The sequence below is a fragment of the Capsicum annuum genome, unplaced genomic scaffold, assembly GCF_002878395.1.
Source record: "Capsicum annuum cultivar UCD-10X-F1 unplaced genomic scaffold, UCD10Xv1.1 ctg3396, whole genome shotgun sequence".
NCBI lineage: Eukaryota > Viridiplantae > Streptophyta > Magnoliopsida > Solanales > Solanaceae > Capsicum > Capsicum annuum.
Window position 1 is genome coordinate 195,771 of NW_025840764.1, and position 62,736 is coordinate 258,506.

Sequence of the window (62,736 nt, forward strand, 5' to 3'; positions counted from 1 at the left end):
TCGACTGGGATTTTCTTGTATGAAAGGCTATCCTGAACGTCTGTGCTTTCTAAAGGAACAACTATAGATGGATCACCAATACATTTCCTTAATAGATAAACATGGAACACTAGATGAATGAATTCCAAATCTGCAGGCAACTCAAGCTCGTATGCTACTTTCCTAAAATGGCTCAAGATTCTGCAAGGACCAATATATTAGGGACTGAGTTTCCCCTTCTTGGAAAATCTCTTCACTCCCTTCATGGACAAGATTTTCAAATAAACCAAGTCTCTAACTGTGAACTCGAGATCTCTTCAATGCACATCTGCATAAGATTTCTAACAGCTTTGGGCTGTCTTAAGCCTCTCCCGGATTAACTAAACTTTCTCTAATGCATTAAATACTGAATCAGGCCCTATCAACGCAGTCTTACCTACCTCAAACCAACCAATAGGGGCGGGCGATGAGCCGGGTGCCGCGAGCACTACCACAGGCACCCCAGCAGAGGACCAAGCCCCGCTCTGTGGGCCTATTCTGGGGGTTCTACTATTTTTTGTCTCCAAACATTCTCTTATGCTCATACAAAAATTCTAAAACTTACCCAAGATGATCGATATCCCCAATCATGAATCAACTTAAAATTTAACGTTTCGATATCGGGAAGGTCAAAAATAAAATCATAAGAGTTTAGGGGCTTTAGAAATGACTAAGTCCTAACACTAAGTGAAATTTTCTAACTCTTGGACCCCTTTTACATACAATGGTGAGATGAATTGAGCTAGGATCTTATAGGGTCTTACACTCCGCTAAAACGCCCAAAGGGTTGCTTTAGAAGATACACCAGATGAGTGCACCAACTAAGACTTGGAATTTTTCTAAGTCTCCACCGACCCCTCAGGACCCATTCGAAATCTCATATGCACAAAAAAACAATGCTACCATATCAAATTTGATATTCTGGACTCAATGGAGCAGTGAAAATTTCCATTTGTGGTCATTTCGATGAAAAGTAGGACCCACACTAAAGTGTCATTTTCATCAATCTTTAGCCAATAGCCTGAAATGAGTTTGAAGGCCTTGGTACCCGAACCAAAGGAACCCCAGCCTAAATTCAACATTTCAAAGTTGATGGAACTATCAGAATTAGCATACGAGGTCATTTGCTGAAATTTTTGCCCGTTAGCCAATTCTTACCAACGTAGAGTTCAAAATAGAGAATTGGCTCTAAAAACCAAACAAACTACCCTACAACCGAATCATCTACTCCAATAAGTCATAAATAACTTTGGGGAACTATAGAAAAATCTCTAAATGACAAAAATGAGCGAAATGCAGAAAATGACTTGGAGGGTCAATACAATAATCTTAATATATTCTAATATTTTGGTGTGTATTTGGCTTCAAATGTGTGGATGTTAAAATTCATACACGTACTCAAATTCAAATATCTTAATCTTAATAAAAATAAATGAAGACTTACTAATTAAATATTAATTAATTAAGATTTAGATTTGAATTAAGTATAAATAATCAAATGTTAAATAAAAGATTGTGCTACATTGTGACATAGCTACAAGGATCGAACAATAATCAATTGAATGCCCTTCGTTAAAAGATTATATTATATATACACTGATGTTAAATATTTTTTTAGGTTTAGGTCCTATCACGACCCAATCTCATCGTGAGTTGCACCTACGTTATCCCTCATTGGGATAGCAATCTCAGCCTCAATTAGTCCAGCTCTAGTTCTCAACAAATATTCAAAGGAGAAATAGTAATTATATTAACAGCCAAATGTTTTGAATAAGTCTAACAAATAAACGAGTGTAGAAAAATACCAAACATCTAAATTACCCCAAAAAAATTGAAAGTCATTATACCAAAACATTTGATAATGTCTAATCGCAGGTACGACCTAGAAAATTAAAAGAAAGAAAATATATGTGTCCAAAACAATTAGACGAGAAAAATAAGTATGAAGACACATGGATGTCCAGAAGATGCAGCTCACCCTTGAATCAAAACGATCACTTACTAAAGCTGAGGTCTTAATATGGTTGTTGGAATATGCTCTTCAATCAACAAAAAGAAGAGCACAAAAAGTACTAGCACAAAACCACCATGTACTAGTAAGATCATCGATCAACTCAAAATAGTAAATATGAACACATAACCAACACTATGTAAATGAGTACACCTATGTAAAACTTAGCATTTGTACCTTTACTTAACCCTTTTTCTTGACAATAACCAAGAAAATAAGGAAAGTATAAGACAATATGGAATATCCACTAAGTAATATCATGAACAAGAACAATTAACTCAACTTTTCAACTATCATTATTCATTAGATTTCAACCAGTGATTACACAATTTAAGTATGGTAAAAGCCCGGACCACTCATGGATCCAATAACACCAACAACAGTGTAACCAGATCCACTCATAGAATCGTCAAACTTACTAATACTTTATACACATATGCTATGGGTCTTCAGGTTTCCCACTAGCCATGTCCTGTAGGGGATGAGATCAATCCATGTACCAAAATAGTTCAGACATCTAGTGTCTACTACCCTTATGTCAAAATAATGTTAAACCACCCTTATTCTACTGTCCCAATCTTATATCCCCTTCATTCCACCAATTTCATAAAGATAATCTTTACCGGTTCATGTGATAATATAAATCCATGTCATAACAAAGACAATCACAATATAAGATAATACAAACATATATTTCATTTCAACAAGTCCTATTTTACAATCTCATTTTAGGTGATTAATTGCTTCTAACACTGTCCAATAAGTTAATACACACATCATGCATTACAATAAGTAGACAAAGAGGCAGTTAACTTGAACATATAAACTAAATTGAGTTTTGACTACATTCAGCCATCACCTACCTTAATCCAAGCTTTACACTTACTCTAGCAAACTTAAGAATTGCTTCACTTGGTTGTGGTTTAAAAATAACAACATAACTAGAATTCAAACAATGACCTAACAATTACAAGGATTATAATCTAATTCTGTAATCCAATGCCAAAATCATTATCATTCACTTATTTTAGGGGTTTTCTACCTCTATTCCACCTTAATTATACCAATTTTATGTTTATAAAGATGAATTATAAGTATGCAAGCATAGTTCATCTATCTTTAACCAAAACTCAAGGGTATCATGCTATTTTCTTACACTAAAAATTCAGCCTGGATCAATTCAAATGCTTCTCCATTCTTAAAACTAGTGATTCTAAGGATTAATTTTTGTAAAACTAGATAAATGGGTGGATTTACATACCACAATAAAGGATTTTGGTAAAAAATAGTTTGAAATCACCCTAATTGCCTCCCAAAACTCTTGGACAAACATGGAATGAAAATAACATTTAAAACTTATCCCACTATAGCGGCCCGATTGGCAGTATCGTTATAGTGGAATTGACCAACCTGACTTCCACTGTAGAGGGAATATTCTTGTTATTATGGGCCAATAATAGTAATATGCTTCCTTCTTTAGCGACCTAGGTGGAGGATAAAAGTCCAAAAATCCCTGAATGTGCCCATTTAAAGACATCTTCCAGATATTTCCGAACTAACCCCATTACATCCAATGTGATACCTAAAGTTCTACTAACTTGAATTATCTTTTGAAAATTTATATGAACTCCTCAAGTTTTTAGCTATACAAATATGTTCTCGAATCATGTCATCGCCAAATTATCCATTACCAGATTAATCTAGCCCACACACAACTTAGATTTCATCCTAGACTAGCCTAGCTTGAAATTTCAAACATAATATTATGGGTAGAGTCTTAACTTAAATTTTGGCATTCTAGACTATACCATTACAATAAAAGGATCATTACAACTGATACCAATTTATCCTTCTTTCATCCTCGAATGATAAATCAAGAAAAATAAGGAAAAGAGAAGTAAATAAAGTACCTAAATCCTCAAAAAAGTGAAGGTACTTATTGCGCATAGCCTTTTTACTCTCTCAAAAGTCCTCCTCGACATGATGGTGATTCCACTGGAATTTAATAACCTAATCATCTTAGTCCACAACTTTCAAACATTCCAATCAAGAATCATTATTGGCTCCTTTTTAAAAGAAAGATTCTTGTCAAGAAAAATTCTCACTTAATTAGGTAGTCGCTATCCCTATGGCATTTCTTAAGCAAGGAAACATGAAACACAAGATGGACTTCTAAAAAATTTTGTGACAATGCTAGCGTGTAAGCTATTAGACCCATATCATCAAGAACCTCAAACAGATTCACATATTTAGGGCTAAGCTTTCCTACCAAACTACATGAATCCCTTCATGGGAGACACCTTTAATAACACATGTTCTCCCAATTAGAAGTACATATCTCTTATCTTTCAGTCACTGTATTTTTTTTGTCTACTTTGGGTTGCCGACAACTGATCTTGAATGAACCTTACTTTCTCTTGATCTTCCTTTAGCAGATTTGTACTGAAAGGCTTCATGATACCAACTTCAAACTAAAGTATAGGTGATCTACACCTTGTTTCATAAAGATCTTCAAATGGGTCCATATTGATAATAGAATAATAATTGTTGTTGTATGAAAACTCACACAATGGTAGAATTTATCCCAGTGATCCCCAAAATCTGCAACACACACTTGTAGCATATCCTCTTATACGTGAATAGTCCTCTCAGACTACCATCAGTTTGAGGGTGAAATGCAGTACTAAAAACAAGCTTGGTGCCCAACTCTTCATGCAACTTGTGCCTAAATTTAAAGGTTAATTGTATACCTGTATCGGATGTGATGGATACGGGCACCTTATGCAATCTCAAAATCACTTTAACATAAATCCTAGCTAACTGATCGAGTTTTAATGCACCTTAACTGGAATAAAATGGGTCAAACTTGGTTAGCCTATCCAATATGACTCAAATAAAGTCATGTTTCCCCAAGATCTTAGGAAGACCCAATATAAAATCCATAGTTATCATCTCCCACTTAAACTCAAGAATGGGTATCCTCAAAAGCAAACCTAAAGGTATTTGATTCAATTATGAAAACTGGCCACGTACACTACTGCATCTCTATTCATTCAAGGCCACCAATAGAGCAGTCTCAAGTCACGATACATTTTGGTAGCACCATTATGTAAGATTATAGAGATCCATAAGCTTCTTTACAAACTCAAGATTGCATAATCAATATGAGGTACACATACTCCCTCTTACCCTCAAAATCCTAAAAAAATCAAGTGTGGCATCTTAAGATTCACAACGCACAACTTTCTTCTGAATTTTGTTCAACCTTGCATTCTCAAATTATCTAACCTTGATTCTATCAAGGAATACTGATCTTACATCCACACTACCCAAAACTCCATATCTTTTCAATACCCTAAATTATATAAACTGCATTGCTATATTTTGGATCTCTCTAGCCGAGGTTGCCTTGTCACTCTCAAATAAGCCAAACTACCCATACTTATTGACTTTTGGCTAAATAAATCTGCCACCACATTGGCCTTTCCCAAATGGTATTAGATGTTCATATTATAATCTTTTAGTAACTCTATCCAATACCTCTACCTTAAATTTAGATTGCTTAGAGTGAGAACATATTTTAAACTATAATGGTCTGTGAACACCATACACTTAACACCATAAAGGTAGTGTCTTTATATCTTAAGTGCAAAAATTATTGTTGCCAATTCCATGTTATGAGTTGGATAGTTCTTTTCATGAAGATTTAATTACCTCAAATCATAGCAATCACATTCCCTTATTGCATCAACATAGCACCAAAACCATATTATGAAGCATCATAAAACATAATAAAATCCTTACCTTCAACTGGAAAAGCAAGGATGAGAGTTGTGGTCAAAAGAGATTTAAGCTATTGGAAGCTCTCTTCTTACTTGTCATATCATACAAATGATACCTCTTTTTGTTTCAATCTTGTATAATGAGTAGCAATGGAAGCAAAGATCTTGAAAATCCTATGATAATAGCTATCAATACCCATAAAACTTTGAACCATAGTCACAAAGCTATGTCGAAATCAACTCTTGATAGCCTCAATCTTTTAGGGATTTATCATAACCTCTTATCTGAAACCACATACCCTAAAAAGGCTATAGAAGACATCTAAAACTCATATTTAAAGGACTTAGCATAAAGTTATTTCTCATTCAGTATACCTAAAATTATGCTAAGATGACATGTATGTTCCTACTTACTTTCATAGTAAACCAAACTATCGTCAATAAATACAATCACAGATAAGACAAACAAAGAGTTGAAATACCATTCATCAAACTCATGAACATTGTCAGCACATTAGTTAACCTAAAGGATATTACTAAGAACTCATAATGCTCATATCGAGTCTTAAAAGTTGTTTTCGATATATCCTCAAGCTTAAACTTTAACTGGTGACACCCTTACCTTAAGTCTATCTTGGAGAAATATAAATCACCCTACAACTAGTCAAATAAATCACTTATTCAAGGTAAAGGGTACTTAATCATGATGGTAACCTTATTCAACTACCTGTAGTTTATACACATTCTCATACTACCATTCTTTTTCTTATTGAAAAACACTAGAGCACCCCAAGAAAATTTACTAGGATAGATAAATCCCTTATCAAACAACTTTTGTAACTAATTCTTAATCTCTCTTAACTCAGCTGGAGTTATTTAATAGGGAAGAATAGAAATTAGGTAAGTACCTGACTCCAAATAATGCAAAAGTCAATGTATTGATTTAGAGGCACCAGGCAAATTAGTAGGAAATATCTCTTAAAATTCTGACACCATAAAGATTTGCTTAATAGAAGGGACCTTTGCACTAACATCCCAAAGATGTGCCAAAAAGGTCAAACACTCCTTCCCAACTACCTTTATAGCATAAAGAAAGGAAATTATTTTTATATGTCTAGACTTATAAATACCTTCCAATTCTAACTTATCTATCATGCGTATTTCTAAGGTTATAATCTTGGCTTTACAATTTAGAACAATATGATATGGGATAACCAAGCCATACCTAAGATGATATCAAAACCAATCATATCTAGAATAACCAAATCTACCTAAGTTTGAAAATCGATGAACATTATAGAGCAAGCATGATACACTTGAGTCACTACAACATAGTCTCCAACTAGAGTAGACACATACACAGGTGAGTCAAGCATATCATAAACCATGCTAAACCCAAGTAAAATCTAAAATATATATAAGAATAAGTGGAACCCAAATAAAAAAGACTATATCCATCCAGTCATAAATGAGAGCATCTGAAGTCTTTGCCTCGAATTTTCTTGGAAAGGTACAGTAATAAGCTCTATCATCAATCTAATAAATATCTCAGGACGGTTGAGTATAACACCCTGGGTTTTTGGTCCTTACAAATTTCCTGAATATATATTGATTACTGACAATTGAATAAAGTGATAATAAAGAATAAATATCCAGTTCTAAGGATTGATGATATCTTTGATCAGATTTGGGTGCTAAATTCTTCTCCAAAATTGACATTCGGTTCGGGTACTATCAGTTGAAGATTAGGAAGATAGATATCCCTAAGACTACTTCTCAAACATGGTATGATCACATTGAGTTCCTGATGATGTTCTTTGACTTGACCAACACTCCAGCAATATTTATGGATCTCATGAATTAGGTTTTCTATCAATTTCTAGACTTACTTTTCATTGTCTTTCTTGATGATATCCTAGTTTATACAAAGAGTGAGACAAATTATGTCGATCACCTCCGCCTTGTGTTGCAGACCCTAAAGGATAAATGTTTGTATGTTAAGTTTGCTAAGTGTGAGTTTTTATTGAATATTGTTACTTATCTAGGTTATGTTATTACTAGCGAAGAGATTATTGTAGACCACAAAAGGTTCTAGTGGTTAAGAAGTTGACTGGACCCACGACTCCAACTAATAATCATATTTTTTTTGGCTTAGCCAGTTATTATTAAACATTTGTGGAGAGCTTTCCTTCTATTGATACCCCTTTGACCAAGTTTCTTAGAAGAAGGTAAAGTTTTTATGGTCGAATGCTTGTGGGAGCAATTTTAAATAGTTGAAGGATAAGTTGACTTTGGCTCTAGTCTTAACCATACTCAAAGGTACAGATGGTTTTGTGGTCAACAGTGATGTGTCTCGAGTGGGATTGGGATGTGTGTCAATGCATCATAGCAAGGTGGTTGCATAAGCTTCTAGATAATAGAAAGTTCATGAGAAGAATTACCTAGCCTATGATTTAGAATTGCTAGTTGTGGTGTTTGCCTTAAAGATCTGGTGACATTATTTGTATGGGGTCAATGTTAATATTTATTCTGATCAAAAAAGCCTGCAATATGTATTCACTAATAAAGGGATAAATCTCAGCAGAAAAGGTAGCTTGAGCTGCTCAAGGATTATGACATGAGTATTTATTACCACCCAGGTAAAGCTAATATAATTGTTGATGCTCTTAGCAGGTTGTCTATAGCTAACTTATTTTATTTAAATGAGAAGAAGTGGGAATTGGTGAAAGATATTCACCGTTTGTCTAGTCATGGAGTTTGTCTCTTGGACACTAAGAATGGTAGTGTGTTTGTGCAAAAGGTGGTGCAGTCGTCCCTTGGCTCGGACGTAAAAAGAAGCAAGTTGAAGGTGGTTGTTTTTAAGATTGGCGATGATGGTATCTTGAGGTACCAAAAGAGGTTATATGTTCTCGAGATTTATGGATTACGAGGTATAATTTTGGCTGAGGCAGTTGACTCGCGGTATACGACTTATACTAGGTCAATGAAGATGTATCATAACTTTAAGGAGATTTATCGATGGAATAATATGAAGACGATTTGGTAAATTTTGCGGTTAAATGCATGGTAGTCAGCAAGTGAAAGTGGAACACTTAAGGCTCAGAGAGTTATCTCAAGAGATTGAGCTGCCAATGTGGAAATGGGAGATAACTAATATAGATTTTGTTATCAGACTTCCGCGATCTTTCCAGAAATTTGATTCAATCTGGGTCATCGTGGATAGGATGACTAAGTCAACTCACTTCTTGCTAGTGAGGACTAATTTTTTTGCTGAGGACTATGCTAAGTTATTCACTGAGGAGATCATGAAGTTACATGGAGCTCCAGTTTCTATCAATTCTAATCATGGTACTCAATTCTCATTTCACTTTTAGAGGTCATTTTAGAGGGGTTTGGGGACTAAGGTGACCCTTAGCACCACTTTCCACCCATAGATGGATAGTCAAGTGAAAAGGATAATTCAAGATTGTAAGGATATGCGTTGGGCTTGAATAATTGACTATGGTGGTAGTTGGGTTGACCATTTCCCACTCATTGAATTTGCTTACAACAACAATTATCACTCTAGCATCGGTATGGCCCTTTTTGAGGCCGTGTATGGTAGGAGATGTAGATCTTCCATCTGGTGGTTTAAAGTTGGTGAGCCTGAGATGTTTGGCCCGAATTTGGTTCACCAAGCGATGGAGATGGTGAGGATGATTTGGGGTAGGATTAAAACTACGTAAAGTTACCAAAAGCCCTATATGGACGTGAGGCAAAGAGAATTGCAATTTAAGGTAGGAGATTAGGTTTTCCTAAAGGTATCTCCCATGAAGACAGTGATGCATTTTGGGAATAAGTGGAAGCTCAGGCCCGTTATGTCGGTTCGTACTTAGTCATGAAAAGAGTTGGTAAAATTGCTTATGAATTGGAGTTGCCTTCTGATTTGGACTCCGTTCATATGGTGTATCATGTGTCGATATTAAGAAAGGGTGTGGCTGATCCTTCAATGGTTTTCCCTTTGAAAAAGGTGGATATTTCAGATTCCTTATCTAATGAGGAAGTTCCAGTGGAAATTTTAGATCGACAAGTCTGTCGATCGCGCACTAAAGATGTAGCTTCAATAAAGGTTCTTTGGCGAAACCAAAAGGTTGAGAAAGCTACTTGGGAAGCCGAGGAGGATATGAATTCCAAGTACCCCTACTTGTTTTCCATACCGGATAATCGTGCTGAAGGTATGTATATTTCTTAACATCTTTATTTTCAAACTTTGTTAATGAAAATAATGATTTTCTTGGCATCTCTGTCTTTTATCTTTATTAAAGGTAAGAGTAGAGGTATATGGAATCAAATCATCCAAGCAAATGCCTTGTCCTAACATTCGAGGATGAATGATCCTAAGGGGGAAGTATGTAATGCCCCGTGTTTTTTTTCCTTGGAAATTTCTTAGAATGTACTTACTGCGCTGGTTAAGACTGGACCCTATGAGTCGTAGGGTGTCCTGACAAGTCATTGGGATGAGTCGTAAACAAATCAGTAAGTTTCTGGCTAGATTCTGCTCTAAGTACTAGTGGATCACTAAGAGCCATAAAGATATCTTACGAGTCGTTAGGTGCAATCATAGGGTGTCCAATGTATACCCTAATTTAGGTTTTATGTTGACTATAACTAAACCCTACGAGTCGTAGGGTCCCATTATAATTCCTAAAGCTGAGTCATAAGGTCAGCAGTGTATGTTGTGTTATAGGTTCTTCCTTGGTTATGACTCGAGGTGACGAGTCGTAAGGAATAACTATGAGTCAATGGTTGGCCCATAGTCAAAGGCAACACTTTTTTCGCATTTAAGTTAAGGGCATCCTAGGCATTTCCCTCTTATCCAAATCGAACTCCACGATTGATAACCTCTTTAGGATGTTATTAGCACTTAGAAATTAATCCAAGCAACTTCTCAAACACTCTAAAAGTGTATCTGAATTCCCTCAAGCAAGTCAAGCTTGGGTTTAATCAAGTTGGTCATTTAAGGGTTCTAGAGTTAAATTCTATTCGTAAAACTTGATATTTCAGACATGTGACTCTACCCTTTAACTTAATATCTCTATTTCATAAAACTTCATGGTTATTTACGTGATTAAAAGTAAAGGTTTGTCATTAATGGTCCATTAATTATTTTCCCATGGTTTTATTGTGGATTATTCGTGTATTAAATATGGTTTTGAATGTGTGGGTGCATGACTATGGTGAATGAACTTGCGAATTATTATTTTCCCCAAACTTGTGACTGTTGAAGTGGTTATGGCCCCAACCCCACAATGTGAAGTTATTTTTATCTATGAGAAATTTGGAAACTTAACTATTCTTGAACTATTGCATTATGATGTTGAATTAAACCTTGTGGGTTGGTGTTTTCAAAAGCTATTGCATAATTGAACCAAGAAGGGTTGTGAATTCCCCAAGTAATGAAATTGTTTTGGAATGTTGATGTTAACCTTGCAAGTGTAGTTGGTATGACGACACCAACAATGTATGCCTAAATTTGTATTATGATTCAATGAATGGGATTGTGTGCTAATTGTTTTAATTGGGCTTTAAAGAGGGTTGTGTAGCTGAGTCATGAAAGTGGAGGTCCAAGAGAGCATTACTAAAAACTGTGGTTGCTGACGCGGGGTTTTATATGACTGGATGGTTCGATTCCTCCTTATTTCATTTCAAATTTTTGCATAAACACCACCAAGCAACTACCTAATGTGCTTTGGTGAGCAACACAGCATACTTTGTTTATACTAATGGTAATAATGGTTATGTGTTGTATGTTTCTTTTCAGGATAATCTCATGGACAAATACTACCATATCCGATTCATGACAGGTTTGAGGCTACAGGGTGGTAGTGTTTTGCCCTGAATCCGTGCAAGGAAAATGAGCAATGGGTCTGTGAATTCTACGCCAACCTTAGCATAGTGTCTTTATAGGATCCATAAAACATAACTATCAATATTCGAGGGGAAATGGTGAACTTTAGGGCAGAGCAAATTAATGATCTACAGACTCCCAAATGCAAACATGGGTGAGTTTGAAGAAAAAAAGATGTGAGCTGGGAAGCTAGTTGGTAGAAAGATTGCGTCTCAGAAAGAAAGTCTCATGGGTGGAAATCAAGAGTAATATCCACATGAATGACTTTACTTCTGAGGCCCGAATTTGTTTGAACATAATATGTAGCCGAGTCTCCCCTTGCACCCACATGATATCAGCCCCCAACTTGCAAGCTTGGATAGTCGCTTGTATTCTAGACGGCATTCTTTTAAATATTGGTAAGCTTGTGGTTTTTTATATAAAATTCTTTAAAAACTAAGGTGATATGCATCTCTTCTTCCCCTATTTAATTACTGAGCTTTGGAGGAGTGTTGGGGTTGAAGAATACTCTGGAGACACTTGGGTGCGCCCTGGTACCCCTATCTATCCTTTGAGAATTCGAGGTGAGGGCACACCAAGTAAAAGCAAGAAGAGAAAGATCTTAGGTAGACATGATACCAACATCTTTCAAATATCGAAGTTAAATTAAAGTTTGTTGCTTAGTTTGTGAAATCAAGTTACTAGCGATATACACTCTCCCTTAACTAAGAAACCTCCCCCCCTAATTTTTAATTATGTTGTTTACTTTACTAACACTTCAGGTATTATTTTAGTAGGACTTAATAAACCACAATACTAGAACTCTACTTTTCACTCCTTATGGATTCGACCTCAACACGAGTTGGGATACTGACAATGGTAGTCCTATATTACTTTAGATGGTATAGGTGAGTGTTATCAACCCTCTGGTTCGTGCGACACACGCACTAGGACCCAACCAATTGGGGAAGAGTTGCGCCCCTATAGCCTGGGGGTGCCTTGTATGTTATGACGGTTGTGCTACACAATCCATACAAAGGATTTGAAATGTATTTTAAGTCTTGTTCCCTATACCGACATGTGTTATATGTATTTGTATATGCATTAAATGATTTTGAACTCTTGACAATGGCATTATGTTATCCCGTATCCCTGAGTTACATGCTAGCACTTCAATAGCTAACCGCCTTCGGACGCTGCATCCCTCATAATGCAGGAACTGGCCATACTTCTACTTCTCCTAGTCAGATAATAAGATTCAAGATCAGTACATGAGTTGACATTGAAATAGTGAGCTTCCATACATTGCAAGACTATATTTCATGTTTTGGTCTCTTATACTTTAGACTGTTTAGACTTTTTTTGGCTACAGTAAGGGACATGTCCTGGCACTTTATTGATACTCAGTTTTGGTTCTTGTTTAAAAGTCTTTGTTGAATTACTGTGGACTTAGGTGGTGTTGGTCGATTGTTTCAACTGGGTTATTGGATATTAATCATAAAGATATTATTTATTCTTGAATTTATCTTGTTATATGTTCGAAATTCATCCATCATTGAGAGGGTAGTGTTTACTTGGTTAGATCCAGTGGGTAGTCTCTGATCCACGTAAGACTTGAGATACCTGTCAAGGCCAAGCCCTGGCTTGGGTCATGACAAAGATGGTATTAGAGCCTAGGTTTAGTTTCATTGGGTGTCTAACAAAGCCGTGTCAAGTAGAGTCTTGCTTATGGGTGTGTAGCGTGCCACACGTATGTGTTCTATTTTCAAGCAATAGAGTCTAAGGTCTTCGGTCTCTCTAATCCTCGTTTATTTTCCTTTCAAGTCATGCCTCCAAGAAGATCTGATAGCAATGAAAACTCTTCTGTCCCATCTGAGGACAATATGGATGGAGCTCATCCTACTCTAGGAGTTCAGACCCAACTCAGGGTTGTTGCTTTTAATTGATCTGATGGAGCTCCATCAGTTCCTCTTGTCCCTCCTTAGGCACCCCAGGCTGGAGTGTCTAATGCTGAGTTTCACCATTCGATTCATTAGCTTACCCAATTAGTAGTCTCTCAGACTAAGAGAGTAGCTTCTATTTCCCCATCTTCCGAGGCCACTAGAGTTGGCCAATTCATGATACTGAATCCCCTTATTTTAACTGGCTCTAAAGTTGAGAAAAATTCTCAGCATTTAATTGATGAGATGGAAAAGATTTTCCATGTAATACAATTTACTGAGGTAGAGGGAGTAGAATTTGCATCTTATCAGATGAAGGATGTTGCTTACCAATGGTATAAAGAATGGGAGCATCTTAGGGGAGATAATATTGAGTCTGCTTTGTGGGACGACTTTTCTAGTGCTTTTCTGGATCGATTCTTTCCTTGGAGTTAAAGAAGGCAAAAAAAAAGGAGTTTGTAAACCTGAAGCAAGGTAAGATGTCAGTCAATTTATATGCCTTGAAGTTCTATCAGTTATCTCGATATGCTCCAGAATTGGTGGCTAAATAAGGGCTAGGATGAGGAATTTCACTTTCGGGTTGTCTCAAGACTTGATTCTAGAAAGTAGGGGTGCCTTGTTAAACAAAGATATGGATATTTCTGGGCCTGTGGTTTATATGTAAAAAACAGAGGAAGAGAAATATAAGCAGGCTGAAATTGAAGAGAGACAGAACAAGAAGTTTCACTACTTAGGCTAGGGTGAAGGTCAGCAGCAAAGTGGTAGAGATAGAGGAAAATAGTCCAAGAAGAAGTGGGATAACTCTGGTTCCTACTCTATGGCTATTACTCCATACCCAAAGCCATCGGGTGATCGCTATAAATAGAGTGGTGATGGTTTAGGGTACAGGGTGCCCAGTTTTAAGTTAATGGGGTTCAGTCAGCTCTATCATATCTTCCTTGTAGATTCTTCAGGTGCATCTTGATATTTGCAATGAAGGGAGGAATAAGTGCTTTAAATGTGGTCAGATTGGTCACATACATAAAGATTGTCATTCTAGAGTTACTTCTAGGGAAAAGAAGATTTTTGTTGTTGCTGCATCAGCTTCTGCACCAATGGGTGCTACTTCTATTTCTTGCTGTAGCACTGGTCAAAACCGCCTCTATGCTCTCACTACCCATTAGGAATTTGAGGCATCCCCTAATGTCATTACTGGTATGTTGAAACTCTTCTCTCTTAATATGAATTTCTTAGTTGATATGGGATCCAGTCTCTCGTATATGACCCCATTTATGGCTGTGTATTTTGGTTTTAATCCTAAGTGTATATCGGACCCTTTTTCTATTTCTACCTCGGTAAGTGACTCTGTTGTTGCTAGAAGAGTGTATAGGTATTGTGTGGTGTCTATTAGTGGTGGAGAAATTCTAGTAGATCTGATAGAGTTAGACATGCTTGATTTTAATGTCATACTAGGGATGGATTGGTTACCTTCATGCTATGCTTCTTTAGATTATCGTACTCATAAGGTCATCTTCAATTTTCCTAATGAACTGATTATTGAATGGGAAGGTAGTTCCGAGTGCCTAAGGAAAGGTTCATATCGTATCTTAGAACCCAAAAAGTAATTTCTAAGTGGTGTCTCTATCATTTGGCCCGGGTTAATTATTCTAACTCAAAGAGCCCTTCCTTACATTACGTCCCCATGGTAAATGAATTTCTTAAAGTCTTCTTTGATTATCTTCCTGGTGTTCTTCCTGATAGGGAGATTGATTTTGGGATTGATCTTGTTTCGGACACTCATCCTATCTCTATCCCTCCGAATAAAATGGCTCTAGATGAGTTGAAATAGCTTAAGGAGCAGTTAAAGGATCTTTTAGACAAGGATTTTATCCATCCTAGTGTGTCCCCGTGGGGTTCACTTATTATATTCGTGCGTAAAAATGATGGTTCCTTTCAAATATGTATTGATTATCAACAATTAAATAAGGTGATGATAAAGAATAAGTATCCACTTTCGAGGATTATTGATCTTTTTGATCAAATTCAGGTGCTAAATTCTTCTCCAAGATTGATCTTCGATCTAGGTACCATCAGTTGAATATTAGGGAGACGAATATCCCAAAGACTTTTTTTTAACCCGGTATGGTCACTTTGAGTTCTTGGTGAGTCCTTTGGCTTGACCAATGCTCCGACAGCATTTATGGATCTCATGAATTAGGTTTTCCGTCAGTTTCTAGACTTATTTATCATGTCGATCACCTTTTCCTTATGTTTTATACCCTAAAGGACCAGGATTTATATGCTAACTTCGCTAAGTATGAGTTCTGGTTGAATATTGTGACTTATCTGGGTCATGTTATTTCTAGTGAAGGGATCATGACGGATCCATAAAAGGTTGTGGTGGTCAAGAAGTGGCCTAGACCCATAAATCCAATTGATATTCAGAGCTTTTTGGGTTTAGACAATTATTATAGAAGGTTTGTGGAAAACTTCTCTTTCATTGCTGCCCCTTTGACCAAGTTGACTCAAAAAAAGGTGAAGTTCCTATGGTCGAATGCTTGTGAGGGCAGTTTTAAAAGGTTAAAGGATAAGTTGACTTTGACTCTGATCTTGACCCTGCCTAAAGGTACAGATGGTTTTGTGGACTACTGTGATGCATCCCGGGTGGGATTGGGCTGTGTGTTGATACAGCGTGGCAAGGTGGTTGCATATGCTTCTAGACAGTTAAAAGTTCGTGAGAAGAATTATCCGACCCGTGATTTAGAATTACTAGCTATGATATTTGCCTTAAAGATCGGGCAAAATTATTTATATGGAATCCATATAGATATTAATTCTGATCATAAGAGCCTACAATACGTGTTAACTCCAAAAGAGCTAAATCTTAAGCAAAGGAGGTGGCTTTTGATTTGATCAAGGATTATGACATGAGTCTTCATTACCATCCATGTAAAGCTAACATAGTTGTTGATGCTCTTAGCAGGTTGTCCATGGGTAGCTTATCTCATGTAGATGAGGAGAAGCAGGAATTGGTTAAGGACATTCACCATTTGGCTTACCTTAGAGTTCGTCTCTTAGACTCTGAGAATGGTGGTGTGGTTGTGCAAAAGGTGGTGCAGTCGTCCCTTGGATCGAAAGTAAAAGAGAAGCAGGTGTTGGATCCTATCTTGATGCAAATCAAGAATTATATAGGCAAGCAGAAGGTGGTTGTTTTTGAGATTGACAGTGATGGTATCTTAAGGTAGCAAGGGAGGTTGTATGTTCCAGACAATGATAGGTTGTGAGGTAGGATTTTGGCCGAGGCCCATGAGTCGCAGTATACCGTTCATCTTAGGTCAACGAAGGTGTATCATGACCTTAAAAAGATTTATTGGTGGAATAATATGAAGCGATATATGGTCAATTTTGTGGCTAAGTACATAGTATGTCAGCAAATGAAAGTGGAACACTTGAGGCTCGGAGAGTTATCTCAAGAGATCAAACTGCCAGTGTGGAAATGGGAGATAATTAATATGGATTTTGTTAATGATCTTCTGCGGTCTCGCTAGTAGTTTGATTCGATCTGGGTCATCGTAGATAGGATAAGTAAGTATGCTCACTTCTTGCCAGTGAGGACTAATTTCTCTTCTGAGGACTATGCTAAGTTGTTCAACGAGGAGACCATGAAGTTGCATGGTGCTCTATTTTCTATCATTTTTTATCATGGTACTCAGTTCTTATGTCACTTTTGAAGGTCGTTTCGGAGGGGTTTAGGGACTAAGGTGAACCTTAGCACCGCTTTCCACCCGCAGACGGATGGGCAAGCGGAAAGGATGATTTAAGATTTAGAAGATATGTGTCGGGTTTGTATAATTGACTATGTTGGTAGTTAGGTTGACCACTTGCCACTCATATAATTTGCTTACAACTACACATTCTTGTTTCCCGTACCGAATAATCATGCTGAAGGTATGTGTATTCCATAATATCTTTGTTTTCTGACTTTGTTTAAGGAAAGAGTAATTTCCTTGGCATCATTATATTTTGTCTTTATTAAAGGTAAGAGTAGAGGTATGTGGAGTCAAATCGTGCTAGCAAATGCCTTGTCCTATAATTCAAGGAAGAATGATCCTAAGGGGGGAGTATGTAATGCCCTAGGTTTTTGGTCCTTGGAAAATTCCTAGAATTTTATACTCATTGCCCTAGTTATGACTGGACCCTATGAGTCCTAGGGTGTCCTGATGAGTCATTGGGATGATTCATAACCAAATCAATAATTTTGTGGCTAGATTCTGCTTTCAGTACGAGTGGCTGGCTCACTAAGATCCATAAGTCATAAGTCACTAGGTGTAATCACAGGGTGTTCAGTGTATACCCCAATTTGGGTAATATGTTGACTACAACTTGACCCTATAAGTCATAGGGTCCCATTACGATTCATGTGGCAGAGTCTTAAGGTCAGCAGTGTATGTTGCCTTGGTGGTTCTGCCTTGGTTAAAACTCATGGTGATGAGTCATAAGGATTGGCTACGAGTCAATGGTTGACCCATAGTCAAAGGCGGCACTTTTCAGCTTCTAAGTTAAGGGCATCCTAGACATTTCCCTCTTATCCAAATTGAAACCCATCACTTATAACCTCCTTAGGGTGTTATTAGCACTCAGAATTTAATCCAAGTAACTTCTTAAACAATCCAAGAAGCTCTTTGAATTCCCTCAAGCAAGTCAAGTTAAGGTTTCATCAAGTTGGTCATCTAAGGGCTCTAAAGTTAAATTCTCTAGTGAAACTTGATATTTCAGGCATGTGACTCAACTCTTAAACTTAATATCTCTATTGCATGAAAGTTCATGGTTATTTACGTGATTAAAAGTAAGGGTTTTGACATGAATGGTCAGTTAATTATTTTCCCATGGTTTTATTGTGCATTACTCATGTTTTAAATATGATTTTGAATTTGTAGGTGCATAGGTATGGTGAAAGAATTTGGAAATTGTGATTTCCCCAAACTTGTGAATTTTGAAGTGGTTTTGACCCCAACCCCATAATGTGAAGTTGTTATTAGCTATGAGAAATTTGACAATTTAACTATTATTGAACTATTGCATTATGATAGTGAAATGAACCTTGTGGGTTGGTGTTTTCAAAAGCTATTGCATAATTGAACCAAGAGGGGTTGTGAATTCCCCAAGTAATGAAATTGTTTTGGCATGTTGATGTAACCTTTCAAGAGTAGTTGGTATAGCTATACCAACAATGTATGTCTAAATATGTTTTGTGGTTCAATGAATGAGATTGTGTCATAATTTTTTTAATTAGGCCTTAAAGAGGGTTGTGTATCTGAGTCGTGAAAGTGGAAGTCTGGGAGACCATCACTGGAAACTGTGATTGCCGATGTGGGGGTCTATATTACCAAGTGGTTCGAGTCCCCTTTATTGTTATTATTCTAATACAATTGGGAGGTTTGAGTCCCCCACATCTTATTACATAATTTGATGCTCGCGTCACCTTGATATGCAGAGACGTTTGAGTCTCCCACAGTGCATATGTATACCCTTTGGTTTGTGCGGCCACACGCACTGAGGCCTTACCAGCTGGGGGAGAGCTGGGCCTATATAGCTTGGGGGTACCTTGTGTGTTATGACGGTTGAGCTACACAATCCAAACTAAGGTATTGAAATGCATGTTAGGCCTTGTTCCCTATCCTGGCATGTGTTATATGTATATGTATATGCATTGAATGATTTTGAGCAATTGATCATGACATTATGTTATCCGTATCCCTTAGTTACATGCTAGCGCTCCAAACGCTAACCATCTTTGGACTTTGTATCCCCACGCGATGCAGGAACTGGCCATACTTCTACTTCTCTTGCTCAGTGATTAACATTCGGGATTAGCATGTGAATTGACATTGAAGTGGTGAGCTTCCATACATCGAAAGACTATATTTCATGATTTGTTCTCTTATACTTTTGACTATTTAGACTCGTTTTTTGCTATAGTCGGGGACATGTCCTGACACTTTATTGATACTCAGTATTAGTTCTTGTTTAGAAGGCTTTGTTGGATTTTTATGGACTTGGATGGTGTTGGTCGGTTGTTTCGACCGAGTTATAGGATATTGATAATAAAAATATTATTTATTCATGAATTTATCTTGTTATATGTTCAGAATTTATCTGACACTGGGAAGGTAGTGTTTATTTTGTTAGATGCAGGGGGTAGTCTCTGGTCCACGTGGGACTTGAGATACCCGTCATAGACAGGCCCTGGTTTGGGTCATGACATTGAGCACCTCCAGTTCCACTGTAGTAACCTTGAAAATTACCATGATCACCTTAAGACGACCTTTATCATTACTACTACCGCCTCTCCTAGCTGGAACCATAGCTCGAGACTACTGACTGGCCTAGAAATTAGCATATCTACCATTACGACATTTTCTTTTGCAATGACTAAGAGAACCATAAGCAAAACAACCTCGATCTAAGAAAGGCCAGCTAGTAAAGGCATATGAAGCCCCTTGGCTTCTCACAACTAAAGGTTGTTGAGTGGTCTTTAATGGACCCTTTTTTGAAGTTGGCAAAGCTGTCTATATAGGGTAAGTAAGATATGTTTGATAACCATAGCCCCTATGGTAAGATCTATTGGGTTACCCACATTCTGGGACTTCTTTGCTGCCTTTTTTGCCTGGGCGACCTATTTGACTCCTTCCACTTTCTTTACATAATCAACATCATTAAAAGTCTATCTAGCAAAAGTTATTTTTCAGCCAAAACCTGCAAATCAATATTTAAACCTTCCACAAAGAGGAAAACCCTCTCCCCCTTGTTACCAAGCAACTGAGCAAAATATCTAGACAAGGAATGAAATTTAGCCTCATAAGCTGAAGGTGACATATTTCTCTACACAAAAGCCAGAAACTCACCTTTATTTTTGTCACATAGAGTGTGCATCACATATTTTTCTAAGAATATAATATATATCTAAGTAAATGTTAATGGAGGTAAAGTTGGAGATTGACACTCCATATAATCCCTCCATCACTACTTTACATTAACCTATAGTTGGAAGGTTACGAATTCCACACCATGCAGCTCCACAATGCTTATATTATGTTACCTCTCATAATAATCAACTATACATACAAGAGCATCCACAGTTTTAAAACCAACAAAGATAAGATGTTTCATTTTCAAGAACTTAGTCAACATATCATGCTCAGTTCTGATCATAACAGGACCTAAAATCATACTAAGGAACATTTTCATCCCTATGACCACATCTAACCTAGGATAAAAAATAGCAGTAAGCTGAACTCCTAGAAACTATTAAGTAGGCACTTTAGGCGTGGCTCCTATACCTGCCAACCCACTTAAAAAAAAGTACCTATTGAATCACCTCAGATGAAATTGATAGAGGAGTTGCACCAACCAAAACTGGTACTACCTCCTCCTGCACCAACCAAAACTGGTACTACCTCCTCCTACTCCAAAACCTCCTTGTTTAGAACCTCATTATGCTGATTTTGGGATGGGGGAGGTGTCCCAGATCTCTACCAGACTGGAGTGGTTGTATCTTGAGCTCCAATCCTGGTGGGTGTTCCTCTACCTCTCACTCATCCCTACCTTGTCCTCTGTCTATGTAATGAGTTTTTAGACTTCAACAACTAGTATTGGAGTTACTACTCGAGCCTCATTGGCTCTTGTATCCACCATTTGCTAAATAATAGAGTTAAGAGGTTATATACCATTTTGGATAATCATATACCAATTGGAATCAAGTTATCATAGAAAGAAGGAAGGAAGTGATAATTTTCTAAAGTTTTATAGCCTCTCAAAGAAAAGTACAAACATTTTTATACTGTATCGCAAGAATCTACTAGACTCGTTTTAGTATAATGAAATCAACAAACCTAGGGCTCTGACACTAACTTTGTTATAGCCCAACCCTATCACGGGTGGCACCCATATTATCCCTCATATGGGAGAACCATCTAAACCCCAATTAGTCTAACTAGTACATAATAAATTTTTAGAAAAGAAATAGCAATTTTATTAACAAACATATGGCTCGAGTAAGTCTAATAAATAAACAAGTGCAAAAATAACAAACATCTTAATTACTCCCCCCTCCCCCTCCCCTAAAAAGAAATTGAAAGTCATTGTACAAAAATATCTAATAATGCCAAACCACGGGTATAACCCAAAAAACTAAAATAAGGAAAATGATCAAAACAATTGAATGAGAACAATAAGTATAAGGACTCATGACTGCCCAAAACATATACCTCATCCTTAAGTCATAATGATCACTTGCTAAAGCTAAGATTTCGACAAAGCCATTGGAGTATTCTCTACACTCAAGAAAAAAAGAAAAGCACAGGTAGTATTAATATAAAACCATTATGTAATGGTAGGGTATCGTTCAACTAAAAATAATAAATATAAACACATAACCAACACTGTGTAACCAAGTATAACCATGTAACACTTAACATTTATACCTTCACTTAACTCTTTTCTTAACATTAACCAAGCAAATCAGGCAAGTATAATACAATACAGAAAATCCACTATGTAAATATCATGAACAATAAAAATTATCTCAACTTTTCCACTGTTACGCATCACTATACTTCAACAACTAATTACACAATTCATGTATGGTAATAGCCCGAATCACTCATGGATCTAATAACAACATTATTATTGATTGGTTTCACTCAAAAAGCAAAACATACCAACAACAATATAACTCGGTCCACTCATGGAACCATTAGACTCTCCAATACCTTGTACACATATGCTATGGGTATCATGGTTGCCCACTAACCGTGACCTACAGGAAACAAGCTCAGTCCATGCACCAAAATAACCTAGGGATCTAGTGTTTGGCAGTCTTATGCCAAAATAATGTCACACCATCATTATTCCAACGTCCCCACCTTATACCCCTTCAATTCCACTAATCCCATGACGATGACCTTTAATGGTTTATCTCATAATATAATTCCATGTCACAATAAACACAATTACACTATGAGATAATATAACCACACTCACATTTCAATAAGTCTTCTATTTACAGTCTTATTTTAGGTGCTTAACAACTTGTAACACTATTCAACAAGTTAATACACACATCATGCATTGCAACAAGTAATAAAGAGGCAGTTAACATGCACACATAAACTAAATTAAGTCTCAACTATATTCAACCATCACCTACCTCAATCCAAGCCTTACACTTGCTTTAACAAACTTAAGATTTGCCCTATCTAGCACATTTCACTTGGTTGTGGTCTAAAAACAACAATATAACCAACATTCAAATAATGACCTAAATATTACAAGGATTATAACCTAATTCTATAAACTCAAGGCAAAAATGATGATCATTCCCTTATTCTAGTTTGTTTATACATTTATTCCACCTTAATTCTACCAATTTCATGTTTATAAAGATGAATACTAAGCATACAATCATAGTTTATCTATCTAAACCAAAACTTTAGAGATTCACCCTATTTTCACTAAATTACACCAAATATTCAGCCTAGGTCAAGTCAAATCCTTCCTCATACTCAACCTAGTGATTCTAAGGATTAATCTTTGAAAAACAAGATAAGCGAGTGATGCTTACCTCAATGAAGGATTTTGGTAGAAAATAGTTAGAAATTGCATTAAATCGCCTCCCCGACTCTTGGATAAATATGGAATGAAAATTACATATGAAGTCTATTTTTGCATTAAACAATGATTGTCTCGTTATAGCAACATGATTTTCGCTATAACAGCACAATTCGCGCTATAGAAATATCGCTATAGCGGGATTAACAGATGATAACTCCCACTATAGTGGGAATATTCCCTCTATAATGGGCTATTGGTAATGGCCTACCTCCTGCTATAGCGGTCTAGGCGGAGGCAAAAAGTTTGATAATGTCACAACCCTAGACTACCCCTCGTTGCAACATGATACTTAAAGTCGCAAGTGACCCCAAGCAAACTCATGGACTAGCATGATACTAGTAAATAGAAAAAGTACATAAAATACCCCTATAAAAATATAATTGACCTATTGTACCTAGTTATCATGAGTCCTACAATAAATCATTGTGTCTTACAATAACTCATTATCAAACTCATTACAACTGGGCTATTTTTGCTTTGGTTTATGGACGATTGGATATGATGACTTATCATCACTAATGATGGGTCTTTGTGTTGACTCATTAGAATTAGACCTAAATGTCAACTTTTAGGAATTTCTCAAAGTGAACGACAGTGACGCCTCATACTGTCTGATAATGACTCATCATCATGAGTCATGGCCATTGAGATGAATTTCTTTCATCTTTTTTGACTTGGTAAGATTGGTTACAATAACTTGTCGTGCCTGGATATGACTCATCCCCTAGAGTTGTTACCATCAGGCGTAGGACTTTTGGCTAAGTACTCAGAACGGCTCACCCAATATGTCATTAGCATTAATAATGACTCATTGCTTGAGTTGTACTATCAAAAAAAGTTTGGGCTCAAACTAGTTTTCTATGCTAAGTCTGAAATGGAGTCTTAGGAACTTATATATTCGTCCTCAAATAAAGACTAACTAGGCTGAATATATTGGAAAAGAGTTACAATTCCAACACTAAATTCTCAAAGCAGAACATTGAAATGATAACTACTTTTCTAATAGAAACATAATTGGACTGAATTTATGAAATATGCATGCATACTAGGACATTAAAGTAACTGAGAAATATGAAACTAGGAGAACTACTTTGGCCATTGTAGTATCCATACTCAAAGGATCATGATAAGTGGTATTAGCCAGTTCTTCCTCAATAATTATAACATCTGTAATCTCTAATACCTTGAAAGTTATTAGTGAGCCAACAAATACCTGCTAATTATTACAAGTGATACTCAACTCCAGACCTCTATGCTCATTATGAGCTACATTGATATTCTCTTGTGATCTGAGTGAATCAACTGTTACATCATCTTTGTAACTCTTGTTGTTGATGATGACTTCACCTTTATTATTGTTGCTACTTCTTTGTCCCCTTTCCTCTAAATCATCATTTGTCTCACTCCTTTTATTATGTATTTCTACTACATTCACAAGTTGGGATTATCCAGGGCCTGATAATTTATCACTGTTGTTTGTTGTGGCGCTATTTAGTCCTTTCTGCTCATTATTTTTAGCATATAAATTATGTATTTCATTAATATTATCTGTAGCATTCTTTTTTTTTCTACTACTTCTGATGACTTTTACTTTGTTAAGCTAAAACTTCAGGTAAATTCCCCTTATCAACTTGCTTATCAGTACCCCATTTCTCCTCATCTTATAGCACATCAAAAAGACTAATAGTGTAACTCCTTTGTTAGATTGTGGATCTGTAGCTGCAGTCAGAACTCCCTTATCCATCTTGAATCTTCTTGGGGTTGGATTTTATTTTTCCAACATTACCTTTCCATTAATGTATCTCATTTGCATAGGTGTATTATTTTGTTCCTCAATGTTGTTACCTTCCCATTTTTGCGTGTCTTCCTTCTTCTTTGTTCTTAACTATAGATTTAAACTTCTACATTCATTCTCCTCATATCCTTGCAGTTTGCATGTGTTACAGTACTTAGGTAGCATATCATATTAAATCTTTATAGCTTGCACCTTAGTTTCTTTGATCGTATAGTTTATCAGTTGTATCACTACACATTATTGCAGTTTAGCAGTAATATTAACCTGAACTTCAACTTTTTGCACAACTAGGGCGAGTTTTATTAATCGTAGCCATGTCTAGGTGAATTGTCTTTCCAGAAGCAACCAATTAACAAATATTCTTTCACAAAATATAGGCAATAGATCTAGAAATGAAATCAATGTCACAAGCTGAGTAATTTCCATAACCGGTTTAACTTTGACATCATAAATGAGCGGCCTTATTTGATATGCCTCACGATCTTTCTCAGTAATATAATAAACATTTTTTGATGACATTTTTACAAAATCTTCCATAAGATTAACTCGTATCAAGATGTGTTTGTTCCTCAAAATGTTAATTTTGCAATCTCCTTTCACTTTAAATTGTTTAGGTATCTGAATACTCAAATTCTGTAGTTCTAGTCATCCACAAGAAAATTTACCAATAACTGCTAACGGTGAATCCTCTAGCACATTCATCTTTTGAAGTTCTTCTTCCACATCACTCGAAGCACTCCATTATTACATTCCACAGGCTTAATTTCTATAGAATCGTGAATGGTCTTTTTCTCTTGACAACATTGTTATTTAACTTAATTAAATCCACTTCTTGATCTTGCTTATTTCCACATTTGTTATCTCATTTCCAGGCAACATATTTGGCTCAAAAGGCAAAATAGGAGTTTTATGATGCATCTTATCGCTAGGCAACACATTAGGAACGATAGGCATATTATAAATCTTATGTTTTTTTAAAGGCCTTAGATATATCTTGCTAGGAATAAAAAAATATTTAAAGCATAAATTAGCTATATGTTTGTATAAAGACTTTATCAAAAAAACTTGAGAAAACTGAAAAGTCAAAAAAAATTCAAGGTTGAAAAATCTGACTTTATTAATATATTTATATATTTAAAAATCCACAAAAATAATTTATTTTGACATTTAAGAAAAGATGCATGTATACCTTTGGCCACTGATGGCACATGACTGGGGATGTTCACGGTTTGGTTAAAAATCAAACTGAATCGCGATCCAAAATAAATCAATTAAAAAAATCTATATTTGGTTAGGTTTGATTTTGTTGATTTTAAAATTTTAAAAACCGATTCCAATTTGGTTTGGTTTGGTTTGATTTGGTTTGATTTTACTCTAAAATAACCGACACAATAATCAAATCGAACTGATATAAATTTATACATAAACCCCCATATATATATAATATAAATATATATATATGTGTGTGTATATATGTGTGTATATATTTATATATTATAATTATATATTATGCATGTATACAATATAAATACTTATTACATTTTACATTTTAATCATGTTTAACTTTCGTCGTAATACTTCCATTCATATGTCTTCATCTAATTGACAATACCTTGTGAGATTCTAAATGATTTTCGCACTTTGAACGACGAATGATACTAATTGAGAAAATAATATTTTGTTGTATATTGAAATTTACAACTGAGTTTCATTAGACTATAGATAATCACTAGTTTTGACTTTCTTTTTTAAACTTGTTGAGCAAAAAGTTTATATGTTCAACTTTTGGAGGTTTATTATATCTTTTTGTTATATGTAGTTTCTGTGGGTGTTTGAATTGACTTATTTTTAGACGTTTCTGGCTTTTAAACATCTTTCTTTTAGTTTTGGTGGTGTTGGGGAAAGTTAGAAAGTGCTTTTAAGCATTTATTTTAAATTTAAAAAGTGTCAAAATAAGTCAAAAGTAGGGCAATATGGTATTTGGATTGGGTTTTAATAAGGAGCTATAAGCTAAAAGCCATAAATTGGTACTATCTTACTTTTGGCTTATTTTGACACTTTTTGACTTACGAATAAATGCTTAAAAACATTTTTTTACTTTGTCAAACACCACTAAAATTGAAAAAGTGCTTAAAAGATAAAAACACTTAAAAATAAGTCAATCCAAATACCCACATTTGGTTTTTAACTTATAAGCTACTTTTTAAAAGGCAATCTAAACACCTCCTAAATATTCTTTTTAGAAGTGTTCAGATGGTGTTGTTCGTGGCTTTGCCTAAGTATAACACTTGATTGACATCTTAGTTTTAAGGTTGAGGTATAACTGTAACACCCAAATTTTCTGAATCGGAATGCTACACGGTGCTTATGACCCCAAAGGACCACAAGCTAACCCATGACTGATATCTATACCGGTACACTGCAATATATAACGTAATAATGCGGAAAACATAAACAATAGGCCATAAGGTTCAACTGAATAAAATATTTGACAAACGTAATATCCATATGGGTGGCAAATACCCAAAAACAACTGAAGTATGAATTAAATCTGAACTTAATCTAAAAGCCTCTAAATACTGTTTGAGTAAGGAGTTGAAGGAACATGCCTCCAACTAACTCCGTCTAGCCAAAACTGAACTGAAACAATAAACGAAATAAAATAATATCATCCTCGAATGGATGAGGACTCACTGCAACTCTACGACTGGAATACTACTGCTGATCTGGAACACGTGCCTCTGAACCTATGGAGTAACATAAGAGAAAGCACCATAGCGCAAATACGTCAGTACGTCTGAATGTACTGAGTATACGAGTGAGGTAGGCTAAATGCAAAGGGTTATATGCATGAACAATAATGACTAATATGAACATGAGAATACATACATGCATAAGTAACTATAACTGAACTCGTGGTGATACTGACTACTGAGTCTGAATACTGACGACATGACTTTACTGATACTGAGATACTGAATAGATGAATAACTATTTCTGACAGTTTGAATTATGAAGAACTGGTCTGATTGATTGTGTCTAACATTCCTAAAACTGAATAATGATAACATAAGCTATGACAACTAACATAATTGATATAACTGTAATGATTGACAAGACTGATGTAACTGATACTGAGCAACTGTATTTAACAGTCTGAGTTCTGATGAAACTATCCGAGTTCCATTCTATATGGAGTAACTGAATTTGAGATAAATCCTATCTAGCGGGTGATCTTTAAATCTGATGATTCTGATACTAATTAACTATAGTTGAGATCAGTCTTGTCTAATGGGTGATCTTAAAGTTTATTTATAATGATAAGGATTAATTGTGTCCAACAGTACTGAATCTGTACTACTGAACTGAGTTGACTGGTCCTGACAGTCCTGAATCTGTAACTAAAACTGTGGGATGTATTCATCTAACTGACATGCCCCATGCTAAGCTAACTGGGGTCCAATCTCTGCCCTAACTGGAAGGGTGTCAGTACCGCGCCACCAGTAAAGACAACTGCTGTGGATTCAGTCCTAATCTAGCGGGTGACTCCTGGGATCAGTCCTATACATATAAATGTGCAAACGGGTGACCCCTGAGTATGCCAGTCCTATCTAACGAGTGACATCTCGCACCTACGTTGGCTACGTAGTTTTGGAACTTAGGGATTGCTTCTAAGGATCTCCGTCCTTTCTAGCGGGTGAGTCCCTATCCCTAGGCTCACTCGGTGCTGAATCCTACTCCCATCTGAAAGACACTAAACTGGATAACTGAGCTAAACTAAATAACTGAACTGAACTGATTAGCTGAACTGATACTGATTAACTGAACTGATACTAATGGTATTGTTTAGCGGAGCTAAACCAAGTTTACTGAGTTCCCTTGACTGAAGGAACGTACCGAGTACTGAGGACTGACTGAGAGTACTAAAATTACTGAGATCACTAGGAATACTGTTGTTACTGAGATTACTGAGTACTGAGGTTACTGAACTGCTGAGACTGCTGAGATTTCTGAGTTTTCCTGAGTCACATGACTAACTGAATTCTATAGACCATGGCTTGACCGAGAGTATCGTGATAACATGACATGGCACTAGGTACACAGCTATATTATTTCGGCTACAAGTACCCCCAAGACTCGATGGAAGGAAACTGACACACATGACTGATTTGATCATAAGAATAGAGTCCACAATTCATAATATCCATAAGTAGGGGATTTCATACTACACTTGGTTCTCAACATCTTATACATGAAAGGGGATGCGCACAACATGTATATACTCGTGTTGCTTCAATATCGTGCTCATTCCATATCACAACAATAACACACAACAATAACGTAGAGTTCATGTGGAATCATAAATAATAGAACATGGGCTTGTCATTTAACCACTATTAAGTTATAAAAACATGGATTCTATCATTTTTGGCATTTTATCAAACATCTTACATGCACAACTTTGGGCATAGGTGTACTTATCAATTTGACAATCTTAATCCATCCAAAATTCATGGGTTTCAACTAACCTACTCACATGCTTCATGAAAAACATATCAAGATACAACCTTGAATCCAAACAACAATCATTAACATGAATATAGTCATAACACAACAAGAAAATCACAAATTATAATTTAAAACGTGATTTTTGAGCTCCATGGATGAAAGGGACCTATGAATGAACACTACGTATACCTTAAAGCTTGATCTTGAAAGAGATCTAATGTTTCTTGAAAGTTCTTAAAGAAATCCTTAGGCTTGTTCTTGATTTTTCTTGACTAGGGTTTAACCCCTTTAGGAGAGATTGTTCTTGTTATTGAGGAGATGATCTTGAGAGAAAACCCCAATCTTGTGGTTGAGAGTGTATGAGAGAGCTTTTTTGAGATGTTTAACTAAAGAGAATGAAAGATAATACGCTCCTTGAGGGTTATAAGTCGTGGGAAGTGAAGGAAAAGACCAAAATACCCTTACAAAAACGTCTCTTAATTGCTGAAAAAAAATAGTTGACGACATTCGTGACAAGTCGTCAAGCTGGTGATAAGTCGTTATGAAATGTCGTCACAAAAGGGTGAAGTCTTGATTTTCTGGTTAAGGTTGACGACATTGGTGATAAGTCGTCACGGGCATGATGGCTTGTCACAAAATATCGTCACTGGGATTAGAAATCTGCCCAGGGCTGACGACATTGGTGATAATTCGTCACGCTTGTGACAGCTTATCACGAATGTCATCACTTAGTTTCCCAGCCTGACATGCTAGAGTAAAATGGGCATAAATACTTGCTCCGATATCGAATTTAGGCGAAATTGATATCGTTGGAAAGCTAATTCAATTATCTATCTTTTGGTAGGTCATGAGCTCAAAAATTCGTAGTATAACGAGAGATATGCTCATTCGAAGTTGACTATAGTAATATCCTTCTCAAGAATTCAATCGGTAAGGACTGTTTTGATTTGTCTAATAGCTGGGAGTTATTTGAAGACTTAATATACATCTAACTTGCTCACGAAACTATAAAAGAACCATGATGTACTATACATGAGCTTGAAACGTGGCGTTAATATTGGTTTGAGTTTTTTGGAATATTACAATAACACTCGATTGATATCTCATATATTAGATTAGATTTTTTTTTTTTAAATTTCAAGTTTTATCATTAGTAAAAATTATAGGTCGAAAAAATCGAGTCAAATCGAACTAAATCGAGAAGAAGACTTAGATACAAGGTAAAATAAAATAGGAAAAAGAAAGAAAAAAAAAAAGACTCCAACCGATTTACCGGGGTCCAACTGCAAGGCAAATATCTGTCTCCGTGAATCTCTCCGGCGGAGAAGCTACTGTAAAACACCGAAAATGAAGGCCCAAATGTAGGCATTCTCGAACTACGTTCTCGCTTATCTTTTCTAATTGATGATTTTGTAGTGTGAAAACTAGTATTGATGGATCGAGCGCGAACCGCAAGTCCGCGGCAGTTAAGAAAGTGGAGCAGCGAATCCGGAGCTTCCACTCTTACTGGTGGATCTTCATCTCCAGGACGTCATAGCCGCTCTTCTTCTATCTCCGGTTTGTCCAACATTAAGCGCACTCAGAATGTTGCTGCCAAAGCTGCTGCCCTGCGCCTCGCTCAAGTAATGGCTTCTCAAGCAGCCACTGGCAATGATGATGAAAATGATGACGATGATGATCTTGGATTCCGATTTGCTGCTCCATCTTTTTCCAGGTCCAACGTCAGAACTGCTGACAATGGCACTAGTGCTATCCTGTCCGCTAAGGTCAAAACCAGATCATCTTCCCCAGCGGTAATTTCAAGAACTCGATCTATCCTCTTTTTACTGTCTTACTTTTTTTCAGCTTTATTTTTCTGTTGATGGAGACTTCTGAAATATTGACCGCATTTGGCTTTTCTACCTAGATAATTATGTATGAATGTGTTCAAATTCAACTGCATTTGTAGGTAATTTCAGTTACACAAGTCTCTTACCCAAACTTAAAGGGAAAAAAGGTTGAACCTTCCCAAATATCTCTGCAAATCTTTGTCTTGGTTCTGTTCAGAAAGTGATTATAGCGCAAGACACGGGATAGTCGTCAAATATCTCAGGATTTTGTTCCTTGGTTTGTTGAAAAAGTTGTATAAAGTACAGAGGGGATAATTAATCTAAATGAACATAAGCATCGTCATCATATTATTATTATTTTTAATTATTATTATTATTATTATGACTATTATTATTATTATTATTATTATTATTTTATTTTGGCTCTGATTACCTCTGTATGATTATTGTTTCCATTTCCTGCTTCCATGAGTAGCTAGCTAGGAATTTTGTCGAGGAATCACTGTCTCTTCATTCAACATCAGCAGGAAGACTGACTGTGCCATCTCGTCCTCCACCATCCATACCAAGTAGCCGACAGCCTGTGAAGACTCCGTCACCTATAACACCAATCGATCCTCCAACCAACAAGCTGAGAAAGAAAAGGTACAAATAGTGAAAACCTCTTTTCCGATCTTTCCTTTTTCCTTTTCATTCTGACACTCCTACGAACAAGCAGCTAGTGCAAAGGGTCTAAATCTGTGTTTTTATTTTTCATTCATAGGTTGCTTCTATTACTTGTATTGTTTTCCAGAATTGCTTAGTTCTTTTAATTGTGACATTATATCAACTTTTAGAGCCTAAAATATTTGCTCTTCGATTGTATGCTATTGCTGTGACATTTCAAAAAAGATATTGGACTAGCTTAATCATCTGTACTCTGTGTAGTTCTGTTAATGTTCAACAATGAATCAGTCCAAGTGTGTCTTAAGGCACACGAGCATCCTTCATCGACAACAACAACATACCCAGTATATTCTCACCAAGTGGGGACATACCCAGTATATTCTCACCAAGTGGGGTCTGGACGAGAGTCCATATATACATCCATGTATGCATGCATGCGTGCGTGTGCGTATGTATGTATGTATGTATGTATGTATGTATGTGTATACATATGTATATGATTCAGCTCTTTTTCTCTGCATTCATCATCTACAGTGCAATGCAGATTCTGTCCAGATTTAAGACAAGTTAGCTTGAAATATACAGGAGATCGCCGTGCTGCTTCTGCGCTTCATGATGAAGTATGTCCATTGTGCTTTCATATCGACATTCTTTGTTCTAACATGCATAGTATTCAGTCATTAGACACCTAATGTGTCTGTTTTGTCTCTATATACATGTAATTACTTGGATATATCTCTTGACTTCAGTTTGCCCTTTCTGATATGATCATTACATTTTCTTGGTAGCTTGATATGCTGCAAGAAGAAAATGAAAATATTCTTGGAAAGGTGCACGTTTCACCAGTTCTTTTCCTCTGCATTACTTACATTAAGCCATGCATATCTGAATTTGTCAATACCTGAATTTGAGAAATTCCGTGCAGCTTAGAGTTGCCGAAACGAGTTACGAGGGAGCAGAAGCTAGAGTGAAGGAGCTTGAGAAACAGGTTATTACCATCATTATTCCCAAACTGTGCACATATCCTCCCTCTTTGTTTCTCTTAAATACTTGTACTATTCATTTGCTTTTTTCCGTCGTGTATAAGAGCCTCAGTGCTTCATTACTGAAATTTACTAGTTTGCCTGAAAGAGGACGAAGGGAATAAACTTATATTTTGTCTTTGTATTTTGATAATGAAAAGAATGGATCTTGGGCCTAACTCAATCTCAAAAGCTAGTTCTTGAGAGGAGGATTGCCCAAGTCCATATAAGGAGACCACTTAAGGAGACCACGTGCCCATCCTTTTCCGATGTGGGACTCTTAACACTCCCCCGCATGCCCAGACCTTGTTACCTTGAGCGTGAACGATATAATATGGGGGCCCTATATCAGTGAACGAAGAATCTGAATGGGCTTGACTCTGATACCATGAAAAAAATGGATCTTGGGCCTAACACAACCTCAAAAGCTAGCTCTTGAGGGGAGGATTGCCCAAGTCCATATAAGGAGACCAAGTACCCATCCTTTTCTGATGACGTGCTCTTAGCAGATAAAAAAAGAGGAAAAACTTGAATATAGTCAGTGCGTCATTCTATGAGGAACACCTCGTTTATCACAAAAAAGAAGGTAGAAGATGATAATGTCGATAATAGACACTTTATAGATGAGACTCGAGGGGGTGTGAATGACAAATTAGAGGTGTGGAGGCAAACTCTTGAGTCTAAAGGGTTCAGGGTGAGCAGAAGCAAGACAGAGTATGTAGAATGCAAGTTTAATGACGTGAGGCGGGAGAACGAGGTAGTAGTGAAGCTGGAATCACAGGAGGTATGTAAGAGGGATAGTTTCAAGTATCTCGGGTCCGTGATCCAGAGTAACGGTGAGATTGACGAGGATGTCTCGCACCGTATTGGGGCGGGATGGATGAAGTGGAAGCTCGTGTCGGGGGTGTTGTGTGATAAGAAGGTGCCGCCTAAGCTGAAAGGCAAATTCTACAGGGCGGTAGTCCGTCCGGCCATGTTGTATGGAGCGGAGTGTTGGCCAGTCAAGAACTCCCACATCCAAAAAATGAAGATGGCAGAAATGCGGATGTTGCGCTGGATGTGTGGGCTGACTAGAGGGGATAGAGTTCGGAATGAGACTATCCGGGAGAAGGTTGGTGTGACTCCAGTGGAGTGCAAGATGCGGGAAGCTCGATTGAGATGGTTCGGACACGTGAAGAGGAGGGGCATGGATGCCCCGGTTCGTAGGTGTGAGAGGCTAGCGTTGGATGGTTTTAGGCGGGGTAGGGGTAGGCCGAAAAAGTACTGGGGTGAGGTGATTAGGCGGGACATGGAGCAGTTACAGCTCACCGAGGACATGACCCTAGATAGGAAGGTCTGGAGGACGCGAATTAGGGCAGAAGACTAGGGCCGGTTTGGGTCGCTAGTGTAGGGAATTACTTGGTGGGGGTTTTATTCTTGTTATGATTCCGTGTTCCATGTTTTATTACGAATCTGTGTGCTTTCCTCTGTTTTCTAATACTTATGGGTGCAGTATGTATGTTATGTAATCTAGTTCTGTGCTTTACTATGAGTTTGTGTGGTGTCTCGTGACTTGAGCCGGGGGTCTATCGGAAACAGCCTTTCTACTTCTTTAGAGGTAGAGGTATGGACTGCGTACATCTTACCCCCCCGACCCCACTAGGTGGGAATACACTGGGTTTGTTGTTGTTGTTGTATTTTGTGATTATGCACCACGGATGTCTTAAATTTAAACTTCAAGTTCATCTAACAGTTGAAAGTCATTTCTTATGCATCAGGTTGCAGCACTTGGAGAAGGAGTATCTTTAGAAGCAAAGTTGTTAAGCAGGCAAAAATCTTCCCCATATTCCTCTTACCACTGAATTTGTTTTATGCAGACTTTTTTGGTGGATATGTATATGTATATATAATAATATCATGATATCTTATCAATTGCAGGAAGGAAGCCTCTTTGCGCCAAAGGGAGGTTAGTTTAGATATTTGAGTTAATTGAAGATTAATTTGGTCACACTGCTTTTTCCGTTGGTCTTTTATGTGAGAGGAAGTTTATTTGAAAAGCATAAACTATTGGAAGCCATTCTTCGTCCAACAAAGAGCAAAATGTAAATGAGAAAGTTTATCTTGGCATGAGTGTACATCACTCCACATATTGAGGAGAATGCACACACACAAACACAGAGTAGCATGGACCATTCAATTATTTCTAGTATGCAACATGATAGTTGGTAGCATATATTAATTTCCCTGCTTATTCTTGCCAAACTTTCATATGCATGTTCAATTTTATGATATTAATACTCTCCATTTCAATTTGTTTGACCTACTTTCCTTTTAGTCCGTTTAAAAAAGAATGATCCTTTCCCTTTTAGCAACTCTTTAGTTCCAACTTTCAACATGACATGTTTTAGACACAAGATTAAAGTGTATTTTGGTTCATTTGACTTATCTTTAATTTAAGACTGCAAGATTTAAAAGTCTTCTTTTTTTTCTTAAAACTCCGTGCCAAGTCAAAACCGGTCAATCAATGTGAAATGGAGGGAGTATATGTTAAACTGTACTTTTAATTATTACTGGACTAGTTTTTTTGGAGTAGTTCTTTGTTTATAACACATATGTTAATTGGCTCTATAAAAAATTTAATGTCAAACTGTCTAAGTTTTCTTGAAAATACCATGCCCGCACGTTAAAACAACATTGTCCTGTCTCTTTGTAACTGCTTTCAAGTGTGCTACAGTTTAAAATAATGTTTTACACCTCAAAAGCAATTGCGGAAGATTAATTGGTGCAGGCTGCACTGAAAGATGCAAAACAAGCGAAGAATGGGATAGATGTGGAACTTGCAAGCCTCCGTTCTAATGTTCAGGTAAACACCACAACCATGTGCTATTGCAATGTCTGTTTTACTCTATCTAATTTTTTTAAACTATATTTGACATAGAAAGCAAAAGATGACGCAGCTGCTGCTGTGGATCAACTTCAGGGGACGGAATCTGAGGTTAAAGCTCTACGCTCTATGACACAAAGGATGATTTTAACCCCGAATGAGATGGTATCTAGCTGCCCTTCCTGATGCTGCCTTCATCATTTGCAAAATTTTTCATCACAAAAGTTAATTTCCTGGCATATTATATCGCAGGAAGATGTTGTTCTTAAACGATGCTGGCTTGCACGTTATTGGGGCTTAGCAGCTCAGTTTGGTAAGTAATGTATCAGAGTTTATTCTTTTCCTAGTCACGCACATGATCTCTATTCTTTATTTTTGAGAAGGAACATGATCTCTATTCTTTGTTTTTGAGAAGGAGCATGATCTCTATTCTTTTCTGAATTAGAACTTTTTTCTTTACTTCTATCCTTTTGTTTTTTCCCTTAATGTTTCACTATTAATTTTTGTTTTTCTCTGTATACTGCTCACACTGACCTTTTATCATTAGCTATAGTTTTGAAATGTTTTTATGAAAAAAAAATAAAAAAAAAATGTTTTTATGAAGTCACCCAAGTTGCTCAATTTAACTACTGGATTTGATTTCCAATTGTTCTATCATTTGAAGTACTTGAAACCGTGCCATCACCCGCAACCACAAGAAAGAAGTAAAAAGACAAAAGAGCACATAAGATAGTGAATCAAGAAAAAAGAATGTAAAATTGCAAATGCACATTCGTAAAATTGCTAGAAAGGAGGCGCCTTTGCTCCTCCAGAGTTACAAAAAGTGAACTTATAGTAGTGGCACTAACTTCACCTAGAAAACTTATTGCAAATTAACTATCAATACATTGTTTTACAACTAGATAGAAGGATTGACTTTTCGTAATGGACTGCATCAATTAAATGCACCCAAGGGTGTGGCCTAGTGATCAATAAAGTTTATTGGAAACCACGAGGTCTCTGGTTCAAATCTCCACAAAGTCCAGAGCAAAAACACTAGGTGATTTCTTCTCGTGTCCAACTCTTGGTGGATAGAGTTACCCGATATTTGTTTTGGTGGGAGGTAGCAAGTAACTCATGGAATTAGTCGGGTGCCCCGCAAGCTTGCCTGGACACCACATTTAATGAAACCAAAAAATAAATAAATTAAATACTCTGTTTGTCCCAATTTTTATGATATCCTTTCTTTTTTCGTCAGTCCCAAAGAGAATGTCACCTTTTTATATTTTGTAACAATTTAATGTTCTTCTCATTTTACTCTTGATGAGATTACTTATAGGCTATAGCCACACAAATATGTATGGCTAATTTGACACACAAGGTCACCGAGGACATGACCCTAGATAGGAAGGTCTGGAAGATGCGAATTACGGCAGAGGATTAGGGCCAGTTCGGGTCGCTAGTGTAGGGAATTAATTGGTGGGGGTGTATTCCTGTTATGATTCCGTATTCAGTGTTCCGTGTCCCGTGTTCCATGTTTATTACGAATATGTGTGCTTGCCTCTGCTTTATATTCCTGCATTCCTGCTTTACTCTGTTCTATATTCTTTATGGGTGCCGTATCTATGTTACGTCATCTGCTTCTGTGCTGTACTATGTGTTTGTATGATGTCTCGTGACTTGAGCCGGGGGTCTTTCGGAAACAGCCTTTCTACCTCATCAGAGGTAGAGGTATGGACTGCGTACATCTTACCCCCCCAGACCCCACTAAGTGGGAATACACTGGGTTTGTTGTTGTTGTTGTTGTAATTTGACACACAAGTTTTAAAAGTCTTCCTGTCATTCTTAAACTCCGTGCCTAGTCAAATACCATCTCATAAATTGGATGGAGAGAATACTTTTTTCTCTATTTAATGTGCATGAGTGTTTTCTACTGTGCTGTACTTATCTAATTGCACTCTTATCCACCTAATGCTTTACTTATTTTAAGCTTTGACCCCATGTATCTTACTCATATTTCATTGCTTTTATATATGTAAGAAATGTTACGGGTTTGGACTCTTGATTCTAAAGTTAATCTTGCTCTGCTTTTCTTTTCAGCAATTTGTCCAGATATTGCTGCTTCAAAACACGAGTACTGGTCATCCTTTGCACCTCTTCCTTTTGAATTGGTTATCTCTGCAGGACAAAAGGCAAAGGAAGAATGTTTGAAAAAAGGCAAGCATGATTTATTTATGGGTTTTCTAGTTGCTTTTGTGGATTAAACCTAGCTACGGGTTTGTCTACGTGGTAAATATTTTCAATGAGCATAATTTATATTCTCTTTTGCAGATGATGACAATCCAGAGAGGGAAAAGCTTGTTCAGGATCTGAATGATTTCACTGGAGAAGGAAATATAGAAAGCATGCTTTCTGTTGAAATGGGCTTGAATGAACTTGTTTCTTTGAAGGTTACTCTAATAACTAGTCATTATGTTGTTCTTGCTCCTGTATTTTTCTTTAGTTCCTTGAACTAGGTATAGCATGCATTACTTGCCCTGTTTCTAAACTTTAGCTTTTAAGTTCTTCTCATGCTTTGCTTTTCGAAGATAATTAATTCTGTCATCACTAACATCACAAATCAATTTTTTCTTGTTCAAATTATAGATTCCAATACTCATTAATTTCTTCACCAAGTCAATTATTGGTTTTAGCTTTAAAATTCCACTTTGCAGTTTTAGCAAATATGATCAGGTTAGATTTATATCATGAATTTGTTATGCCTTAAGTTGATCTTAGGTAAAATTTTGGTAATATAAGAAAAGACCTACTGAATATGTATCATAATGGCTATTACAGAAAGTGAAAATCATTGGCTTTATACTAGAAGAAAGAATTATGATACTTATGGTGTTCAGCTGAGGGATAGGGCACAGGCCAGTCTCTAGATTTGGAACACCAAGTTCATAATGAAGGGATGCAATCTTCTCCTTTAATCTTTACTTTTCCTATTTACCTCTAGGATAGTTTGGGTGTAAATAATATCTTGCAAGTAGAAATAATGTCGACCAGGGTATTATGTGTTCTCCTTTTAGTTGGAAGAATAGGGCACTGCTTTACCATTTAATGATATCCCTGATCCAGGTTGAGGATGCCATAGTACTTGCACTGGCTCAACAACGGCGTCCAAACTCTGCTCGAACATCAATTTCAGGTTTGTCTCTTGTTTGACTTTTAAACATTGCTAGTTAACATAACATACTGAGCGTCAAAGGTGACACCACCTGGTCTTCTGCTCTTTTGAGACACTGTTAATAAGCATGTCAAAAGTACTGTAGAGCTCATGCAACTATTGACTTTACACAGATTAAGCATATGAGTTAAATCTTTGATTACCTCATTTATAAATCCATAACAAATCTAAGTTTGCCTTCTCAATAAGTATCTCCAATGTTGTGGCATATGCAAACCTGTCAGCTAATCTTAAATGTAGCTGTTTATTTATTTCTTTTATTATTTGAGTCCATCTGTTCTACAACTCAAAGTCATCTTCTCGTTTAACAATAGGAGTACGATCCTTCTTTTGTGTTTAATTATCTGATTTAATCATTGCAGACATCAAATCACCAAGTGATCCGAAGTATATGGAGGCATTTGGTAAGTCCATCTGATATGCCATTCTACTGAGGATTCAACTTCTTGCATTTAGATTGTTAGATTTTCTTTTATCACCATCAAATATTGTCCCACTCAGACTCCTATTCAACTAACTGGAAATAAACAAGCAGCTTATTGTATTAAATTTCCTCAAGTTTCTTGCCTATATTCATCCCTTTACTTCTTACATTTTGCTTGTTGGCTTAAACATGGAAAACAATGAGGTGCCCGTCTAAACTTGTCTATTGATTTACAAATTGGTTATTGGCTTGGCCTCATTTGTTGCACTTAATGAAGGCCTTTATCTTTAATCATTAAGTATGTTGTTTTTTAAGTCTCAATCTTAATCATTAAATGCATTTTTTTTTATGTTTCAACTTTCAACCACTTAATGGATCTGAATAGATTTGATGGTTAAGATCTATAGTAAAGTCTTAAGATCATCAAAATGTGTATTTAAAGATTTCTAAAAAATGGTAGTTCACCAATTCTTGTCACGACCCAAAAATCGGGACCATGACAACACCTGTCACACCCACCTGTACAGGTAAGCCTATCCCAACCAACATGACAACTCCAGAAAAACAGAGAAGCGGAAGAAGTAATGAAACAATAATAATCTCAAATTTATATAAAAGGAGGAGTTGCAACATCATGACAATTTTCCAGGCCTGGTTGTCACTAGTACAAGCCTTTAATACCAAATACAACAACAATAGTTTGAAGTGTCTCGAATGCGAATAAGCATAAGATAAAGGAAGAAAAGATTTGGGTAAGCTCTGAGATCCGGTATCTGCTACCTCAATCTCCAAAAAAGCTGACACCGGGATCCACAATCAATGCTCAGGGCTACCCACATAATACCTGAACGTAGGGTGCAGAAAAACCAAGGGTGAGTACGAAACATGTATATTCATCAAGCATTATCGACAATCGATCCTAATCCAAAGTGATGGTGAGGACCATCGCACCAACCATCCAAATCAACTAAATAAACTTGCACTCAGGAAAAAACAACCCTAGTCTAACAAATAACAGCACTTAACAAAACAGCCAAACCAGTTCAAGTAGGTTAGACATGTACAAGTTTATGATCGACAAGAGTAGCCCAACTCATATCAAGATAGACCTTCACCAACATAGAATTATACCCACTCTCTATACCAACCATTCATCCTTGATGAGATAAGAAAAGTACATACCATGCAACCAAACAGATGAGTATGATAATAATGATACATCAGATGTGTATGATAACGATGATGTATCAGATGAGTATGATAATAATGATGTATCAAATGAGTATTGATAATAATGATGTATCAGATGAGTATGATGCAAACCTCTCACAGTATACACCTTTTGAGTTTAAGCTTCCAGGAGAGGACCCATAGGGTTTCGCAATCCATATACTAATCAAAATCTTAATATTCGATCTTGTCGGCACATTCCCTCGATCAAGTTGTTTTATAATCTTATATGATAGATCTTACCGGCACATCCCTCGATCAAGGTTCAAGAAGGCAGTCATTTTCTTTCACAAAGAATCAGTGTTTATCAATAGTACTAGCTCTATTAATCATGAAATAAGTGAATATACCGGTGCATGATAAAATCAATAATGCACAACATCAACTTAACTATAGTGTATATGAACCAAAACCTCCCAAATATCAGTGAATCATGATACAAGTCGGGGTGTCAGAGTAATAATAAGAAACGATTAAGACACTAATAAGGTTAATGCAAGCCCCTAAATGGACATCTCAATGATAATAATCACTCTAATCAGAAATAAGGTTCACCCTGGCTCTCGTATGGGCATCACAATAATGATAATCAACCTAAATAATGTAATCATTGAGAATTCACCCAACCCATAACATGTTTTAAATAATAAGTTTCCTACCTTTTCCCCATTTATGACACAATAAGACCCAAACGCTCAAATGGAAATATACTCACCAACAAGCATGTTCAGAAGTTCGCTTTCACTCATAATGCATAACAATCATGACAGGGTTCCTCTTTTTAACTTTTTCAATTATAGCCACAATTTGTTTATACCCTAAATAGTTACTAAAACCTAATTTTTCCATCAATTGCCACTAAGCACTGCTTCAAACCCTCAAGTAGATACTCGATATCAATTTATTCATGATCAATAAGTCATTTATCAACAAAATTAACTATAACCATATCACTAAGTAGAGGGAACAATCAAGGTGCTCAATTTTATTTAACCCTTCAATAAACATTGGTACCCATATAGATGCTTGCATCTTATCTATACAGAACCCCCGAATCCTTACAGAACCCCCGAATCCCCAGTTATTCACAATATACAGGCAACTAACACAACACATAAGCACCTAAGAGGCAAGGTAGATCTCAACTTGCCTTAAAAGAAGACCCGAGAAGCCAACCACAACCCAAAGAATTAGATGGAAGCTCTTTTCTCCCAAATTGTCTCCAAGCGAGCCCAATCTATTTAAATACGAGATCTACAGATAAATATGAGTCCAATGATACCCATATTGTTATATTTTTGTTCTGGATCCAAAACTCGATCCAAAAATCAACCTCGAGAATAAAAAGGGCAAATTTGAAATTTTAGTAGAAAATCATTTTACCCATAGCCTAAGGTTCTCAAATCTAAAATTCCTTCGAAAATGGAGTTGAAATCGAGTTAGAAATCATCAAAATATCAATTTTCACTTTACCGAGGAAACCCCAGAATTTCAAGATTAAAAATCTTGATTTATAGATGATCTCACAATTTAATTAATGGCTAATGATGAAAACAAGTTCAGAAACTCACCCAAGGTTTAGATCTCGAAAACCACTTGAAATTGCCTTAATTCGAGCTCCCAAGCTTAAAAATGGTGAAAATGGGTTTTAGATCGAAATTCACTTTCTTAAAGATGCCATAAAAAATGTTTTTCGCATTCGCGGTGATACAATACAAATTACCTCCAAACCCTGGGATGGGATGCTCATGAAGTTAGAGGTGCTTGACGACTCCGAAGTGCTATCAAAAGGTGCCAAATGGATGATGATTACCTTCAAGGAGGGTCGAGGAGCTTGAAGGGGTCAAAGGAATGCGAGATCGGGCTAAAAGCCCCTTAGAAAGGGACATACGCCCCATCGGCGCCCAACCTGCTCCTAATCTGCTTGAGCGGGTCAAAACAGAAGCATATGCTCCTAAGGTGCGCCTGAGATGCGCCCCTTCTGCTCCAGGCGGGCTGATTTGTGTTTTTGGTTACAAATGGGTCACTTTTGGGCCCATAAGTTGTAATAATTAACCCTAAAGTATAAATAGGAGTTTTCTTTCATTTTGAGGGAACTTTGATGCTAATGAACTTATACTCTCTTGTGAGTGTGCGTGTAATCTTGGATTAACTTGCGTTGGATTATTGTTTAGAAACTTTTATTGCTTGAAAATTCAATTCCCTTGTGATCGGCGTATGATTTAGGTGCTTTGTTTGGTTTATGGAATAGAGGATTAAGGGTTTTATAAACCCTTTTTTGCTGTCAATTCCTTTATTATGTCTATCTTATTGCTTTCCTATCTATCTTTATCTTTTATTCTTCGTTTCTTGGTTTAGTTTTCGTATTTTGTTCCGGTATCATTTGGTAATAGCGTTGAGCTTGGATTCGTTCCTACGAATTCAATCTTGGATTTGATATCTTGAAAAATAAAAAAAAACATTTTAAAGGAAAAATCCCCGAAAATTGTGTTTTTGAGTCCTTATTGTTGTTTCTACGCTAGATTTGTTCCATCTAATGATATTTAGATTGGAACTTGACCATTTGGTGTGTTTGGAAGAGTATTGGAGTAGGCCACCATTGTTGAGCTTGTTCTTGAAGTCCTTAAATCTTGCTCATTTGGTGTTGGTTTGTGGGTTAAAAAGTGTTGAAAAGTGTTTCCCATGCCAAAAGAACCCTATATCTAAGTGGTGGTGCTATTTGGAGAAGTTTCAAGATTTCACCATTTTTGTGTTCTTAAAGCTTGAAGAAACTAGCAAGTGGGTTAAAAAATTTGAAGAAATTTGATGAGAATTTAGGCTTAAGGTCATTTGGAATGTGTTTAGAAAGTTGAAAATAGTTTGGGTTCCAAATTTCATTGCATTCCGAGCAAAGGTGAAAGAGTTGGAAAATTTGGTGTCATAGTGTTCTTGAAAACCTTCATATCTTCAAGAGGCAAATTCAACTAAAAGTTGTTTGATCCAAGAAAGAGAAAGGAAAAGTAAGCAAAAGTGTTGGTCTAAAAGCATATCCAAAGGGCCTAAGGAATATTTCAAAAGAGAGAGGCAAAGGGGGCCATAAGAAGGTTATTTTCGGCCACTTTCCAGCCGGTTTTGGGCCACCTGCGCCCAAGGTGATCCTGAGGTGTGTCCAACCTGCTAAAGCAAGTCAAAACAATACCTTCTGCGCTTGGTCTGCGCCCAAGGTGCTCCCAACTTGCTCCAGCTTGTTCAAAACGCATCTCAAGCCTCCCAAATCAATCTAGTTTCATTTCTTTACTCTTAACTTCATTTTTTAATTCTTAAACACTAATAGTAATCAATCTATTAGTTGATTAATTAGTTCTAGAGTCCGTTTCTTTTTTTGTCTATTCTTGTGTGCTTTTCTTTTTTCGCTTTCATTGTTCTTTCTTGATTCAAGTACGTTAGTTTGTTTTTGAGTTTTCTTTTCAGTTTCAAACAAGAATCCATTCCGATCATAAGCCATAATTGATACCCAAGTCTTCTAATTGGAATATAAATGATCTTTCAATGCTAGGTACGCCAATTGGGAGACAAAACAAAGATGTGTGCTCTGAGAGCTTGTGAGGTTGATTTCTTAACTCGAACTTATTTGTTGTTTCTGTTTAGTATTTCTTTTGTTAGGTACGATGGCCGAGGAAGGTAAGATACCTAATTCCATCATTCAAGTGGCTTTAGCTTCCATCATGGAGAAGCTTAATGTTATGGATAACCGATTGGGATTAATAGAAGGAGATGTGTCCAACTTAAAGGAACATCAAAACTCAATCCCTTCCACTCCCCAAAACTATCATACTTTCTTTAGTGGGCATTCTCAAAACACCTCTACTACTATAACCTCGGAGACACTCCACCAAATGTTTAATCCACCGAGGCATGTACATGATGCCATACTTACCCAAATAACTGAAATCCCATTCGTCCATAACAACCCCAATTCAATCTAGTAAACCAAGAAGCTCCACAAGACTAACCCATTAACCAAAACCCACCACCTTAAATCCTGGCTAACCATAATCAACCAATCCAAGTTTAAGATGTAGGAAGCGAGGACGTTCATGGAGTAAATGAAGAGTTGGATGAAGTGGCTCTATTTGCTGAATTTTTACGGAATAGATGATGAGCTCAAGGGGGAGGACATAGAGGACGAAGAGGAAGATTTGGTCCGATTCTCTGTGGAAGAGAAAACTTGGGAAACCGACCCCAAGATCAAGGAGATAATCAATGGGATCAAGGAGGAATTATGGGTCGAGACACGGGTCTTAACTCCATCAAGATCACTCTTCTCACCTTGAAAGGAACTAGTGATCTGTCTATTTACCTTGATTGGGAAGTGCAATACAATAGGATCTTCCAACTCTATGAGTTAAGCGGACACAATAAAGTCGCCCTTGCAATTACTCAATTTGAAGTGTATGCTTCTACTTGGTGAGAGACTAAGAGGGTGCAACTAGAGAGAAATGGCAATCCCGACCTTTCGGATTGGGATAAATTGAGGGCATTTATGTGGGAGAGGTATGTGACGGAAAGGTTCAAACAAGAGCAACTCACAAAGCTGTATAATTTGCGATAAGGAGGTAGGGGTGTGGAAGACTACTATGAGGAATTCCAAAACTTGGTCCTTCGTCTTGAGATTGTTGAACCACCAAATTATTGTATGGCTCGATTCACAGGTAGGTTGGATTACGACATTGCTTCTTAATTAGTCGTCCACAAGTTTGAACGAATAGAAGACGTTGATTTTCTTTTTTGGAACAAACGAATAGAAGACCTTGTTGAAGTGGCCATTGAGGTTGAAAGGAACAACAATGCAAAGAAGTCTTTCAATAAAGGCTACACTTCTTCTACTTCTTCGGGATGGAACAAGAACAAGGTATTTCAACAAGTCCTTTGAGAAGAAGCCCGTTGAGAAGGCAATCCCAAGGTATCCATCAAAGAATGAAGTAGGGATGTACAGATCAAACCGTCAAGTCAAACCGAACCGACGAACCAAACCAAACCGAGAAAAAAAACCGACTTATGGTTTGGTTTGGTTGGTTTGGCGTTAGAAAATAAAAATCGATCATTCTTGGTTTGGTTTGGTGCTAACCAAAAAAAATCGAATCGAACCCAAATCAAACCGACATAATATATATATATATATTAATTATATATATATATACACATAAAATGTTAATTATAATATATTTTTTAAATACTTTTTCAATTAGTTTTATTAATTTTCAATATTTAGAAAGTAGATGTAGATATAAATTCAGATTTGGGCCTTTAAGTGGTAATATTTGTCCATTAATTGCTAATTAAATGATCCAAAACCCTATATAAACTTAAAACCTAACTTTTAAATTTCAAGAGAGTTTCCGGCTCCTCATTTTTTCATAATTGTGGTTTTTCATTAGCACATGAGTGAAATCATATTTGATTTAGTCTTCAATCTCAATATAATTGTAAAACTAAAGATTATAAAAAAACTGAAAAATCGAAAAAATCGACTAAAACCTAAACCGAAAAAATCCAAATTTATGTTGGTTTGATTTGGTTTATAGTTTTAATAAACCGACATGATTGGTTTGTTTTTTTTAATAAAAAACTAAACCAACCCGACCTATGTACACTTCTAGAGTGAAGGTAATCAATATTCTAACACCAGTCCTTGAGGTATTGTTTGCTTTAAATGTCAAGGGTTGGGGTCATAAGGCAAGTGAATGCCCCAATCGAAGGAATATAACATTGGTGCAATATAACATTGGTGCAAGGTGATGGTTACTTTGTTGGAGATAAGGTGACCCAAGAAGATGGTGGTGAAGAAGACACCTAAGAAGGTGAAGACCTTAGGAGTGAAGTGGAATTAGTGGAAGTTGAAGGGAACATTAATGTACCTAATGGATTGATGATGAAAGCTTCCTACGAAGATGTTTGGCCTTAAAAAGAGGAGGTATTGACAAGTTGATGCATGAGAGGGAAAGTCCATATGGTGCAAGTCTAGAAGGCAAGAGAGCAAGCTTAAGGCTTTGCTCCAAAGATATGTACCTACTACCTACCCTCTCTTATTTCTAGCATTCCTTGGAATTATGATGACATTGACCCTATTGTTCTCTGAAAAGTCTATGGTCCCTAATTGATAAACCACCTTGTCACACTTATGTGGATAGACAAATTGAACCTTTCTTGGAATGTTCAAGTGAGGGGTTGTGAGGTGCTTAAGATGTTTGTTCTTACTTTCATATGATCTTGTCCGTGGTAGCACCTTAGGTAATTTTAGCTCTTGTCATTCCATTCTCTTTGCTTATGAAGATAGCCTTGTTTGTGTTAAGAATGGCTTGTTGTGAAAGGAAGGGTAATCTACACCCTAATGACTACTTGACACTACCCTTGGATGTTCCAACATATAATGATTTACTTGGAAATTTTGTTAATGGAAATGACTTGGGAGAGTTTCGTCATGCTCATCGTAGCCAATCCCTTTGCACCTTGAATGATGAATTCTCTTTAATTGACTTAAAGGATGTTTGGTTATATGTGAAGCGGGTGTCTCCTTGGCATGGAAATATTGATGTTAACCTTGTGCTAACCCTCACACTCTGAGGATGTATTAGTTGTTTGTTCTTTTCTTGTGCTCTAGGGTTGTAGATTCGAGGACGAATGTTCTTCAAAAAGGAGAGGGTGATACAATCCAAAGTGCCTCCGCACCCTTGGATGGGATGCTCATGAAGTTAGAGGTGCTTCACGACTCCTTAGCGCTCATGATTTCCTTCAAGGAGGGTCGAGGGACCTTGAAGGGGTCAACGGAGTGCGAGACGGGGCTAAAAAGCCCCTTGGAAGGGGACCTGCACCCCATCTGTGCTTGAGGTGCGCCCAACTGGCTCATGATCTGCTTGAGCAGGTCAAAACAGAAGCATTTACTCCTAAGGTGCGTCTAAGATGCGCCCCATTTGCACCAGGCAGGCTGATTTGTGTTTTTGGTTATGAATGGGTCACTTTTGGGCCGATAAGTTGTAATAATTAGCCCTGACTATAAATAGGAGTTCTCTTTCATTTTGAGGGAACTTTGATGCTAATGAACTTATACTTGCTTGTGAGTGTGTGTGAGAGCTTGGATTAGCTTGTGTTGGATTGTTGTTTAGAAACTTTGGTTGCTTGGGAATTCGAGACTTTTGTTGTCAACATATGATTTAGGTGCTTTATTTGGTTTATTGGATAGAGGATTAAGGGCTTAATATGCTATTCCTTTCATTGTGCCTATCTTATTGCTTTCCTATCTATCTTTGTCTTTCATTCTTTATTTCTTAGTTTAGTTTCCGATTTCGTGGTTTGTTCCGGTATCACGCGGTCAAACCTTTGCGTTTGCGAGGTTGACCGACACGAACCCATAGCAATTGCGACGTTCCAGCCGCGTTCGCGAAGCTCTAAACCAACCCGACCCATAAATTGCCCTTCATCTCGAACACAACTCACTTCCCCCTCCTTGCGAACGCGTTGATAAGCCAAGCTCTTTCTTCACGAATACAATTTCCTTTTCGCGAACGCGAAGATGTATTCTCGTTGCAGCAGATGACAACAAGGTTGCTGAAGCACAAGTCTATGAAGTCCCTGATCCAACCCTCAAAATGAATTCGAAACCTTTAAAAGTAATCGACTATGCTACTAGACTTATTTCACATTCCAAACTAAATGGAACCATCAAAATCACCAACAAAGGTCGTTATCAACAAGTTTTCCCCAAAGCCAACTCTAGTCAATTAAACTAGTTTCTCGCTCAAATACTCAAAAATCACAATGGAGTCTCGAAACCCGAACCAACCACGCTACTAACCTAAGATCGATATTTTGGGGCTGATGGAACTGACAAAATTTTCATCCAATGCTCAGATCACGAGATGTTGATGAAGTAAACTATATCAACCCAAAGACCTTCCAAAACCAAAGACTCGTATAAATCTCTTTTGATCACCTTGAGAATCGTGCCACCCACTCACGTAACTCATAAATGCTATAAAGTAATAATGAGAAGGGGTAAAATGGTCAAAACACCAAAAAATCTAAGAGATTATCATGAGGGTTGTTACACGTCATCATCTACTATTAGTAACTATTGTCGTTGCTGCTCACCATTATCAACTACATACCACCACGACACCACCCACAACCACCACCCTTAGCCACAACATAGCTGACTATCACTACAACCAATTATTACTATCACTAGTCACCATTTAAAATTGTCACTACCCACCACCATTACCACAAAAAATCACCAAATCACCACTTTCAATCACCATGTTATGTATCACCATCAACCGCATTATTCACCACAACCATAAGTTATCACTATTAGTCACCACGATACCTATCGCCAATAACCGCATTATTTACCACAATCATAAGATATCGCTATTATCCATGATAACTATCAATTGTCACCACCGACTGTAACCGTTAAACCTACTGGCAACCACAATCACTATTAGCTACTACCCACAGTACACATTAGCCAACACTAAGGGTGTCAAATGGGTAGGTTGGGCTGAAATTGGGTCAAGACCCAAGCCTCGACCTCGACTTAGGAACTGAAATCGACCTTGGCTCGAGACCTGAGTCTTGACTCCGACATAGGATTCGGGACCCGACCCCGACTCAAGACTCGAAACTCGACCCTAACTCAGGACCAGATACTTGAACTCGACTTGGGACCCAAGACGTAACTCTGGCTACTATCCGGACTCGAGTCTTGACGCTCGACCATGACTCGAGACCCAAGTACCATAAAAAAATCACCAAATCACCACCATCAGTCACCATGTTATGTATTTCCATCAACCGCATTATTTACCACAACCATAAGTTATCACTATTAGTCACCAAGGTACGTATCACCAATAACCGCATTATTAACCACATCAATAAGCTATCATTATTATCCATCATAACTATCAATTGTCACCACCGACTGCAACCATTAACATCTACGACAACTACAATCACCACCTACAGTACACATTAACCAACACTAGGGGTGTCAAATGAGTAGGTTGGGCTGAAATTGGGTCGAGGTTCAAGACTCGACCCCGACTTAGACTCGAGACTCAACCTCGACTTGAGACTTGACCCCAACATAGGACCTGGGACCCGACCCTGACTTGGGAATTCAAACTCGAACTTGACTCAGGACCTGATACCTGAACTAGACGTGAGACCCAAGATGTGACCTCGACTCCTGCCCTGAACCGATTCTCGACAAGACCCAGGACTTCTGACTCGGGCCCTAAGATTTGACCTTGAATCCAGCCCGAGACCCGACCCCGGCTCTCACTTTCGACCCGAGACCCGACCCCAGCTCTCACTTTCGACTTGAGTACCAACACCTGAAATTGACTCGGATCCCTTACCCGACCCCGACCCGAGATGCGGGACTCGAAATCCAAAATGCAAAACTCGAGATCTAATGATTCACTTGATCCTGAACCGTGACTTAAGAACCGACCCTTGACTCGACACTATGGACATGAGACTTGAGACTCGATTTGAGACCCACATCGCTACTTTGAATCAAGAATCAAGATCTAAAAAAAATCCAGCAATTAACCTCAGAAGGTCGATTTTATACTCTTTAATTAGAAGTTTTTATTATTTGAAAAAAATCTACCACATTGACATAAACAGAGTTGTTCTTTTTGTAAAATAAAAATTATAAAATAAATAAATTTATAACTGACCTTCAGAGGTTAGTATTTTACTAATATATTTCTTTGAAAAAAATGATCTCATGAGGTTAGCTTTTGTAATTTTTTTATCAAGTTTTAAAAACTAATACAAACATCAAGCAATAAATTCAAATTAAACCCCCTAAAGTAAATCCTAAATATGGGTTAAAATTGGGCTAGTGTTGGGCTAAATTGAATATTATTTTGAAAATGGGTTATGTTGGGTTGGGTTAAAATTAGCCCAATATGAAATTATCTTGTGCCCAACCCAAGAATTTTAGGTGGGTTGGGCAGGCCATCGATTTTTGGGCCATATTTGACACCCTTAGCCAACACCATTCCTAGTCGACATCCACAGCCTTCACTGCTAGCTATCATCACTATCAACCACCATGACTTCACTTTTTAAAAATATAAACTTACTATTTTATTGAAATTTTTATCTATTAATTTTTAAATAAAGATTCCGATTTTGAAAAACAAAACCATGTAAATTTTTAAAAATTGTATTGATATATAGTATTAATTAAGTTAGTATTTTATTAAAATTTATATTTATTAATACAACAACATACCCAGTGTATTCCCACAAAGTGGGGTCTGGAGAGGGTAAAGTATGTGCAGTCCATACCACTACCTCGGATGAAGTAAAGAGGATGTTTTTCGATAGACCACTGACTCAGGACAAATAGTAATATAACAAGCAAAAAACCTTAAAAAATCAATAAAATGGGGTAACACACCACTAGATAATAAAAGAAGCATGACACCCACATTGTAATACTATGACCTATCTATTCGAAATCACTAACATCACTAAAACACCATGAACAAGAAACTACAAGGCATGTTATCACGATGACTACAGGTATATCGATAACATAAACACTCTTCCCAACTAGTAAGGGCGCACTCCTACCTACTAACCCTTTACCCTAATCCGCATCCTCCACACCTTCCTATCAAGGGTCATGTACTCTGTAATTTGTAATTGCTCCATACCATGCCTAATCACTTCCCTCCAATATTTTTTCGGTCTACCTCTACCCCTTCTGAAACCATCCATAGCAAGCCTCTCACACCTCCGTGCAGCATCCGTGCACCGCCTCATCACATGTCCAAACCATCTCAATCTCACTTCTCGTATCTTGTTTTCCATTGAAGCTACCTCACCTTCTCTCGAATAATCTTATTTCTAACCCTATCCCTCCTAGTAAGTTCGCACATCCATTTGAAAATCCTTATCTCCTCTACTTTCAACATCGGATGTGGGTGTTCTTAACTGGCCAACACTCTGTTCCATACAACATAGTTGGTCGGACTGCCACTCTATAGAACTTACCTTTAAGCTTAGGACACACCTTCTTATCACATAAGACTCCTGAATTGAGCCTCCATTTCAACCACCCTGCTCCGATACGATGCATGACATCCTCGTCAATCTCTCCATTTTCCTGGATCATAGACCCAGTATACTTGAAACTGTATTGTTTTGAATGGCGTGAGAATCCAACTTTACTATCCTATCAGCCTCATGTGTCAAATCATTGAACTTACACTCCAAGTACTTCGTTTTGGTCCTGCTCAACCTAAACCCTTTAGACTCTAGGGTCTGTTTCCAAACCTCCAACTTATCATTAACTTCTCCTTGGGTCTCGTCAATAAGTACTACATATCCGCAAATAACATACACTAAGGCATGTCAATACATCCATTACCAAGGCGAATAAAAATGGATTAAGAGTTGATACCTAGTGCAACCCAAAAACATGAAAGTGCTCCGAGTCTCCTCCTACCATCCTCACACGAGTTTTCACTCCATCGTACATGTGTTGAATCGACATAGTGTATGCCACAGGCACACCTCTAACCTCCAATCACCTCCACAGAACCTCTCTTGAGACTTTGTCGTACGCATTCTCAAGATCGATGAAAACCATGTGCAAGTCAATTCTTTCTCTCCTTATACTGCTCCATTAATCTCCTCACAAGATGGATGGCTCCGGTAATCGAGTGACCTGACATGAAACCAAGCTGATTCACGCAAATCGTCATGAACCACTCTTTCCCAAACCTTCATAGTATGATTCAACAACTTGATACCCCTATAGTTGTAACTCTGAATGTCCCCCCTGTTTTTATATAAAGGAATCATCGTACTCCATTTCCAAGATTTTGGCATTTTTGCCGTCCTAAAAATGATGTTCAACAACTTTGTCAGCCACTCCATACCTACCTGCCCCACCAGTGCTCGTTTAAAAATCCACCAGAATCTCGTCTGGCCCAATCGCCCTACCTCTATGCATCTTACGAATGGCACCCTTGACCTCCTGAACCTTAATGCGCCTATAATAATCATAATCGCAACACCTCTTTGAGTGCTCTAAGTCCCCCTGCACTAAACCTTCAACCCCTTCGTTGTTTAAAAGTCTGAAAATTAGACTGCCACCTCCTCCTAATGAGGGTGTCATCCACTAAACATCCTCACCTTTGATGCACTTCACTTTGTTGAGGTCACTAGCCCTCAACTCCCTAGCCTTGGCAAGCCTATACAATTTCTTATCCTTATGTTTCTCCTCTAAAGCCGCATACAAGCTCTCGAAACCTGTTGTCGTAGCTGCTGTAGCCGCTAACTTAGCCTCTCCTAGCTAACTTATACTCCTCCCTATTCGGTCGCTTCCCCTCGTCATCCTTGCTCTCCACTAACTTCACGTAAGCCACCTTCTTAGTCTCCACCTTTCTCTTAACTTCTTCGTTCCACCACCAGTTTCTCCGGTGCTTGCCAGATCGACCTCTTGAAACACCCAACACCTCTGTAGCTATCTCCATGATGCAACTGACATTTGTCTCCCACATATCGTCCACATCCCCTTTACTCTCCCAGGCCCCCTCGTCAACTTCTCCTCTATCTCCAATGCACTGGCCAAAGTCAAGCTACCCTACTTAATCTTGGGTTGATCCTCCACAACTCTTTTTTTTCGGCCTTTCTCGATTTCCAAGTCCATTACCAGAAGATTATATTGGGTCTAAAGATTCGCTAGGTATGACCTTACAATCTTTATAAAACACTCTATCACCCTTCCTAAGGAGCAAAAAGTCTATCTGAGTCTTGGACACCTAACTACGAGAGGTAACAAGTTGTTCCTCTTTTGGAAAGCTCAAATTCGTTACCATCAACTTAGAAGCCCTAGAAAAATTTAGAAGTGAGGCTCCTCCTTCATTCCTTTCCCCGAAGTTGCCCCCTCCATGCAAATCATCATAGCCACTCGATAATGACATGGTATGCCCATTGAAATCACCTACCATGAAAAGCTTCTCGGTGCTTAGAATGCCTCTCACCACCTCATCCAAAATCTCCCAAAAGCTCTTCTCCTCATCATACAAGCCCACTTGCGGATCATATGCACTAATAATGTTCCACGTAGACTCTCCAATGACCAACTTGATCGACATCAACATATCGTTGACCCACTTAAACTCCACCACCTACCACCTAAGCCCTTCATCTACTAAGATACCTACCCCATTCCTATGCCTCACGCTGCTAGAGTACCACAACTTACCCGTCCATATCCTTCGCCTTAGACCCTACCCATTTGGTCTCTTGGACACACGCTATACTAATCCTCCTCTTCCTATGAATCTTCACGAGCTCTATGGACTTACCTTGAAGAGTTCCTATGTTCTAAGACGCAACTCTTAACCTATAGGTTCCCTTATCCCACTTAACCCTACTATCCTTCACCCGCAACCCCGAGCTTGACCCTAACCTAAGCCCTTATCCAGACCCAGACCCAGACCCCATCCTCACTCTGGACCTTGATCCCAACCCCAATCCCGATCTATGACATGACCCTAGTCTACCATCGACCACCAAAACCACTACTCAATAAGAGAGAAATAAGAAGACACATAAATAGGTAAGACTAAAAAACAAATAGGCAAGGCTTAAAAAGAAACAATGGTTTATAATGAATGAAATCCGCAATGAAGTGTGAAGCTGTGTAACTATATGCTAAGGAAAACAAACAGAATTCTACATGAAAGAACCAAGAATCACCACAAACTAGTATGAATACAGTAATGACACTTGAAACAGGCAACACCAAAAGATATGTATATCTCCACTAACTACTACAATGCTACAGAGAAACAGAAACAATAATCAGGATTCAGGATAATCACTGACGAGGAATCAATAGATAGAGATACCATTAGGGATGAAATAGGAGATATCAGTTTCCAACAAACAAGAAACATAAAAGAGCAAGATGAGAGGAGCGAGTCCACCTGATACGATGTGAATGCAGTGTTCACCTGATCTTGGTCGAGTTGTTGGGTTTTGGCAACTTTATGGTGAAATTGGTCGCCGAAACTTGTTTCTGGGGCTGCCACGCATCAGTCTAGCTGTTGGCCGGAGGGACACTGAATCTGGAAGAGCCTGTAAAAGGAAGAAAGCACAACAAAATAGACAACAGTGCTGCTTCCGGTTGACTTAGCCAGAATGAGAGGTGGTCGCCGCAGAAAATCCGGCTGGAGAGAGAGATAGGTGGTTGCCGAAAAAAGTAAGATCTAAAAAGAAAAGAGGGTCGCCGGACGAATCAAGATCTGAAAAGAAAGAGATCGCTGGAGATCTAAAAAGAAAAGAGGGTCGCCGGACGAATCAAGATCTGAAAAAGAAAGAGATCGCTGGACTGCACAAGATCTGGATCGCCGGAGACGAAGGTCGCCGGAGATGGTTGGCAGTGGTCGGTGGTGGATACTGTGAACTCTGGTGAAGGTAAAAGTAAAAATCACCCGTAGATCTCTTTTTGCGGATCAAGATCACTGGTCCGAGATGATGCCGGAAATTCGCTGGCGAATTGCTGAAATTGGCACCGACGGGCAGCCAGTCACTAATATTTATCTCGATTTGTATAATGTTTATAGCAAAGCAAAATTAGAAAGGTCAACCAACTGAATCAAATAAAACAACATGGGTAATGAATATTCTCTCAAGTTCAAATTAGTTATCAAGAATCATCCATAACCAGAAAATTCAATTGAGCATACTGCTGACTAATATTTAAAGCGAAAGTAAGTGGATTCTACATGGACGAAATTGACAAACCAGTGAAAGTTAAAGATCAACAACTGCAGAAATGATGACAAGAAGACTGATGCATGACCTAAGGGAGTAGAGAAATAATCCAAGTCGAAGTCAAAATTTATATTTATTAATAGTTAAATAAAAACAAATTTAGAGATTTAGGTGTTGAAAATACAAGTAATCTTAATTAATTAGCATTCAGATTTAGGTGTTGGAAACAGCCTCTAGCAGAAATGCAAGGTAAGGCTGCGTACGATACACCCTTGTGGTAGGGCCCTTCCCCAGACACCGCGCATAGCGGTAGCTTTAGTGCACCGGGTGCCCTTTTTTTTTTTTATTCAAATCATAACACAACATCTTAATATTCAGATTTATATTCAAATTCTGACATCTAAATCTTAATGCACTTCTTATCTTCAAATATGTATTCAGATTCAGACGTCTTAATTGTAATGAAAACAAATGAGATTAGACATGGCAAAAGAAAGGTGTGCGTATCTTGAGCTTGTTTGGGCAAATCGTTTGTCCTGTCTAATTTAAATGTTTTCGAATTCATTGATCTTGTAATGTCTTCCTGGTTTCTTTTTAGCGAGTATTATTTGTATTTTTCAATTTTTTCAGAACTCAGCCCCGAGGAGTCTGACGACGTCCTTTTCAAGGAGGTATTGAATCTTCCTGTAGTTACATTTACCTTTCTGATTCCTGCTATACCATGTATCCAGTGAGCTGCGATCCTTTACCATTTAGTCAATGAGTAGTTCCTTTTTTATTTTTCAGAAATCTGCTTACTTCTCCCCAAACTATGATGAATTTTAAAACAGTTTGATTCTATTCTTGATTGAAATTATCAATTTTCAAAGATAAACTACAAGAAACAATTTCCTTCTCTTACATAAGAATCCGCAGCTTAACTGTGTTCTTATCAAGACAGCCTGTTGATGATTGACCTCTTTCAATTAGGTCTACTCCTTTTCTCTACATCAAGTTAACCATCAAAATTTGCTTAGGCATGGCTAACTTACTTTTGGAAGAGAGCCAAAGCCCATGGTATACAGGAGGAAAAAGCAAATAAAAGGCTTCAATTTTGGAGTAGTCGCAGTGGGCACTCACCAACTTCTCATGACGCTGTTGATGGTACATCCCATAGCTTTTAAGTCTGTTGCCCAGTTTTGTTTTTAATAAACCATGTTTAGAAGTACTTAATTGGTTAGACCACCATGTGTTCTGTATTATATTGCACACAAAAATACTTTTTTGTGTTTTGAAAACTTAAGTTGGTAAATAAGCAATTTGGTGTATAATAGTCTTTGTAGCAAAGTCAAGACAAAATAAGATGTCACTGTAAGTTGGTGTATATATCCCTCCCAGAGTAAGTTTATCTATGTGCGATGCATGCGTAGACACACCAAAGAATGTTACTTGCAAAATAAGTAGCGGCAAATACACTGCTTTGGAGTTTGAAATATCAAATCTTATTTTTGTACTATAATGTTTTGCATAAACTCCGTGATATATTCGTTATCAACATAAAATATGCAATTTCATGCACAATAATATCTTGAAACTTGAATATCATGCACAAACACTCTTATTCAAGATTAGTTTTTTGGATCATCTTACTCTCTCTCTCTCTCTCTCTCTCTCTCTATATATATATATATATATATATATGTATATATTTCTTGTACCACTGTCTTAATATAGTGATATTATTTATTTACTTGTTAGTTACTATCCTTTGTGCTTCTAAAATCATATACATACAGGTTGAATTCATTTTCTAAGAGTTCTTGTGGTTGATATTTTAGTTGAGCAAGGACTGATGGAGCTAAGGAAATTGGCCGTTGAACAAAAACTATGGGACTCATCTCGGAGATAAATTGGTCATAGATTGAGGTTCTTCCATTACTGGAAGGAAGTCTTCCCCGTGGTCTAATGTTACTGCTTGCAATATATTTTACTCCTTGCATTCAAGAGTCCCTTTCTCTCTTTCTACTCACAGTAGTATTCTTCTCAAGATTCATTCAATACAAGTTTCCAATCTATTTCTTTTTAGGTCCAACAGGAAGAGAGAATGTTCAGTTAAGATTACAAGGATTTTTATTTACTACAAACATGAGTATTTTAAGGATGACCATACAAATTGTGAAGTGAACTGTATTTAGAAGGGAGAACTTGGCAATGCTTTTAGTTCTGGGATTGATATGCTTAGATCCAAATTTCATTAATATCCACATTTTTGTCTGTTGTATTAACCCTTCAACAGTAATTACTGTTTCCAACTTAGACGTTCTTGGTTAAAGTACTAAAAATCATAGTAACTTGTGGGTGGATGGGGAAGACTAAAGATTGCAATTGATTACCCAGCGTGTTAAATCTGTAGACATGACTAGATGCTTCTTAGAAAGCGTCTGTTAGTGTGTTAGTAATATGGTTTCCATTACTATCCACTGGTGCTAGGATGAAGAGGTAGAACTGCACATATTTGTGAGATGGCATACGAAGTTTTGAGAAGCAAGAAACGGATATCATTTTCTCTTGGAGGGTTACAAAACTAGCTGAATTTTAGAGGGACGATGCTAATTATTTGCTTTCTGTATACAACACGGTAGCTGGCATTATTGAGTTGAATCAGGTTCGGATACATACAATTATACATTATGGGGGTATGAATATGGATGGCACCTTGGCAGGTGCTTTAGTTTTCGTCTTTCATGCAACCAGTCTATCTTTTCTCTTACCCATCACTCATGTTGGCGTGTAGTCATTCAATGAGGGCATGCAAGGAATAAAAAGGGTCATCTCTTTGGTGAAATGACGAGTTCTGGTGAAAGGTGATGGGTTTCCATAACGGGACCAGCTTTTGTTATTGTTATAGTTGTTGTCGTCCTTGTCGTCCATATGTTCACCAACACAATATTCAAGTCAACCATTATATTTACTTCATTGCTTCTTTGTAGTTAAAAATATCTAATATTTTTTCCGTCCTTCGAGCATCCCTACAATCAACAACCATACATCCTTTTACAAGGCGCCCCACAATATATTTCCGTCTAACTAATACACATAATTAAACCTTTTCTTGCATTACATCCACACTTGACCATATACACGGGGCATGAATGGAGCATTATCTTTTAGAGCATGAGCATCAGGGATGGTTGTCCTCATCCATATGTTCATCAACATGATATTTATGCCTATCGCTATATTAACGTCATTGCTTCTTTGTAGTTAAAGCAATCTAAGAATTTAGCCGCCTTTCGAGCATCCCTACAATCAACAGCCTAACATAGTTTTACAAGGAGCCACACTATATTTTTGTGCAACTATTCTTGCATTTCATATACATGGGGCATGACTGCAGCATTATCTTTTAGAGCATGAGCATCAGGAATGACTTGAGACATTGTTCAAGTATGGCTTATTCTCATCATAATATCATAACATCATCACACATCTTCCTTACAAATTGTATTTGCAGATACTAAAATTTTTGCTAGGATTTCTCTTTGAGATATCACTTCCCTTCGTCTTTGCTTTTGAGGATATCTCTCTGTAACTTATTCTATTATCTTGCTATCCGCTTCTCCTATCACCTAGCAATTTGATTTTCTTGTATAAGTTTACTCACATCACGCCTTTTAATTTTATCCACCCAATCTAAAAGAATTTAAAACTATACTAACTACTAAGGAACTCAATAAGGTCCGTCCATAATCCTCTCAATTCAGCACTTCTGAACAACATAAAAATATACCTGCTACTTTTCCACCTTTCGCAATTTAAGAATACTAAATTAGACACGACACACATAATATTTAAAAGCTTGGAATCTCTTCTAATAATACATCTCCCCAGAGCACACTTCTTCCTTCATAATTCTGAAGGTTTCTTCTTTATCTAGTGTCTTAGACACCAATCACTTATTCATCTAGAAATGCTTACAGCCTTACGCATGTCGTAAGTAATTGACTCAAGTTCGTGGATCCTCTATATCAAACCCAATAGATTAAATCCTCAATATCAAACCCAATAGATTAAATCCAAAATTAGTATTATTACTTTCATACTTTATTCTTCACCATGATCGTACTAAATATGGATAGCAACACAAATCCTTTTATACTACAGTAAATTACAGCTGCTAAAGTAAAAATCAAAGAAACACTAGTCCATTGATAGTCCATGACAAAAGAGTCGATCTTAATCACATAGTCTATCTAATTACAACGTACAAGAACATTTTCCTTTTACAATATCATTATTCCTTATCCATTTATTATATAGGTTTTTGCCTAAATTAGATTCATAACTTTGTGAATGTAATGGGGTCTTCTCGTCAAAATCACAAAGTATAGTATAAATCTGTCAATAATGACTGCTTTTATGCTCCCGTTCACATCTTATACTTTATCTTCAATAACACAATGACTGACCATCATGATTTCTGCCCTAGCATTCGAGTATACTCTAAGTCATCTCAACTACTATCCTTTTCTCTACTTACTGCAATGAATTATACATAAATCTTATTACATCTTAGTTACACTTAAGGACTTGGTTATCTGATAACGTTCACCTATACCATGCAATTAGGTAGAGGACGGTCGTTGTCAATATCTCAACTTTTGTTGAGGTCGAATCCACAAGGAGAGAAATTAAAATTCTATTCTTATGGGTCTTAACACTTCCTAAGAAAACACCCGAAGTGCAAATAAAGTAAAAAGCATGATTTAAAATGTGGGGGGATGGGGGTGGGGGGGGGGGGGGGGGGTGAGTTTGGGGAGTGTTTGTCAATAGCAACTCAATTCCACAAACTACACAACAATTTTAATTGAACTTCGGTATGGGAAGAATCTTGAGATTATGTCTACCTAAGAGCAACTTAGACATGGGTATATGAAGATTTGGTGGACATGCTAGTTGTTAACAATATGGTAGGCTAGGTCTAGAATCCTTGAGGCTAGTTTGTCAACAAAATCTCAAGAATTTCACTTATTGAACCTTTCGGATACCTAAAAACTGTGTTAATTTATATTCACCTATTACCTAATTGGGTATCCCTATTTCTAGGGAAATACCAAGATATAGTCAACTTTATAATCACTCTTATGTCTAAGATAGTGAGAATTAGCAACCTACACCTATTAATTGTCTACTATCACCTTGGTTCCCAATCGCCTTTTTCAATGATGATGTGAGTTCCAAAAGTTCACCCAAATCTTTCAAGGATGTTTTGAGCTTTCAAGAGCTTGGGATTTTCACCTACAAATTCATTTTGAGTGTTTATTTGGGGCTTTCACCCACAAATTCCAACTAATTTAATCAAGCAATAGTAAAACTCATCATCAACTTACTAGCATATACACAAATACATCACAACCCACAACTAATTGCACCTTATTTCAACATAATCCCAAGACAATAAAAGTTAGCTACTCATGAAGAAAGGAGAGAAAAATATACCATAAGGGTTGTGCAAAGTCTTCATTCTTCAAACATACTATTCAAAGTCTCCAAATCAAATTACAATTCTTGCCCAATTTAGGGTTTCAAGTTCAAGTTCAAAATGTTGCAAGAATCTAGAATGCCCAAAATGAGAAAAGGTTTTAGGATTTTAAGGGATTGGGGGTCCGCTGTTGAAAATTACAAAACTACCCCTGGGCCTAATCCCGCGTTGCTGTGATCGCACCAGATTTTTCGCGATCGCGGCTACCAAATCGCGGGTATATCCATGCAATCACGGTTGCTGACCATTTTGATTGGCCACGATCGCGGCCTTCAAACTGCGATCGCGGTAATTGAGCCTTGTTTTGTACACGGTCCTTCAACTATGCACTTTTCTTCTCCTCTTTGTCATTTTTCAGCTCAATTCCACATCATTCTATCTCATCACATGTATGCCTGCAAAATGTGGAAATTAGTCCAGTTAATCACAATGTTGTCTTATTTAAGTATTCAAATCATAATAGTGTGCACGAATATTAAGTGCAAATAAGCGGTAAGTTCACCACTCATCAACACCCCTAACTTAAAGCTTTGCTTGTCCTCAAGCAACACTACTTCTTACAATGAGACTATGCATATTTATGCCCAAATAAAATGACCCAATGATCATAATGACTTCAAGCTTAGTTATTACCATAATTAGCTTTTCAAACATGGGAACAACTATTTTCACGACACCCCTCAAAATAAAATGCGATTTTTAAGTATGGAAAAAACTTTAAAGAGCAACCATGCAATAATCACTAATACCCTTAAAATGACTCACATTTGACCTCAACTACATTATACTCATTTTGCCTTATTTTTTGAGAGATGACTACATCACCCACCTTAAATTGTTTACATGCCTCCTCACAAGAAAGAAAATTCCATATACCAAGTTATCAAATATGCATCAAGGAATTTAAGTGCAAAACACTCTCTTTCTCAAGAACTCTCAATGCTAACAAGTACCATATCATAGGCTTGCCCCTATTTTCAATCGCCACTATAATAAAAATACTTGGTTGGAAATCACGAAGGGCTTTTTGAGCTTGTAACATAGGTTTGGGATAGGGTAGGATATTATTTAGGAACAACAAGGCTAGTGTAACTCCCCGAATCTGGTACCAAGAATGCTACACGGTGCTCGTGATCTCGAAGGACCACAAGCTAACTCATGACGGATATCTGTACCTGAACACTGCATAATATATGTATAAATGCAGAAATAAAGGTTGAAAGGCCATAAGGTTCAAAAATATAACATAACTGATAAAAACATAACATTTAGAGGGGATATGAAATACCAAAACAACTGAAATAACTGTCTAATCATGCTAATCTGAAAAACCTCTAACTGACTGAACTGTCTGAATAAGGAGTAGATAGGAAATGTCCCCAACTAACTCCAACTATTGGAATAAACTAATTAATGAGATAATAAAGTAATGATCATGTCCGGAGGATGTGGACTCACTGCTAACTCTGACTGCTGAGACTGGAATGCTATTGATGCTCTGGAGCTCGTGCTTCTGAACCTATGGTATAAAACACCATAGCGCAAATGCGTTACTATGATTGAATGTACTGGTATGCGAGTGAGGTAGGATGAATGCAA

General features: G+C 37.2%; 1 protein-coding gene across 4 annotated transcripts; it reads left to right on the top strand.

Moving 5' to 3' along the window:
• Positions 1 to 30,656: 30,656 nt before the first annotated feature.
• On the top strand, positions 30,657 to 57,874 carry LOC107854402 (coiled-coil domain-containing protein SCD2). Of its 4 annotated transcripts, none has more exons than XR_007049630.1 (17): positions 30,657 to 31,365; positions 31,877 to 32,046; positions 32,612 to 32,687; positions 32,856 to 32,897; positions 32,993 to 33,055; positions 34,847 to 34,896; positions 35,007 to 35,034; positions 35,857 to 35,931; positions 36,007 to 36,117; positions 36,205 to 36,265; positions 38,032 to 38,148; positions 38,263 to 38,381; positions 39,055 to 39,124; positions 39,526 to 39,567; positions 56,247 to 56,287; positions 56,586 to 56,759; positions 57,434 to 57,456. XR_007049630.1 is itself a non-coding variant. In XM_047403082.1 (17 exons), the coding sequence occupies exons 1-17, from the start codon at positions 31,006 to 31,008 to the stop codon at positions 57,502 to 57,504; spliced, it is 1,623 nt and encodes a 540-aa protein (XP_047259038.1). In that variant the 5' UTR covers positions 30,657 to 31,005; the 3' UTR covers positions 57,505 to 57,874. The 4 variants fall into 4 exon arrangements, 3 of the variants coding, with proteins under 3 accessions (XP_047259038.1, XP_047259039.1, XP_047259040.1); XM_047403082.1 differs by having other exon boundaries at positions 56,633 to 56,759; positions 57,434 to 57,874; XM_047403083.1 differs by lacking the exon at positions 32,856 to 32,897 and having other exon boundaries at positions 56,633 to 56,759; positions 57,434 to 57,874.
• The last annotated feature ends 4,862 nt before the right edge of the window (positions 57,875 to 62,736 follow it).

What these genes read in the sequence shown, in the direction of transcription:
- LOC107854402 (XM_047403082.1), top strand. Translation starts at nt 31,006, where the DNA reads ATGGATCGAGCGCGAACCGCAAGTCCGCGGCAGTTAAGAAAGTGGAGC. An exon ending in CTTCTGCGCTTCATGATGAA is followed by an intron (nt 32,688 to 32,855) that starts GTATGTCCATTG and finishes TTTTCTTGGTAG; the next exon opens with CTTGATATGCTGCAAGAAGA. An exon ending in TTCTCATGACGCTGTTGATG is followed by an intron (nt 56,760 to 57,433) that starts GTACATCCCATA and finishes TTGATATTTTAG; the next exon opens with TTGAGCAAGGACTGATGGAG.